Below are 72089 nucleotides of genomic sequence, written 5' to 3'. Positions count from 1 at the left end.
CCAAAAGACTCAAACCCCATTTGTCTTTCATTTTTACAAAACAAAAACAAAACAAAAAAAAAATAAGAGAAGAAAACCCTAAAAGACCTAAGTCATCCGCCCCCCCCCCACCTTTGCTTCTTCTTCTCCAAGTTTCTCCCTAGCATCAATGGCTTCCCTTCCATCCTCCTCACTGCACACACACACATGTCGTCTCCAAGCTGCCCTCCCATGAACAACCTCAGAAACCATGAACGACCTCAAAAACCACCAACGCGACTTCATCCTTCTCGCCGTGTCGCGTCGTTTTTTTACTGTTGCTGCACCCTTTTCTCGACACATCTGCTGCTTCAGTGATTGCCATGGCCGTGCTTTAGTTCCTGGACAACTACGCAGTCGATGCCTTGTCGCCGCTACAGCTCCGCTCGTTGCCATGGCTGCTGTCGCGACTGCGTCTTCTCTTCGTCGCCGGTTGTCGCAGCTACTCCCTCCATCGTGCTGCTGTCGATGCTGCTGCTTCTGTTTCAATCAAATGACCAAACGAACACAGCCATGGACGAGCTTCGACGTCGACCATGTCGTCGTCCATGGCTGTCCGCGACGTGTTGCTGCCTTCGCTGCCGGATTGCTGCTGCCGATGCCGTGTTGCCGCTGCTGCTGCCACTGCTGCCCGTTTTCTTCTTCGCAGCTGCTCCATCGCGGCTGACCATGGACGAGCTTGCTCGTCGCTGCTGCGTTTTCTTCATCTTTCACTGATGCTTGTTGCTTCGTCGTCTTCAAGTCCGTTTATGTCCAAGTTTCGTTGGTTTCGTTTAGAGTTCGTTCGATGTTCGTCATTGGTCATTTACGGTTAGTTGTTCTAAGTTTATTTTCATCCATAATTTGTTTGATATTTTCAGATTTGAAATTAGTATAAGTTTGTTTCATTTTTCATATTTATTTTTAGATAAAAATGGTTAGTTTAATTATATTGTTGATAGATTTGAATTGAAGATTCAATTAAATTATTTTTTCAGTTTGAGAAGATTTAGTTTTAATATAGAAAAGTGTTAGCTTAAATCGTTTAAATCCGTTGATTGTTGTTAATATAGATTTAATTCGTGTTTCATCTTGTTTGAAGTTCGTTTTTAATTCAGTGATTTAATGTGAAGTTATGTTTTGGTTTTAATTTTTGGATCATGCATATTTGTTATAATTTTGTTGGATTTAATTTAAAAAAGATTAATTGATTATTTGAAGATTAGTAATTTGAATATGTTTATTTGTTTTGTTTAAGTTTAATTCGAAGTTGAATAAAGCTTGTTTGTTATTGTTGTTAAAGTAGATTCATTCATGTTCCTACTTTGTTTGGATGATCTTGAATCCGAATTTTATATAGTTTGATTTCTTGTTTACCATTTATGATTATTGCTTGAATTGTTCTCATAATCTTGTTTAAAGTTTAATATAAGAATTGTTTGTTGTAATGTTGTTAGAGTTGATGTTAAGTTCAATATTATTGAATTTAAGAATCTGAATATACTTGTTTGATTGTTGTTGTTGTTTAAATCCGAAAAATAGGTTTGTTGTTGCCAAAAATATTGTTCAATCAAATTTTGGTTGTTCTTGGTTGTTCAATTTATGTTCATATGATTTGTTGTTGAAATGTTGTTAAAATCATGTTCATGTGATATTGTTGTTATGATGTTCATCCATGTTCATATTGTTGTTTGAACATTGTTAGAAATTGATCATATTGACTATATTTTGGTTATGTTTGATTAAATGATGTGTTATAGCTGATGGGTAGTTTGGTAAATTTGTAATACGATCAGGGGTAGTTTGGTAATTTCAGTAAGGTTGGAAGGGGTAGTTTAGGAATTGTACATTTTGAAATTGTTTATTTGAAGCATGGGGGACAAAATGAAATGGGGTGGGTTGTGATATGATTATTTAATATAAAGGGGGGACAAGATTTAAATTAAAGGGGAATCTTGCATTATTTTAAATAAAGCATGGGGGACAAAATATAATGGGGTGGTGTGATATATTTATTTAATGTAATGGGGATGAGTGGGAAGATAATGGGTTTGGTAGAGAAAGGGATTGATTTGAATTGATTTATGGGATGGGATATATATATGTGAAGTCTTGAACATAAGAAGAAATACAGACAGAGAAAAAAAAGAGAAAAAAAAAAAAGGAGCTGAACATTTATTCCGAAAAAACATTCAAACTCTCAAGAAAAGAAAAACATACAAAGAGAAAAAATAAAAAAAAAGTTGAAAATTAGAAGAGAAAGTAGTACACATCTGATAAATATTCTGGTATACAGGTGTAGAAATTAAGGGTTGAAGATTAAATAGCCTTTCAAAAATCTGAAAATTTCCCTTGGTTTCAAAGCTGTCACTGGGATTTTCGTTGACTGGTTATTGCTGGTTATTGTTGCTGTTGCTGTGTTACGTATTACGTTGCTGACTTTCTTCTTCTTATATTGACAATATCAGGTACACAACTGTAATTTTGGCATTTTGTAAGCTGAAATGAAGAATGGAGTGTTAAATTTTTAATTTAGTTTAATTTAATTTTTGTATTGTATTTAGGTTATTCATGTATTATTATTCTGTAAATCACTGTCATCGGCATAACTAGGCATATTATAGCGACATATTAAATAACGCCTTTACCAGATTATTAGGAAATATATTTAAGCCTGATTATTAATTAAAACTGTTTAATAAAAAAATAGAAGAAATAACGTAAAAATGGCGTTATTGAATCAGTTTGGCAAAAAATTAACTAAGTTCCTTATGCAGAAGGTTTTTCATCAACGATAAGTTAATCCGAATCATGTAGTTAATTTCAGTTATAACATGAATTAGTTTGCAAACAAGTATTAGGACATGATGAATTAAAACAAGGTTAGTTAATGTTAAATTGTTTAAATTTTTAGAAATATGATTTAGTACTCAAGTTTTTATTTTTATTTCTTTCAATTTTCAGTATTTGCAAATAATTAGTTTCAATAAACTTAAGTCTTACTAATAATTTGAATTTTAATCCAACTATGGGATAATTAGTTTTTTTTTATTTTTTTACTTTCCGATAATTCCATGTTGTATCTATGATTATAATTTTATTATTTTCTGCTAATATTTGTTTTTCCCTTCTATTTAATATGTCATTTTCAAGAATGTAGATATTAATTTTATATTTATAAAAAAATTAGTAATAATAAAAAGGTAGTCATTAGGGATACTATTAAAGGAGTTCGCTAAAAATAAATAGATGTAAATAATACAAATGTATAGGATTCTCCATTCTCATTTATTTATTTAATTATTAAAAAAAATTACTTAGAATTAGGGATGGATTGTTTAAGTGAATTTCACTTCCTTCCCCAAAGATGATGACGCGTTAGACTCTTTAGGCGCGATTTAATTAATTTTACCTTCTTAAACTCGGATGCGCATTTCATGCGACCCAAATCTAAATCCTAAAACATCAAATAAAATATGTTTCGTATTGTGGGTGCATTTCATGTGACACAATCCAAAGATATGTTTTAAGCGATGTTCACATTCCTAAAAAAAATAATAATTATAATAATAAAGCGGTAAAAAGATAAAATTTGCACATGGTTCATAATTGTATTAAAAATCAGATAAATAAGCCGAATATAACAGTTGAGCGACCGTGCTAGAACCACGGAACTCGGGAATGCCTAACACCTTCTCCCGGGTTAACAGAATTCCTTATCCGGATTTCTGGTACGCAGACTGTAATATAGAGTCATTCTTTTCCTCGATTTGGGATTAAAATTGGTGACTTGGGACACCCTAAATCTCCCAAGTGGCGACTCTGAAATAATTAAACCAATCCCGTTTCGACTGTCCTTTAATTGGAAAAAACTCCCTACGCACCTCGCGGTGCCGGAAAAAGGAGGTGTGACAACGAACATCGCAGATTGGAGAGGTCTAGGAGACTTCAGCCTCCGTCATTTAGTGGTGCTTAGGGTGAAGATGCACAGGGTTTCTTGGACAAGTGTTAGAGGATGCTTCGGACCGCAAGTATTCTGGAGACCAGTGGGGTCTCATTCACTACTTTCCAGTTCTCTGGGGTTGCACATAGTTGGTAGGAGGCTTTCGAGAGGCGTAGGCCGGTTGGCGCAGCACCCCTTACTTGGCAGCAATTTTTGATTCTTTTTCTGGAGAAGTTCGTACCTAAGTCTCGTAGAGAGGAGTTGCACAGGCAGTTCGAGCAACTTCGCCATAGTGATATGTCTGTTACATAGTATGAGATGCGGTTCTTCGAGTGGGCTCGTTATGCGATCTGGTTGGTTCTCACAGACCGAGAGAGGATCAGGAGGTTTATAGATAGCCTTGGGTTTCAGCTTTGGTTGCTTATGACTAGAGAAAGGGTGTCTGGTGAGACTTTTGATGATGTTGTCGACATTGCTCGACAGATTGAAATGGTTCATGGTCAGGAGAGGGAGGCCAAGAGGCCTCGTGGTTAGGGTTGATTCAGTGGTGCTCCTCATAGGGGTGAATTTCAGCATGGTAGAGGTCGTCCATTCAGACATGCTCAGTCAGCTCGCCCAGTTCACCGTGGTGCATCATCGGGCGATGGTTCTCACAGCTCTCATCAGGGCCATTCATTACTTAATGCCCTCCCAGCCTAGAGTTCGTCCCATGCTCCATCAGTTTAAGGCTCATCCATGCCAAGTTCTTCTACCAGTCATCCCGGTGTTAGGGGTTCCCTTCAGTCCCCGTCACCAGCACCAGGGGGTTGTTATGAGTGTGGAGAGTTGGTGCATATATGGAGGCAGTGTGTTTGTCGTCATGGGGGTCCACCTCAGCAGAGAAGTCAGTATCGACTTCAGCACCTGTTACTTAACCACCCACCCAGTTATCTAGGGGTGGGGGATAGTCAGCTAGGGGTCGCCTTAGAGGGGGAGGTCGATCAGGTGGTGGTCAGGCCCGTTTCTATGCACTCCTATCCAGACCAGATGTTATTGCTTCAGATACCGTGATCACAAGTATTGTCTTAGTTTGCCATAAGGATGCCTCTGTACTATTTGATCCTAGTTCCACTTTTTCGTATGTGTCATCATATTTTGCTCATTATTTGGATACGCCCCGCAAATCTCTTGTTTCATCTGTTCGTGTATCAACTCCGATAGGCGATACTGTTGTTGTAGACTGTGTATATCGATTGTGTGTGGTGACTATTAAGGGTTTGGAGACCCGAGTTGACCTTTTGTTGCTTAGTATGATTGATTTTGATGTGATATTGGGTATGGATTGGTTGTCTCCGTGTCGTGCTATTCTGAACTATCACGCTAAGACACTGACGTTGGCTATGCCGGAGGTACCACAGATTGAGTGGCGAGGTTTGACGGATTATGTTCCTAGTAGAGTGATTTTATTTTTGAAGGACCAGCGGATGGTTGGGACGGGTTGCCTTTCTTATTTGGCCTTTGTGAGGGATGTCAGTGCAGAGACTCCTACTATTTGATTCAGTTCCAATAGTGAGGGATTTTCTGGATGTGTTTCCTGCAGACCTGTCGAGCATGTTGCAGGATATGGATATTGACTTTGTTATTGATTTGGTGCTAGGCACTTAGTCATTTCTATTCCACCGTATTGTATGGCACTGGCAGAGTTAAAGGAGTTGAAGGAGCAGCTTCAGGAACTCCTTGATAAGGGGTTTATTCGGCCTAGTGTGTCGCCATGAGGTGTGCATGTTCTATTTATAAAGAAGAAGGATGACACTATGAGGATATGCATTAATTATAGGCAGTTGAATAAAGTCACAATCAAGAAGACGTATCATTTATCTCGTATTGATGATTTATTTGACCAGCTTCAGGGAGCGAGAGTATTCTCCAAGATTGATATCAGGTCAAGGTATCACCAGTTGAAGATCAGGGACTCGAACATTCTTAAAATAGCTTTAAGGACCCGATATGGTCATTATGAGTTCCTTGTGATGTCTTTTGGGTAAACCAATTCCCCAGTAATGTTCATGCATTTGATGAACAACGTGTTTCATCTTATCTCGGCTCGTTTGTTATTGTGTTCATTGATGATATTCTGGTGTACTCGCGTAGTTAGGAGGAGCACGCCGAGCATTTGAGAGTTGTATTGCAGCGGTTGAGGGAGGTGTGAGTTTTGGCTCAGTTCGGTGGCGTTCTTGGGGCACGTGGTGTCCAGTGAGGGTATTCAGGTTGATCCGAAGAAGATAGAGGCGGTTCAGATTTGGCCCAGACCGTCCTCAGCCACAAAGATTCGTAGCTTTCTTGGTTTGGTGGGGTATTACCGTCAGTTTGTTCAAGGATTTTCATCTATTGCATCACTCTTGACCAAATTGACCCAAAAGGGTGCTCCTTTCAGGTGGTCGGATGAGTGTGAGGCAAGTTTTCAGAAGCTCAAGACTGCCTTGACTACAACTTTAGAGTTAGTCTTGCAATTAGCTTCAGGTTCTTATATGGTATATTGTGATGCTTCTAGGGTTGGTATTGGGTGTGTGTTGATGCAAGAGGGTAGAGTGATTGATTATTCTTCTCGTCAGTTGAAGCCCCATGAGAAAAATTACCATCTTCACGATTTGGAGTTGGCTGCCATTGATCACGCGTTGAAGATTTGGAGGCATTATCTCTATGGTATGTCTTGTGAGGTGTTTATTGATCATCGTAGCCTCCAGCACTTGTTCAAGCAGAAGGATCTCAATTTGAGGCAGCGGAGATAGTTGGAGCAGCTAAAAGACTATGATATCACTATTTTTGCACCATCTGGGAAAGGACAATATAGTGGCTGATGCCTTGAGTAGGAAGGCGGTGAGTATGGACAGTTTGGCATATATTCCTGTTGGGGAGAGACCTATTGTAGTTGATGTTTAGGCCTTGGCCAATCGGTTTGTGAGGTTGGATATTTCGGAGCCCAGTCAGATCCTAGCTTGTGTGGTTTCTCGGTCTTCCTTATTTGATCGTATCAGAGAGCGCTAGTATGATGATCCTCATTTGTTTATCCTCAAGGACAGAGTTTAGCACGATGATGCTAGAGATGTGACTATTGGTGATGACGGGGTATTGAGGATGTAGGGCCGGATATGTGTGACTAATGTAGATAGGCTTCGAGAGTTGATTCTGGAGGAGGCTCATAGCTCGCGATATTCCATCCATCCGGGTGCCGCGAAAATGTGCCAGAATTTAAGACAGCACTACTGGTGGAGAAGAATGAAGAAAGATATTGTGGTGTTTGTGGATCGGTGCCTCAGTTGTTAGTAGGTGAAATATGAGCATCAGAGACCGGGTGGCTTACTTCAGTAGATAGATATTCAAGAGTGGAAGTGGGAGCGGATCACCATGAATTTCGTAGTTAGACTCTCATGGACCTTGAGGATGTTCGATATTATTTGGGTGATTGTGGATCGGCTGACCATGTCCGTGCACTTCATTCCTGTGTGTACTACTTATTCTTCAGAGCCATTAGCTGAGATTTATATCCGAGAGATTGTTTGCCTGCATGGTGTCCCAGTTTCTATCATTTCAGATAGAAGTACTCAGTTTACATTGTAGTTTTGGAGGGCCGTGCAGCGAGAGCTAGGTACTCAGGTTGAGATGAGCACAACTTTTTACCTTCAGACGGATGGATAGTCTGAGCGCACTATTCAAATATTGGAGGACATGTTGCGGTTTTGTGTCATTGACTTTGGGGGTTCATGGGACCAGTTTATACCGCTCGCGGAGTTTGCATATAACAACAGTTATCAGTCGAGTATTTAGATTGCTCCATATGAGGCTTTATATGGGAGATGGTGTAGATCTCCAGTATGTTGGTTTGAGCCGGGCGAGGCTAGGCATTAGGGTACAGACCTGGTACATGATACTTTGGACAAGGTGAAGGTGATTCAGGAGCGACTTCGTACAGCTCAGCCAAGACAAAAGAGTTATACTGACAGAAAGTTTGTGATGTGTCTTACATGGTTGGGGAGAAGGTTCTACTAAAGGTTTCACCCATGAAGGGTGTTATGAGATTTGCAAAGAAGGGCAAGCTGAGCCCTCGGTTCATTGGGCCTTTCGAGGTGATTCGGAGGATTGGGGAAGTGGCTTATGAGCTTGCTTTGCCACCTAGCTTGTAAGGGTGCATCCGTTATTTCATGTTTCTACGCTCCAAAAGTATGTCGGTGATCTGTGTCATATTTTGGATTTCATCACAGTTCAGTTAGACGGTGATTTGACTTATCATGTAGAACCAGTGGCTATTTTAGACCGGTAGGTTCGAAAGTTGAGATCAAAGGATATAGCTTCAGTAAAAGTACAGTGGAGAGGTCGGCCCATGGAGGAGGCTACTTGGGAGACCGAGCGGGAGATGCGGAGCAGATATCCAAACCTATTTGAGTCTTCAGGTATGTTTCTAAACTTATTCGAGGATGAACGTTTGTTCAAGAGGGGGAGGATGTAACGAGCCAATCGGTCATTTCGTGAATTATAGCCCCGTTTCCCCATTTTTGCTTCCCTATGTGTTTCTCAATTGTATTTTATCGTATCATGTTGGTTGGTTCAGGTCCGGAGTAATTTTGGAGTGGAATGAGACATTTAGTCTCTTATTTAGAAGTTTAGAGTTTCTAGTTTTGTGATTTTTATCGGATTTCGATACGTGAGCCCGGGGGCCGGGTTTGGGTGAATTTCAGGATTTTGGTATAAATTGATAGTTTTTCATAAGGAATTGATCCCTTGGCCTATGTTGATCACATTGTATTTCTTTTGGTTAGATTCGGGATGTTTGGAGGCCGATTCCAGAGGCAAGGGCATCGCGGATTAGGGATTTGACCGGGTTGAGGTAAGTAATGATTGTAAATCTAGTCTTGAGGGTATGAAATCCCAGATTTCGTATCGTTTTACTATTGTGAGTGATGCACATGCTAGGTGACGTGCGTGTGGGCGTGCACCGTTGAGGATTGTGACTTGGTGCGCCCTGTAGCAACTATTAAGTTGTGTATTTGACTGAAATTATATGATATTTCTGTGGTTTAGAAAGAATTCCTATAAATTTGGGTTGAATGTCATATTTGGGTCTCGTGCCAAAGCTGTTTGGACCTTAAGGGCCTTTTCTTATTATCCTATCACTGTTTTGATTTAAAATCTATACTCAGTCTTGCTATGTTAACTGATTTCATAACTCAGTCTTTATTTCCACATTTTTAATGCATAAAATGATATTTTGGGTTAAGCACCCTGTTTTACTAATAGCCCGAGTGGCTTGAGAGGTTTCTGACTGAGTGAGGCTAAGGGCATGTGTTGTGAGGATATTATGGGATCAGGCTGCACGTCGTATCATGATTCTACTGATTTATGATTATGAGAGGCCGAGGGCCTGATTGATTTATGTCACGAGGTGACTTGTTATAGCGTTTAGACTGTAGGAGCCCCTATGGGGTCTGTATAACCCCAATGAGCGCGGGTACCCTGAGTAAGTGATATGATATTTTATTTAAGGGGTTGTTCTTGATTCATGTGTGCCCGAGGGGCTATTTACGAGTGGCTGTGAGGGTTGCCCGGAGGGTTGATTCTGAGTGATGTTATGCTGGAGGGGCTGTTTATGATTTTCATCTCTTTTACTCTAAATTGCATAGAATCTCTGTTGAAACTGTTGAAAAATATCTTCAAATGATTTTTACCGAAACTAAATTTTAAACGAGATAATTTGACTCATATACTGATTTGAATTCATGACATGGATTTTATGTATTTTCTATTGCTCAATCTTTATTTACCTTTATTACTTACTGATTTGGCGTACTCACATTACTCCCTATACCTTGTGTGCAGGTCCAAGGGTTGCTGGACGTGCTAGTGATTGTTGATTTTCATTCGTCGCAAATTTGTGGAGTTAGCAAGATAGTTGCATGGCGATCGCAGTTCTGCTCTTCTCCCTCCTATCTTCCTTTAGCTTTTTCCCTAGACTGTAGTCTTAGTTTTTATCGGACTGTTTCTTAGTATATGCTCATGACTTGTGACACCCCGATGTCGGGCTTATCATTCTGCACCTTGTTATTCAGACTTATCTTATAAAGTTTTATTAATTAATAGCTTTAAGAAATCTTTATTTTGGATTAACGGGTTATTTTGGTAAAAGAGTCGGCTTGCTTAGTTTCACGTTAGTCACCATCACGACATGACAGATTTGGGTCGTGACAGATATTACCGTTGTTTATAGTAGTGAGGCTATTACAAACACTAGTAGGTAAATACTTAGTACTATTACATAGTACTTGCTTGTTTCTTTTTAATTCAGGTTCAACAAAAAGTGGGGGACGATTAAGGTAAACACATCTAACAGGCATGAAGTAGCTAATAGCTTCCTTCGCTAGTTGATGCGCTACTCCATTTCCTTAATCTGAAGTTATGTCTGATTGTCGGGACTCTCAATTGGTGCATTAATGACCTGCAATTGCAAAGTGTTGTTAGCTAGATCATTGTCCTTATTTAACAATTTGATCATTTCTGAGGAGTCTGTTTCGATCTTTTTTCGAGGGAACGTCATTTCTATTGCCATTTTTATTCCTTGCTGCAAAGCTAGCAGTTTTGCCTGCAAAGAAGTTACTGGATAACAAGATCTATAAATTTCTATGATCCAGTCACCATTGTTATTTCTAAGGACTCCTCCTATACCTGCTTGCATAGCAGCTTTTAAGAAAGTGTCGTCTATGTTAAGCTTGACTGTGTTGTGATAAAGCTTAATCATTTGATGTCTATTTTAATCTTAGTAATTTTAAGAGGGTTTGTTTCAGTGAAGAAATTATAGTCCCATACTTATTTGAGGATTTTAGAGACACTCAAATCAAGATCAAGGTTGCTAAAATTATTATTGTTCCTAGTTTTTCAAAGGTTCCATATGGCAAATGGGAACCTTTGCCATATGTTAACACTTAAATTTTCTTCTTCTCATTCTTCTTCCAAAGCCCAATGTTCATAGGCCAATTTTGTTGGGCAACCGGTACACCGATAGTTTATATATGATGATCTTTATACAAATAGTTGGTCGAATTTATTGTTTATTTTTTTGATATACATAAAATATATATTAATTTTATATGATTGTACATATACTAATCTTTAGGTACGCGGTTATACACATATGGCAAGTTTTTCAATTTATAAATCACACCAATACTTTAAATTATCTAGCAATACCAAAGTTCATCATAAAATGGCATGCATGCTCACAAAATGAAAGCCCGAGTTAATTTAATTCTCAAATCATTGATTCATTCCCAGATTCAGAAAGGAAAATATACTCTATACTTCAAGGAGAAAAAGATATTAAACAAACATCTTATAATATTAAATTGATGCCCAGGAATAACCTTTTCAAAGTACTCAAAAATAAATCTTTACTGAATTTGATTTGATATAATGAAATTCTAAAGCAAATAAGATATGACTTGAACTAAAACTGAACTGATATTGGGTTTCTTACCCAGATGAAGAATAGAGAGAGAGAGAGACAGAGAGAGAGAGACGAAGGTGAAGAGAGCAGAAATTAATTCTTATTAGCTTGACTTCAAAGATCAGATATAGAGTACATATATAGAACTATTAGAGGCTAACTATAATTAACGAACTCAAATAGCCGTTAGACTCTTAACTAACTAACTAACTGATACTGTGAAATGATTAGTCTACCTTTTTGACTAAATATGTTACACCTTTCTCTGCACTTCTTCTCAAGCTAGGTATTGAGAAAACATTCAGAATTCCTAGCTTGGAAGAAAGGTATTGATGCTGAGCTTTGTTAAGCACTTTAGTCAATATATCTGCAGGTTGTTCCTTAACAGAAATGTATGTTGTCTTAATTAATCCTTGAATGATTTTCTCCCTGATAAACGGGTAATCGATTTCAATATATTTTGTTCTTTCATGGTAGACAGGATTTGATGCAATTTGCATAGCTACTTTACTATCACTGAAGATTTCAATGGGCAGTTCAAACTTAATACCAATTTCCTTCAAGAATCTTGTCAGCCAAATTACTTCTGCGACTGTAGAAGCAAGACTTCTGTATTCAGCCTCGGTTGAACTTCTTGATACTGTGGTTTACTTTTTTGAATTCCATGGTATTAGTGAGTTCCCAAATTTAATCAAATAACCTGAGATTAATTTTCTAGAATTTGGACAGGCTTCCCAATCAGTATCACAATATGCTGACATTGTGTTGTTACATATGTTGGAGAGTAATATGCCTTGCCCAGGTTGGTTTTTGATGTACCTCACAATTCTTAGGGCTACTTCCATGTGAGATTTCTTAGGTCTTTGCAGAAATTGACTGTGTATTTGTACACTGAAGTAGATGTATGGTCTTGTCATTGTAAAATATAGAAGTTTACCTATTAAAATTTGATATGAAGCTTGATCTTTCAGTTCTTCATCTAAACAGGTAGTAGACTCAGTCTTCTTGATATGTTCATCATATTCTCTGGTTGTAAGTTTCATATTGAAGTCCAGAGGAGTGGTTACTAGTTTAGCAGCTGTGAGGCCAATTTCAGAAATAAGTTCTAATGCGTATTTCCTTTGATGCATTAGAATTCCTTGTTTAGACCTAGCAAACTCTATGCCTAGGAAGTATTTCAGTTCTCCTAGATCTTTCATTTTGAAATCTTGTTGTAGGCATGTTTTGGTTTCTTCTATTAATTTTAGACAATCACCTGTGACAAGCATATCATCTATATAGACAAGTACCATAGTGATACCTTCCGAAGTTCTTTTGAAGAATAGAGAATGGTCATATTGACTTTGCTGAAATTGATCAAAGCCTTGTTAATTTAACATTCCATTGTCTTGCGGCTTGCTTTAATCTATACAAGGATTTTACAAGTCTGCAGATTGGTCTGTTCTCCCCCTCACTTGTGAAACCTTGAGGTAGTTACATATAGATCTCATCAAACAAATCTCCTTGTAGAAAAGCATTATATACAGCCATCTGATGAATATGCCAATTTTTTAGTTACAACTAAAGCTAGAAATGTCTGGACAGTCTTCATTTTAACAACTGGTGAAAAAGGTTCTTGGTGGTCTATACCTTCTTTTTGGCTGAACCCGTTTGCTACTAGTTTGGCATTAAATCTCGTCACTTCACTTGCGGCTTTGTACTTTACTTTGTAGATCCACTTGCAGCCTATAGGACTTTTGCCTGCTGGTAAGGGAACTATGTCCCAGGTGTGATTATTTTGTAAAGCTTCAATTTCAGCTTTCATTGCATCAATTCACCTAGGTTCCTTTGCAGCCTCAGGATAGGTAGTTGGTTCAATGATATTTGATGATGCTGCTATGTATGCTTTGTATTTAGGTGTGATGTTGTCATAAGTCAGAAACTTTGATAATGCATACGGTTCATCTTATGAACATTGAGTGACACGAAGTCTTTCATCTATATAGGTGGTTTCTAACCTCTGTAGGATTTTTTGAGTTCTGACTCTCCTGAAGGTATAGTTGGTATAGTCTGAGGCTATTGAGTCATTGGTGTTTATGTAGTTGTCTGTTGAACTAACTGTTGTGATGGCTCTAAAAAAAGTGAATCGTGTACATCATGTAGTTGTTGAGTTGATGGTGTTTGTGTGATCAAGTTTTGTTGAGAGGTTGATTCAGAGAGTAATGAATTACTTGACTGTGTGATACTTGTATTCTATTGATTGTGTATTCTTACTTCAGGATTGAATAAGTTACCAGGACTTGTTTATAATGATGATATATCTTCAGTAAGGTATAGGTTATATAATGACTGATTATTGCTTTGAGGAGTAAATATAGGTTGACTTTTGCTCTACTGGCATTTAAACGGGAAACAATCTTCCTTAAAAATGACATTTCTGTTGACAAAAAATATTTTATCAGTCATGTCATATAACAAATACCCTTCTGGTGATATGCATATCTCATATGAATAGAAGGCTTTGATCTAGGCATTAGTTTATCATGTTGTTGAACTATTTTAGCATAGCATAGGCACCTTATAACCTTCAGATGCTGCACAGATGGCTTTCTGCCATATAACTTCTCATACGGAGTTTTATTTTCAATCACTGTGCTAGGTAATCTATTGATGAGGTAAACAATAGCTTGAATGCGATGTCCCTAAAATTTTATAGGAATACCAGCTTGGAACCTAATTGCTCTAGTTACCTCTAGGATATGTCTATGTTTACTCTCAGCTACCCTATTTTGTTGAGAGGTATATGGACATATTTTTTGATGAATTATTCCTAGATTCCTGAATACATCATTATAGATTGAATTAAAAACTTTGTCCCATTATCAGTTCTGGCCATTTTCACTGGTTATCAAACTGTGTTTTTACAAATGCAAAGAACTGTTGCACAACCATACATACATCAGACTTCAATTTTAGCAAAACTATCCATATCATTCTGGTGAATTCATCAACCACAGTTAGAAAATAATTATTGCCATCAATAGTAGGTATTTTATAAGTCCCCGATAGATCCATATAAATGAGCTCAAAACAAGTAGTAGTTCTAATGCTATTTATAGGAAAAGGTTGTCTTGTTTGTTTGGCATAGGGACATATACTACACTTATCTACTTTAGCAAATATTATTTCTACTTTTGCTGGGAGCATCTTCTTCAATACAGTAGGAGAGACATGGCCAAATCTTTTGTGTTAGAGGTCTATGTCATTTGAAGTGATCTCTTTATTGAATTCAAGTTCTTTTACTGCAAGGCTAATTGATTCATTTCCTTGTACTGGTTGTCTACTCAGAATGTATAACCCACTATCTTCTCTACCAATTGCTTTCACCCTTCCACTGAAAAGTTCCTGAAATATACAAAAATCAGAAAAGAAAGCAACTAAACATTTCAGCTTCTTGGTTACCTTAGAAACTGATAATAGATTGTATTTGAACTGAGGAATATAAAACACATTAGTTATAGTGATTTGGTCTATTATAGTGCTAGATCCTATATGAGTGAGCTGTGTTGTTTCTCCATTTGGTAGATATACCTTCTTTGGTTACCTTTTTTGAGCTATGGAAGCTTTGTTTAATAATTCTAAGTCAGCCACCATATGATTTGTAGCACTTGTATCTATTATCCATTCTTGCAAACTATTTGATGCTAGTAATGCACATGGTATACCTGCTGCATTTGCTGTAGGGGCATTTGTAGCAGTAGATGTTGTGTTGTTTTGTTCAGTAACTGATTATGTGATCATACTGCTCCTTGGTAAATGTACAGTTTCCTAAGTGAGGTAACATGCCTAATGAAGTGTTATGCATTTGTGTAGTTGAGTTTCCTCCTGAGTTGGTCATTTGAACATTTTGCAGATTTTCTGTCCAGCCCTGATTGACAATTTTTGGTGGCTGACTCTAGACCATAGTTTCAGACTACACATTGTAGGCAGTATATGATTACCATTTTTCTTTCTTGACCTGAAGCCTGATGGATATCCTACTATTTTGTAGTAGTTTTTCCTGCTATGGCCTTTTATTTTGCACACCTCACAATACAGATTGAAATTTTTCCTTATCTTATGATAATTTCCTCCATTTCTAGTATACATAGACACATCATATTGTCTTGTGGTAGTAGTAGGATTTGCCCCTAATAGTCCTGAACTTGCTGCAAAAGATTTTTGACTTTCATCACTAATAACCATAGCATATGCTTGGCTGACAGAAGGCATAGGACTCATTAGTAGAATTTGGCTTCTTGCTTGACTGTAAGAGTGATTAAGCCTCATCAAGAATTGGAACAGCTTAAGTTTTTGCAAATGAATCACAAAATCTTTTGACTTTGGGCAATCATATGTTGGTGTAGGAACTAAGGCTTCAAACTCTTCCCACAAGTCTTTAAGTTTTGAAAAATATACAGAAACTGAAGCAGTTCCTTAGCTTAGAGTGACAGTTTCTTTATGTAGATTATATGATCTAGAGCCATCTATTTTATCAAATCTATCATGTAGACCATTCCACATTACTTGTCACTTGAGGCATACATTATACCTCCAAGAAGACTAGTGGATACAGAATTCATTACCAAGACAATACTATAGCATGTACTCGTTCCCAATGATTCCACAAGGTTTCTGGAAAATTTTCTTTGGAACAAGTTCTATGAACCAATCCCAATTTATTTCTTCCTAACAAGTCCATTCTCATATATCTATACCATAGAGAGTAGTTTTCGATATATGTTAGTTGAAATAAGATAATTTGGATTCCACTCATATCAGATGGACTCAAGAATAAAGGATAATTGTAGTCAAATTTGGGGCAGGACCTAGCATAGCTCCTCCTAATTGATTTACAGTAGAATTGATCGGATTTTCTGGTATGGATTCTTCAATCACCATTGCTCAGAATCTTTGATTGAATTGTTAGATTGTAAAGACTATTTCTCAAATTGCAGAATTGTATGATCGAGTTTCAAGCTCTTAGAGGCTTGGTGCTCTGATACCATGAACCGATCTTGGGTTTCTTACCCAGATGAAGAATAGAGAGAGGGAGAGAGAGAGATGCTAGATCCAGTTTTAATGATGCAAATAATATACATATGCAGAAAATTAATTACAAGAAATCAAGAAGATACTACAAGATCGCTGAAGTCAATCTTGATGCCTAAGGAAGAACTTGCAAATCTGGATAACTAAGGAAAGAAGTCAATCAGCAAATCAATCAGTAAAGAGTAACGACCAGCTGCGATGGAGAGAATCAAGCAAGCCTAAACTTAAGGCATGAATCAAGGCCAACATCCCGGAAGATCGAAGATCCTGTAAAGATTGATACGCGACTAATTTCGGAAGAACCAACAATCAAGGAGCAAGTCTTCACTATATACATCTGCTGAAAGAAGGAAATCAAGGAAAAGCAACGGCTATCTATCTTATTCTTGGAAAGAAACAATCTCTTTCCAAGGATCAAATCTCTTGGGTTGTCAAGCCTCGACCTTCATCAAAGTATTTATACCCAGCCTTAACCTTAGCCAGACATACTCTGATCGAACCAAAAATCCCTCTCTTTGTTCTAATTCAAACAAACATTGTAGTTCACTAAGATCTGCTGTGTAACAAGTCAGAGAAAAAAAAAGAGTATAACACTGTTGAAGCATTGTACCAAAAAGAAATGAGTGCTAGAAAAACTGTGTTGTCAATTCATTTCAACTGTACTCGGAGAAACACATTTACTAAAGATAACTCCCTTGCAACCCAAGGGGACTGGACTAGGATTCACATTGAATCCAAACCAGTATAAAATCCCGGTGTCTTTAATTCTTGCATTTACTTTTTGCATCTTACTTTCTGTCATTATAAATATTAAGTTATTATATCTAGTCGATTACTCGATTAACTAGTCAACTAATAAGCGATTAAGTTTAAATATTTACAATTCACCCCCCCCCCCCGTATTATCAATTGGTATTAGAGCAAGGCTTATATTTTACTTTTGCTTAACAGCTTGTGAGAAAAGATTATGGCAAATCAAGTTATCATAGGAGCTCTCTTTTAGGAAGGAACTTCACAAGTTAGACCACCATACTTTAATGGATAATATTTCTCCTATTGGAATGTGCGAATGGAGATCTTTGCCAAAGCTTATGACGTCAAAGTCTGGAAAGTCATCAAAAAGGGAAACTATCCCTTACCAGCTGTCACTCCACTATTTGCTGATCCTGAAGATATAGATTCATATACAAAAGAGCAAATGGAAGTGGTACAAGTTAACAACAAAGCTAGAAATCTACTTCATAACGCTATAAGTGGTGAAGAATATGAGAAAATCTCAAGTTGTGACACAGCTAAAGAAATGTGGGACAAGCTTGAGGTCACTTATGAAGGAACAACAAAGTAAAGGAAACACATATCAACATGCTGGTCCATGATTACGAACTCTTCTCAATGAAAGAAGTAGAATCTATTGAAGAGATGTTTGTCAGGTTTAGCAAAATAATTAGTGATCTAAAGGCATTTAGCAAGCCTTACACCAGTGGTGATCTAGTTAGAAAAATTCTCAAGAGTTTGCCAACCACTTGGCAGACCAAAGTAGTCATATTAGAATCTCAAGATCTAAACAAATTATCCTATAATGATCTACGAGGAGAACTCATTGCTTTTGAAAAGACGCATCTCAAGAAGACCAATCAAGAATAAAAAAAGAAAATAGTTGCATTCAAAACTTCTATTGAAATAGCTGAAAACAAAATTGATGATGATCCTGAAGCTTTGCAAGAAGAGATTGTTATGCTATCAAAAAACATGGATGGATTGATAAGAAGATACAGGAACACAAAGAAAGGAAGAATTCTACCAAGATGATCCAGGCAATACAACAAACAGGATAAAAATGATGGAAAGTGCTATGAATGTGGAAGATTTGGGCATATTCAAGCTGAGTGCCCAAAAACTGAAGAGGAAGATCTCTAGAGGCTTCAACAAGAATAAATCCTTCGAAAGCTGGAGCGATGAGGATAATTCAGACCATGAAGAGATAGCAATCTCTACTTCATGACAATTCTGGAAAACGAAATGAACAAATCCTCAGGATGCTGGATAGACGAGGACATTTCAGATGACAAAAGAAAACTGTTTCATGGCACGAGGTGAAACCAGTGAGGTAAGATCTTATAACTATGAAAGATGCAATGAATTACAAGATATTCTTGATTTAACTTTAAAAAAGTCTCAAAAATGATGAATGAGCTTAAGAAACTCACTAAGGAAGTTAAAGACTGGAAACTCAAACATGAAGTATGTGAAATCGAAAAGGAAGTACTTCAAGAAGAGTTTGAGGAATTACAAATGCAACTCAATGGCATGTGCAAGTCCACCAGTCACATTTCTGTTAGGTCAAACCAGACGACTTATAGGTTAACTAGAAAAAGACCAACCAGAACCAAGTCGACTAGTATTAACACTAATGAAAGACCTAAAAATAGGTCAGAAGTTATGTGTCATTCTGTAACAAAAGTTGGCATAAATATTCTTTTTGTCGTTTTCGTAAAACAAACATTTCAGGATGGGTTTGGAAACCAAAAAATTCTGAACCTGGTAACACTAACCCTCCAAGACCCAGGCAAGCTTGGGTACCTAAAAGAAAGTAATCATCTTGTTTCGCAGGAACACCACAGAATGAGCCGCAAAGGAAAATGGTATCTAGACAGTGCGTGTTCTAGTCATATGACAGGTGACAAAAACCTGTTCAAAGAAGTTACAAAAATTGATGGAGGAAGTGTTAAGTTTGGGGATGATTCAAAAGGCAAAATAATTGGTACTGGAACAATTCCCTTCAATAACAATTGTGACATCACTGAAGTTTATCTTGTCGATGGCCTCAACTATAATCTCTTGAGCATAAGTCAACTCTGCGACTCAGGATATGAGGTAAATTTTAAGAAAACAGGATGTGCTATTGAAGATGAATCAGATAAAATAGTCCTTCCTGGAAAAAGGTATGGAAATGTTTATATCCTTGATAGTTTTGAAAAGATAGATGGTCATATTTGTTTATCCTCTATGTCTGATGATCCATGGTTGTGGCATAGGAAACTTGGTCATGCTAGCATGCATTTGATAGAAAAATTGTCCAAACATGAGTTAGTTGTTGGTTTACCCAAACTGAAATTTTCTAGAACTCATATTTGTGATGCATGTCAAATGGGTAAGCAGACCAGAAACTCTTTCAAAAACAAAGATATAGTATCTACTTCAAAACCTTTACAATTACTTCATATGGATTTATTTGGACCTACTAGAACTACCAGTATAGAAGGAAAGAGGTATGCTTTTGTTACTATTAATGATTATTCACGTTTCACTTAGGTAATTTTCTTATCTCATAAGGATGAAGCATTAAGAAATTTTAAAGTTTTCTGCAAAAAGGTTGAAAGAGAAAAGGGATATCTGATTTCAACAATTCAGAGTGACCATGGAGGAGAATTTGAAAGCAGAGCATTTGAAGATTTTTGTAATGATCAGGGATACACCCATAATTTCTCTACACCACGCTCACTACAACAAAATGGGGTTATAGAAAGAAAGAACAAAACCCTCCAAGATATGGCAAGAACCATGTTACTAGAACATTCACTGCCAAACCACTTCTGAGCAGAAGGTGTAAGTACAACATGTCACATTCTCAGTTGTTGCCTCATAAGGACTATTCTAAAAAAGACTCCATATGAATTATGGAAAGGTAAACGTCCCAATATTAGTTACTTCCATCCCTTCAGAAGTAAATGTTTTATCTACAATAACGGTAAGGATAATCTTGGAAAGTTTGATCCAAGAAGTGACGAAGGTATTTTTCTGGGCTACTCATTAAATAGTAGATCTTTTAGAGTCTATAATAAATGCACATTATGTGTGGAAGAATCTGTACAGGTTATATTCGATGAAAATAATCCCTTGGTCGAGAAAGGAATTACTGCAGGTGATGAAGATCAAGCTCAGGAAACTCAGGAGATAAGAAAATCTCAAGAGTCGACTGATACATCTGTTGCGACAGAGTCAACTAGTGAAGATAGCAGCAATGTACCAGATCAACCAATCGAGTCAACTACGAATGTAGTTCGTCCAAATGAATGGAGAAGCGAACCTGAATATCCTCAAAAATTCATTATAGGGGATCCAAATGAAGGAATGAAAATCAAGGGAGCTCTTAAGAAGAAAGCAAATATTGCATTAATCTCTCAGATTGATCCAAAAAAGATAGAGGAAGCACTAAAAGATTCAAGCTGGGTGCAAGCTATGTAGGAAGAGTTAGATCAGTTCAGTAAGAATCAAATGTGGAATCTAATACCCAAACTTGATAATGTGTCTGTAATTGGGACAAAGTGGGTTTTTAGAAATAAATTGAACGAGGATGGAAAGGTCGTAAGAAATAAATCCAGACTAGTTGCTCAGGGCTACTCACAACAGGAAGGAGTCGACTATGATGAAACTTTCGCCCCAGTAGCTCGTATAGAATCCATACGAATTCTTCTAGCATACGCATCATTTAAAGGATTCAGGCTATTTCAAATGGATGTTAAAAGTGACTTTTTGAATGGATTTATCGAAGAAGAAGTATATGTGAAACAACCTACAGGATTTGTAGATTCAAAATTCCCATACCATGTGTACAAGCTCACTACGGCGCTGTATGGCTAAAACAAGCTCCACGTGCTTGGTATGATTGACTGAGTTCCTTTCTTATTGATCATGGCTTCACAAGAGGTAAAATAGATACTACCTTGTTCATTAAAAGATCATCAGGAGGTAACCTCATTATTCAAATTTATGTCGATGATATTATATTTGGTAGTGCTAACCCTCTCATGTGCAAGAAATTTTCAAATCTTATGCAAAGCGAATTCGAAATGAGTATGATGGGTGAACTAATGTTCTTCCTTGGACTACAAATTCAACAATCTGAAGAAGGAACCTTCGTATGTCAGACCAAATACACAAAAGAGTTGATTCAAAAATTTGGTATGAGCAATGCAAAATCCATTGGCACACCAATGAGCCCTTCCACAAATCTAGACAAAGACGAATAAGGTATTCCTGTTGATGAAACTAAATATCATGGAATGATTGGATCACTGTTGTACCTAAAGTAAGTTGACTGAATATTATGTTTAGCGTATGTAAATGTGCCAGGTTTCAGTCAGCTCCCAAGGAATCACATTTGACCGCCGTAAAAAGAATCATTCGATATCTCATTGGGACTGTATCTCATGGACTATGGTACCCTCGATCTAACTCTTTTAAATTAGAAGGTTTTTCATATGCTGACCTTGCAGGTGATAAGGACGGTAGAAAAAGCACAAGTGGTACATGTCAATTACTGGGAAAGGCATTGATATCCTGGAACAGTAAAAAAAACAAGCATCAGTCGCATTGTCTACTACTGAACCTGAATACATTGCTATTGGACAATGTTGCGCACAACTACTGTGGATGTCTCATCAACTGGGTGACTATGAACTTTCGTTTAAGCCTATACAAATTTTTGTGACAACTCTAGTGCTATTTGTCTTTCCAAAAATCCTGTGCATAATTCTAGAGCAAAGCATATAGATATCAAGTATCATTTTATTAGAGATCATGTTCTTAAGGGAGACATAGAAATATCTTTTGTTGGAACCACTGATCAGTTAGCTAATATTTTTACTAAACCTTTATTAGAAGAGAGATTTTGTGATTTAAGAAAATTACTTGGTATTACTTGGATTACTAATAACTCTTAGGACCTATGTGTACTATTAATTTTTTTTGCAATAATTGTCATTTACCCATGCATTAATTTCGCCTCCGTTTTTTCCTCTCTTTTCTCTTCTTTCACATCAGTTCATCGTTCAAAGTTGGAAAGTCAATCATCATGTCTCTTCAACTGACAACTTTTCCTTTTCTGTACTCAACCGTCAGAAACCCTCTTCTTAAGGCGGAGAACCCTTTTCAATCACTCTCATCTTTAGCTCCTCTCCAAAAGCTCCGATCAAACCCCTTCTCTACAATGGCCAAGCATCCCAGAAATCCCTCTGCCTCCACCAGAAAAAGCACATGTTCCAAAGCTAAACCCTCTTTTATGCCCCTAGAACAAGTAGACCTAGGGTCCGATCACTCTGAAGGTCTTGCCTCTTCCTAGGGAGATTTCTCTAAACACTTTCAACTCCTAGGAGAAAAAGCTTTAGGTAAGCGACCCATGGAAGAACCCCCTGTTTCGTCCACCCCAAAAAAATCCAAGGTTGATTTCTCTGCCTCTCTTGAATCTAACCTCAATTTCTGGGATTCCCCAAATAGGAATTTCTTCACTGCTCTGAAAGACAAGCCCATTGCTCATGGAAGGATTTTTGACCTTGACAACATGGAAGCCCTCAATTGCAAGGTCAAAGACCTTTTTGTTCATCAAGGTTGGGTTAAGTTCATCTCTATTCCTCCGTCTAAGGTATATGAATCCCTTGTAAAAATATTTTATGTAAATCTTCGTTCTAGTAAACCTGATAGGTTGGAATCTTTAGTGTTAGGTAAGCGCATTGTTCTTGACTGTGCCCTATTTGATTTGCTCTTTCAGTGTCGTTGTTATGGTTTTCCTATGCTGTTTAAAAATACCTGGCCTGATGACTTTGAAATTTCCTTTGACCAAGACAAACAGTGTATTGTTGAGTGTCCCTCTGACTCCCTTCCAAACCAGTTAGGTTTCAGTGATGTCAGTTTCGAAACTCAGGTTCTGGCCCACATTGTAGCAACTACTTTGCTTCCCCGTACTGGTTCCTTTTCAACCTTCTCTCAAAGATACTCCTTCTTCGTCTATTGCCTCGTGACCAAACTCAAAATCAAGCTTTCCTCCTAGGTTATCAATTTCATTATCAAAAGTGTTGAATATCCCACCAGTCTACCCTATGGCATGGCAATCACTCACATTCTGGAAGCTCATCAAATTTCCCTGTCCAACTATCCCTTCATCACTGTCTCTAAGTCTTACAATTCTAGAGCCTTTGCTAGTATGGGATATGTGAGTGTAAAGGGCTTCTGGGTTAAGAAGCACGATAGTGAAGCAAAGCATGACCCTATAGAGCCCAAACCTTAACCCTATGTCCCTCATCCCAGTCTTGACAGCCCTGATCTTGGTGACAAGCTTCGTGCTATTGACTCTCAACTCTCTGAAATCAAAAATCTTCTCACAGCCACTCAATCTACTGTCGGTGACATTCATGCCATTTCCAAGGAAACAGGGTCTGATGTAGGGGTGGGCATCGGTCAGTTCGGTTCGATTTTGAACATTATCGGTTTTGCCTATCGATTATCAGTTTACAAATATCATAAACTGATAACCAAACTGATAAGATATTGGTTATCGGTTAATCGATTATATATCGTTATCGGTTCGGTTATCGGTTTACCCGATAATATAAAACAACTAAAAAAATTTGCAATATATAAAACAAAGAAATCAAACTGCCAGAACGTGTAAACTGCCAACTTTTGTTGTTTCTTAACAAAAGCACGCTCCCACTTCTGTGCAGTATCTACTGATGTCTGGCGGAGAACTGGTGGTGAGTCTTGCGTCTTGACTCTTGGGGGCTGCGATGGAAACAAGAATGAGAACTGAGAGACAAACGACTGAAGAGTGAAGAGGGAATTAGGAAAATAAATAACCCTAGTATATACTTAAGGGTAAATTAGTAAATTACATAATTCTTATTGGGTTATCGGTTTTTACTCAATAACAAAAATGCAAACCGAGCTCGAACCGATAACCCAATAAAAAAAATTAACTCGTTACTGAACCGTTAACCCAATAACCCAATACCGATAACCCAATAAAGAATTAACAGTTCGGATTATCGGTTTTACCCGATATATGCCCACTACTAGTCTGATGTGTCCAAAATTAGAGTTGTTGTTCTCAGAGTTAGGGAGAATGATGTCAAAGCCTTCAGGGAGATTCATAACAGGTTGGATGGAGTGAGCATCTCAGTCAATGCAAGCTTTGAACAGTTGAAGGAGACCATCTGCAACACCCTTACTTATTTTCTGCGCTGTTAGTATGGTTGTTTTAAGATAATTTCTTTTGCTCTACTGGTTTTGGGCGGTGTTTTTAGCCTTTGGATAGTTTATACTTTTTTGTTGTGCTATTTTTGTGGGCTGTTTTCTCAATCATTGGTTGATTCCTATAACTCTCATGTTTATATGTTATATATTCTGTTTAGTTCTTGGCTTGTTCCTTCTTTGTTGATGCCAAAAAAAAGGGGAGAAAGAGTATATGTTATATCTGTACAGGTACAGTTTGTGGCAGGAGTCAACTCTACCATAGACTAGTCAACTGCATATATTGAGGGAGAGTATCATGGACTAGTCAACTGAATACATTGAGGTGGAGTAAAACACAGGGAAGTCAACTGGTGCTTACATTTATATATTATTTTCTCATCATCAAAAAGGGGGAGATTGTTAGATCCAGTTTTAGTGATGCAAATAATATAACATATGCAGGAAATCAATTACAAGGAATCAAGAAGATACTACAAGATCGCTGGAGTCAATCTTGATGCCTAAGGAAAGAACTCGCAAATCTGGATAACTAAGGAAAGAACTTAATCGGCAAATCAATCAGTAAAGAGTAACGGCCAGCTGCGATGGAGAGAATCAAGCAAGCCTAAACTTAAGGCATGAATCAAGGCCAGCATCACGGAAGATCGAAGATCCTGTAAAGATTGATACGTGACTAATTTCGGAAGAACCAACAATCAAGAAGTAAGTTTTCACTACATACATCTGCTAAAAGAAGGAAATCAAGGAAAAGCAACGGCTAGTTATCTTACTCTTAGAAAGAAATAATCTCTTTCCAAGGATCAAATCTCTTGGGTTGTCAAGCCTCGACCTTCATCAAAGTATTTATACCCAGCCTTAAACCTTAGTCAGACATACTCTGATCGAACCAAAAATCACTCTCTTTGTTCTACTGCAAACAAATATTGTAGTTCACTCAGATCTACTGTGTAACAAGTCAGAGAAAAAAAGAGAGTATAACACTGGTGAGGCATTGTATCAAAAAGAAACGAGTGCTAGAGAAACTATGCTGTCAATTCATTTCAACTGTACTCGGAGAAACACATTTACTAAAGATAACTCCCTTGCAACCCAAGGGGACTAGACTAGGATTCACATTGAATCTAAACCAGTATAAAATCCTGGTGTCTTTAATTCCTGCATTTACTTTCTGCATCTTACTTTCTGTCATTATAACTGTTAAGTTATTATATCTAGTTGACTACTCGATTAACTAGTCAACTAATAAGCGATTAAGTTTAAATATTTACAATTCACCCCCCCCCCTGTACTATCGAGAGAGAGAGAGATAGAGATGAAGGTGAAGAGAGCATAAATGAATTCTTATTAGCTTGACTTCAAAGATCAGATACAGAGTACATATATAGAACTATTAGAGGCTAACTATAATTAACTAATTCAAATAGCCGTTAGACTCTTAACTAACTAACTAACTGATACTGCAAAATAATTAGTCTACCCTTATGATTAATTATGTTACACCTTTCTCTACAAAAACAAAATAAGAAAATTTGTCTAAAAAAGAATAGTATTTGTGGTAACTAAAGTTACCATAAAGTTAGGCAATTGTAGCCAATAGAGTTGCTTTCAAAGGATTAAATTACTTTTTGTGGCGACTTCGTCGCCGCTTAAAGTGATAATTTCACCACCAAAGGTCGCATTGGCTGGTTGTTACTAGAATACGCGACCTACTGACTTTTAGTGGCGAAGTTGTCGATTTTTACTAGCGACGTTTTGTCGCCACAGAAACAATTTTTTGGCCAGAATAGCCTCAACTTTATGCCCTTTAGTCGCATTAGATGATGTTTTGTTTAACAATTATAGTCGCTACAAAAGACGAATAAGTCATACCTAACATTCATTTTTTTCACTTTGCGACGTAATTATTTACGTTTGTAGCAACTTTAATCGCCACTTAATTAATGTTGGTTATGTGGCTACTAAAAATTGAATAGGTCGGCAATAAGGTCATTATTCATTTAGCGACCTACATAAAATTATTTTATTCTAATTTTTTTATTTTATATTTAATAATATTCTTTCATAATCACAAAAGTATTATGACATAACTAAAATAAACGACAAATGTTAAAAAGTTGATATTTTTTTCCTTAAACTTCGTGTTTAGTGGCGAAATTAGACTGAGGGAAAATAGTGGCGAATCCAGATTTCACTAAGGGTATTCAAGATTTAACATATATAAAAATTAATTTTGATTTATATATAGAATATTTCGTTTAGTATAATTTTTCGATAAAAGGTGTTTAACTGACCAATCTTCAGTATACCACTGAGGGAAAAGGATATTGAATCCTCTTTATTAAAAATTAGACTTCACAAATAGGCCAACAATAAATTTTTTTTATTTCTTGAATCCCTCTATATAAGTTTTTCAACTCTTTTATTGTTCGTGCTCAGTCAAAAATCATTATATCCAATAATAGTGAGCAATAGTAACTATTCTGAAGCAACTAGCTTTAGTCCAATTCGACCACTTCAATACTTTTAGTTCAAATTAAACATTTATAATAAAAGATTCACTAAATACATATAAAAATTAAATTCAAAATTCCATTATAAATATCTAATATTCTTATCCAATCCTAAAATATTAAAAAAAAAAAAAAAAGACAGTATTCGCGTTCATACAAGATCCGGAAAAAAACACATCCCAAAATAGTATAATTTTGACGCAATTATCAATAGCTAATAACCCTAATAAAGCATGCATTTGGTGAGCAGAAAATAAGAAGGCAGGCAGAAGTAGGAGCCATATTCAGATAAGGACACTACCTAGCTAAGTGAAATAATGAAGACCTGCATAGTACCAGAGAAAGAAAAGGACAATTCGATGTATTAAATATTTCGTATTTATATAAGGTTTGATTACTTGATGTATTAAATATTTCGTATTTATGTAAGGTTCGATTCCTAAGAATATTATATAAACAGTTTATTCTAATATAAATATTAATAATTATTGTTACGATTAAAATTAGTAACCTATAAACTTATCGAGACAATTTAAACGTTGCTCCAAATTAATCCCTATCTCCATAGTAGTACGTAGAGGAGGTATGCAACAATTTTTAACCCAGAAAAGTAAAAGTAAACAAAGAAAGAATGACTGACGCGTGGCACAACAGGGAGGGAAGAGCCAAATAAGAGCGATTGCCATGCAAACACCTGTCAAATACGTGTCAATCCCTACATGCATTGCCCAAGTTTCCTATCTTAGTATTGGGTTTGAACTTCTCATATTTTTATTCTAGCCTTTGTTTCAGTCCTTTTGCTTACATCTTCCAAATGGACCCCACTTAAACCCCCACCCTCCCCACCCCCCACCCCCAAGTCCTTTCTAATGCAGACAGAGAACAAAAACCTCGTCTTTGAATAAATGTCACACACATATATATATTTCTTGGTTGTGTTCTTTGTTCTTCTTCTTAAACAAGTCTTGTCTTTCTCAACTTATTTATATATATAAGTAATGGCTACTATGGTTTTTTAGCTGCTTTTATCACTACTTCTTCATTTGACATCTTCAAAAAGAGTCTGAAATTAGCTTGGTGAAGTTTATCTAGCTGAAAAACAATCAAGAAAAGGTATTGTCTATTGAGCTTTATAATGATTTTAGCGGTTCCTATTGCTTTTTTGAGTCAGGGTCTCCTGGAAACAGTCTCTCGACCCAGGGCAGGGGTAAGGTCTGCGTACATATTACCCTCCTCAGACCCCATTTGTGGGATTATACTGTGTCGTTGTTATTGTTGTTGTACTTTTTCCATTAGCTTAGCTTGTTGAGCTAAGATCTGAAACTCCCAACACTATATTTGATATTGTGTGTGTGTGTGTTTTGGGTGGGTTTTTTTTTGGTGGGGTTGTTGTGTGGGGGGAGGGGGTGGGGGAGGTTGCTCTATGTTAAGAGTGAAAGGATATTTTATAGGGTTTTACTTGAGTTGCAAGATTGTGAAGTAATATCATGCCTCTTGTCACTTTCATTGTAATAGTAACAATTCATTTATAGTATTTTCTGACTTATGTTCTCTCTTTATTTGTCCCTCTATCTATACATTTATTTTATTTTATTTTCCCTTTTAGGGTAGGGTAGATTCTCTCTTTGTCTATCTGTCTTCCACTTAACATCTTGTTTATTTGTGTATGAATTAGTCATAACTAATTCATTAGTTTATGTTTAGATCTGCCCAATAAAAATTCATTAAACAAAAGTGGAAAGTTTCCAAGGCATTTAAAGCCCGCATGCCAAGAAATATGTTCCTATTTTAGTAGTACCTTTTGCTTAGATCCAAAAGTCCATGTGTTGCTTTTGAGTGTGACAAACCCTTTATGTTTTAAGCTATTTTTCCTTCATAGTCTGGATTGAAATTCTAGTCAACAACTATAACAAACAAGTTGGGGTCGGCCAGATGATCCGTTGTATAATATGTTTGTCCCGTCTTTGTTGTCAGTATTATCCATCGTATAATGTGTTTGTTACCTTCGTCGTCAGTATTGTAAAGACACAAGTGTCTGTCCTACACAGCCTTACCCTGTATTTCTGCAAGTCTGCAAGAGTTTATTTTTGCGGCTCGAAACCGTAATCTTATGGTCACGTGGCAGTATGGTAAAGGCACTTGGTAAAATATATGCGTAACATAGTTTTCAATTGTATCACTCGATACAATTTAATCTTTTGAAAGTTTTGTCCTCCTTAGTTTTTCTTTTTAGGTGACGTGATAATTTAAAGAAGATTGTACTATAGTTGTCCTCCTTAGTGTTATTGTAATCGGTACAATATCAGTGTATAGAAGTTAAACCAGTAACGACAATTGTCGCTCTTCCGTCTGACCTATATTTAAGTTGTCTTTGGAATCTTCTGTTTACTTAATGAGAGAGTGTGTGTGGGCGCGCGCGTGCTTGTTTGTGTATATTTTATTTGGACATAGAAGTTTGTCTTTGCTTTATTGAAGCTTTAACCTTTGAACATAGGGGCCTCATAGGCTCTTATGTTATTTATTTTTTGGGATGGAGTTGGAGTAGGGGCCTGATGTTCAAAACCTTGGATCTGTAAAGGCAATGAGAAATGGATTATTGTTAATTTTCTATTTACAATCGCGAATAAATGGACTATGTATAATCGAGTTTTTCTTCAATTATTGGAGGGTATATGCAAAGTATAGAGTAAAACTAACCTCTCTCAAACTTTGTATTATTTGAGTTTGATATATTAGTACGTGATTTGAAGCTTTCCAATTTTACAAGTATTGGCATTTCTGATTTTCAAGAGTTGACATTTCAGGTTTTAGTTAATCACGGCGTAAAGGCATCTTGAACAAGTGAAAAGAATCAACTCTAACTAGGAAAAGAAATCATAAAAATGGGCGTACCAGAATCGGAGGTGGTGTCACAAGGTGAGGTTGAATCACCATTGCAACCAGATCAAAACCAGCACAAGAACCATCAGTTCCCGTCCCTCGGTAGACAAGCATCGATCTACTCCCTCACTCTCGACGAATTCCAACACACCCTATGTGAAAGTGGCAAGAATTTCGGGTCGATGAATATGGATGAATTCCTTAACAGCATTTGGACTGCTGAAGAAAACCAAGCCCACGCACACGCCCATGCCCATGCCGCGCACGGGCATGCGCACGAGCATTCTCATGCTCATAGCCAAGCACCAAGTACAGGGGAAGCCACTAGCACACCACATTTTGCGATAGGACAGAGCAATGTTTCAATGGAGAAAGCTATTGCCAAGCAGCCAAGCTTGCCAAGACAGGGTTCTCTTACGCTTCCGGAACCTTTGTGTCGGAAAACTGTGGATGAAGTTTGGTCAGAAATTCATAAGAGCCAAAAAGAGCAACATCAGAATAATGGGGGCAGTGTCCCGGACACGGGTAATTCCGCTCAACGGCAGGTTACATTTGGCGAAATGACACTTGAGGATTTCTTGGTCAAAGCAGGGGTAGTACGCGAACAGGAGAATGCCCCTGCACCTCCTCAACAGCAATCATATATGATGTATCAAAACAGCAACAATCCCGCTATGGCCAATATGGCTCGACCTGTTATTGGCTTAGGTGGAGTCACGGGCAGCGTTGGAGTTGGCATTCCTAGCTATCCACCACTTCCTCAGACCGGGGTGGTTGAGGCCCCAATATACCCGGTAAGTATGAAAAGGGGTGCCGGATTCCCACAACAGCCAACGGCTGTTTACGGCGGGAGAATGGGGAATGGTGGCGGGGTCGGGTATGGGCAAGTACAAGGAGTGGCCGGGATGGGGTCGCCACTAAGTCCAGTGTCGTCGGATGGATTATGCGTTAATCAAGTCGATAGCGGGGGTCAATACGGGTTGGAAATGGGAATGAGAGGAGGAAGAAAACGCATAATAGATGGTCCGGTAGAGAAAGTGGTGGAAAGGAGGCAAAGGAGAATGATCAAGAATAGAGAATCAGCAGCAAGATCAAGAGCAAGAAAGCAGGTAAATATTTCTCCTAAATTTCGCTCGCTACGTATTCGTATTCGTTTGTCTATTTGACAATAAATACTTGTTGGTGCAGGCTTACACAGTAGAACTTGAGGCAGAACTGAACCAGCTAAAAGAAGAGAATGCACATCTGAAACAGGCCCTGGTAGTAAATATATTAGCAGAAATGTCCTTAATTTTGGAGTATGGTTTATTGTCCATTCACACTGAATTATAGTAACATATATATCTTTGTTTATATTGAGTGCTAGAATTATATCATAAACTTATATAAAGGTTCTCTTTGTTTTCTTTTTTTCCTTTTGAACGTGCAGGCGGAGCTCGAGAGGAAAAGGAAACAACAGGTAATTCCAACTTATCGCACGATATTATAGGTTTAGTCCTGAATAAGATGTTATTTTGCTTTGTCACATTTATCAACTTTAAAACTGGTTATGGTAGCAGTACTTTGACGAAGGGAAAATGAAAGTGCAAACGAAAGCGCAAAAGGCGACTAACAAATTGAGAGGTATGAGGAGGAGTTTGAGTTGCCCTTGATGTGTGGATGATCGAAGATAGAAGTATCTCATCGGTAGATATGAACACGAGATATAGTAGAATGGCCGGCGAAGAGCAAATGTCCGTCCTCTTTTGCTCGCGACAGATCAATCAATGGCGTCAAGGTAAGGCGGAAAGGTACGTGCACACGGAGAAGCTTGCAAGATCAGATGTTGTAGTCTTTTGACTTGCAAATGTTTGATTTCAAGCAGATTTAGTACTTAGTAGTTCGTAGCTAAATATTGAGTGAGTGTGTAGTTAGTGAGTTTTAAGCTTTTTCTTAAGTTACAGAATATGTATACAAATTCACTTGAGCTAAAACACAACTGTAACAATCAAGAAGAGGTACTATGGTTGATAAGGCAACTACTACTAGTTTATTTCTGCGGATTTTACATCCAAAACACGTGTTGAAGACGGTAAACTCCAAACCCACCAACATATTTGGAGTTGCCCGCAACGTACAGCTCAACTTGGGAGCTTGGTTAGGGAGCGTGAACTTCGTTGTCGCTCCCATGGATGTGTTCGATCTGGTACTAGGGCTAGATTATTGGGACGAAGTTAAAGCGTATGGGAGCGACAACGAAGTTCACGCTCCCTAACCAAGCTCCCAAGTTGAGCTGTACGTTGCGGGCAACTCCAAATATGTTGGTGGGTTTGGAGTTTACCGTCTTCAACACGGCACTGTCAGGATCGAACTTAAGGCCGTTCGAAGTGGCTGTCCCTTGGTTTTATGGCTTCCGACCTGAAATCACTTAATGATTCTGCCACCGCAATCGCTTCATCGACGTCTTGAACTTGACGCCGCTGCAATTCTACGGGAGAGATGTCGGTTTTAAGTAAGCCTTAGACTTTAGTGATGCGCTTTAAAATTTGCGGTGGACAATATCACTAGTCAATTTGGCTGTTAAATATGATATCAGAGTCACTTCGCGTGCAACTTTAACGATGGTGGAGCAAATTTCAAATTTCACATCGGTAAAATACGGCAAAAATGTAGAGTATACAAGTAAAAAAGCAGTCTTAGACCCTAGTGACGCGTTTTAAAATCGGGCTTAGATCCAAAGCGGACAATATTATTAGGGGTTGTTCATGCTGCTTTGGTTGGCTAAAATATTGTACACTCTAGCATCACCTGTATGCATCACCTATAAGTCATATAATCCATTTTTTTAAGAAAAAAATAAAATAAAACTGAGTTTTGGATTATGACATTATACGATGAACACTTCAAATTATTTAATATTGTCGGTTATAGTGATATAAGTAACACTTTGATAGAGATTATCTAAAAAGTCTTTATATGTATAGACTATTAAGGCCAAATATTTTTATAATTCAGTAGCTTTTAGATGATGTGCTCTCTCGCATCTTATTCTACTACTTTGTAGAGAAAGTCGGTCGTGAATCTCGGTATAACTTTGTTACCTTAGCCTGGAAAACAGCCTAGGAAACTAGGCCTCTTTCTATCCCGATATTGAGCCAAGCCCGGCACCCCTGATTGTGTTACGGATTCAGTTTCCCAAGAACAATCAAACAGTTCGTAACTCTAATTGCGTGACGTGATCGGCTGTTAGGACGATGGGGACGATAGAGAGTCCTCTAGTTCTACAAATAAACTATATACCATAACGTTTTCTGGAATAAATAAATCGACAAATAAAAATAAATAAGTGGTGGACAAAAGTGTAAAAATGTTAGCCATACATTATCAACAATCAACTAAATTACAAATGAATTCTTTTTCAATGAAACTAAGCTTTCTTTATAAGCAAAGGCTTGCAAAAAGTAGCCATTTTTTTGGCGGCCAAGAACTCTGTTTTTCTTTGGACAAAAATCAAATATGTCCAATTGCCATGTACTAACTTCAAGAAAAATTTCCCCTTTATTTCCATAACCAAGTGACCTCTTGATATTACAAAAAGGGCCAATTCTTACTTTCTTAGTCCAATAGCCTTTTTTCTCCATTACCCATATGTCAATACATGTTTCTCTACCAATAATTATTGGCTCATAAATATACATAGCAATGAAATCATTGAACAATGCTAAATCCCCTTGTTTGGATATAAATAACTTTGGTGTTTGAATTTCTTGAATTGTGTCATTACTCATATCAAAAGCAAATATCTTATCATTTTTACATGCCTTCCAATAGTAAAATCCATTCAAATATGTGTTACCACTTGATTTAACCATATCACGACTAAAAATATTGAATTCCTCGTAATTTCTCCAAGAGTTCGTACTCAGTGTATAAACTGAAATTATCGTAGGAGAATGCCAATTTTCTGAGTAATTGTCCCAATAATCTTTTATCCAGATAACTTTATAATCACCACTCGAGGGTTCCATTCCAAACCCAAATTTATATGAAGATAAATGAAATGAAGGAGAATTTAAGGGTTGACATATTATAAGAGGCTTAAATTCTTTAGTAGAAGGGTTCCATAGTGCTACTTCTTCTTGATCATTATAAAGCAAAAATAAACCATTTAAAGGACCAAGAATTTCCCACAAATATGTAGATGTGTTTAAAACATCTTGGTACAAATGGGATTTAGCAAATAATTGGTTTTGTTCATAAAATAAAGTGAAACCAGATTTCATTGTATCAAGAAAATAATGATGAACAAAATAATTTGTAGGATTATTGGGATGGTTAAGGTGTTTTTGAATAAAAATAGGATTTTCAATGAGGGCATACCAGTCTTTTTTAACACTCTTGGATTGCAAAAGACATTTCACTGGCAATCTTGAGAAAATTTCCATCACTAAATCTTCTGGTAAGTCACTTAAGTTTGTTGTTTGCACCATTTTTGTTTCTTCCAAGAAATGGAATTGTTTCCAAAAATAGAAGGAAAAAGAAAAAATAAGTAATTTGGTATAGAGAGTTATTTTGAAGGGGTGGGTATGTGTGTGTATTTATATAAAAAAAACACCCACTCGCACATATACACGTGTGTGTGTGTGTGTGAGAAATGAATATCAGCCATAGGTCTCTATGGTTAGCCAATTTCCTACCTACAAAATTTATATATGAATTTAATTTATGTGTATTGACGCCATAACAACAACAAATTAACTCAGTGTAATTTTACGGAAGTATCTACTCGTTACGGAATCTCAGGTGTCAAAGTGTGGATTTTCTGTAGTAAAAAAAAAAGGACGTGCTATATCCGAAACGTACGAAATATAGTAAATATCGTAAAGGCAGATGTAGTAAGGGTTGCAAACATGTGTTAAAAAAAAATTCTCCCATTAGAATATTTTAATAGATCATATGTTTGTCAATGTTTTTCATATTTACTAAACATATATTCACTTATCAAAACTTTATTTATAATTTTAACAAAGTAAGACTGAAATAATATTCATGTAACAAAAAAAACCCGAAAACCCGACAAAACCGAACCAATCCAAACCGATATAGTTGGTTTGGTTTGGTTTTGATAAAAACCGAATCAATCCGGTCTATGTACACCCCTATATAGACCTTACACCTATCTTAAAAAGGTAGAGAGGTTGTTTCTGTTAGACCATCGGCTCATGAAAACATAAGAACTAGCAACAAGCAGTAATAACAGCAAAATAATAAGAAAATAGAAGCGGGGAAAAATAACAAATAGTGATAGATTTCTAAGAATAAGAATACAAGAATAACACTCATACTACTCGTAAGGAAAAAAATATAATCATGTCATTTTTTTATATAATTAGGTCATTTTTAATTATTTTTTTTATTACATTAAATGAGGGACGAGAAGAAGGAGAAGGGGATGTTACATCAAGTGATCGAGCTAGTCCTAAACGTCAATCAGGTCATTTAAAAAGTAATTACAAGTAATTTAATTAATAAATATTCATAGCAACCTGCAATAAATGACAATTAACTTGCTATAATAAATAAAATTATACTGATAGCGTAAAAAATTTGTACAGTTATTATATATATAACTTAAATCCTTTATTTTTCTTGGTAACTAAAAGAAAATTATATGTGTGTCCATATATCAGCCACGAGCCTCAAGGTTAGTTAACTCCATCCTGTCCATAAGTGTGTGTGTGTGTGTAAAATTGAACATCAGCCATAGGTCTCCAAGGTATAACAAGCCACACCCACACAGAGATGAGGTACCTAAATTGAAGGGGCCCACATCCCCCACCCCCTCCCCCAACAACCCCCAACCCCCACACATCCCTCTTCATATTTATTAAGTAATCTAAGTGGGCGTTTGGACGTAAGAATTGTAACATTCCGAAAAAAAATACTCCTATATATAAAAAAAAATCAAGTAAAAATGGTATTTGAAAATTAGAGTTGGTGTTTGGACATGAATATAATTTTGGGCTGTTTTTAAATTTTTGTGAGTGATCTAAAGTGAAAATTTTAAAAAATAATTTTTTAGAGATTTTCAAATTTTCGAAAAATTTCGAAATTCATCTTCAAGTGAAAATTGATAATTTTATGGCCAAACATTGATTTTGAAACAAAAAAAAGTAAAAAAAAAATGAACTTTTTTAATGAACAAACGGGCCCTAAGACTTGATTATAATAAATTATGAACAACTTTTAATTCAAATACTATTGACCTATCCATCTTGATCTAATCAAATTTTGAGTCGATCATGACTTGACTATTTTGTTATTTGAACTCATTTTAACCCGTCCAAATTTAAAAATTTTAAATAAAACAGAGAAGATAGTCTATGGCTCTTTATTAATTAATATTGTATAACTCTAAAAATGGCTTGTATCTTTCCCCTATATGTCATATAATCCATTTTTTGTGAGAAAATAATCAAATAAAACTATGACATCACATCATGAACACTTCAAATTATTTAATACTGTCGCTTGTAGTGATCTAACACTTTGTTATATATATATATATATATATATATATATATATATATATATATATATATATTATTTTAAAAAGTCTTTATATGTATAGATCATTAAGGCCAAACATTTTTGTAATTCAGTAGCTTTTAAATGATGCCTTGATTCATAGAATGTTATATTGCAATCCAAGTTTCTATAAATAAGCTATTTACCATGACGTTTTCAATAAAGGGGAACAAATAAATCAAAAAATAAATAAGTGGTGGACAAAATTGAAAATGTTAGCCATCACGATCACGATCAAACTAAATTACAAATTATTTCTTTTTCAAAAAGTAGCCATTTCTTTGGTGGCCAAGAATTCTGTTTAATTTTTCTTTGGACAAGAATCAAGCATGTCCAATGCCATGTGCTTTCTTCAAGAAAAAGTTCCCCCTTGTTTCCGTGACCACCCTTCTTCGAAAAATTATATTGTGTATATAAGTAAATTATTAGGTTTTTGAAGTATATAAATATATATTGAATACTTTTTCTCGGAGAATTTTTTCATATTTTTCAAATTTGAATACCCTTGTGAAAATTTCTGAATTTGCCACGGTATATATATGTGTCCATATATCGGCCGTGGACGGTTAACTAACCCATCCTGGTAGAAATGACACCCTGAGAAAGACATCTCTAAAAATAACAACAACAACAACCTAGTATAATCTCATTTGGTGGGTCTGAGGAGGGTAGTATGTACGCAGACCTTACCCTTACCCTAGGATAAAGAGGCTGTTTCCAATAGACCCTCAGCATCCTTCCCTCCAAGGACTTCCCACCTTGCTCTTGGGGAGGCTCGAACTCACAACCTCTTGGTTGGAAGTGGAGATTGTTTACCATCAGAGCAACCTCTAAAAATAAGTAATCTCTAAATAACATCCCTTAAAATTGCTATATGTGCACTTGCCCCAGTCCTGTCCATAAGTCTCCGAGGTATAACAATCCAACCTCATATACGGAGCCAGTATTTCAAGTTTATGGGTTCAGAATTCTAATCGTTTTAAGCTACTAGGTTTTAAATTAATAATTTATATATATTCATAAATTTTTTTTTAAACAAAGACAGAATTCGAACCCAAAGCAACTAGTTTCGGCCGAACCCGCTCGGAATACTCTAGCTTCGCCCCTATCGAACCCCACCTATCACCTTACTAGTTTACCTATCCTAAAGGGAAGTAATGAAGAAGAGACAGCATGATTCTTACCTAACGTTTCAAAATAATGACAAAACAAAAATGAGTTAGTTGTATTGGATGGACCCCATTAACACCCCCCCCCCTTATATTTATTAAGTTAATTAAGATGTGATTATAATTAATTAAGACTTCGTTATCACTACATGCTTGTGGTTTATGTTTGTTCTCTGTCCTAGAGTTTATCGGAAATAATCTTTCTGTCCTACTTGAATAGGGTTAAGGTCTGCGTATACATTTTCCTCCCCAAACCCCCACTTGTGAATTTTTTTTAGGTTTTTGGTTGTTGTTGTTGTTTACTTCGTTATCATCACCTTGTTTGATACACATGGGGTTCAATGACGGACCCAGAATTTCATCAAGCGGGTTCAAACAAACGAAAAAGTAATGTACTAATAAATAGGTTTTTCACCTTAATAAAAAAAAGAAGCAAAACGTGCAGCTTAAATATACTCCTTTCAGATTATAGTTTCATTTAAAGGGGGAAAAAAAAGAGAAATAAACTAATTGTGCAGAATATATGTTTCTGGTGGCCTATATTGAGTGCCAATCTTATCAACTAATGTTGAAGGCTACCTTTTTTTGTTATCTAGCAATTCTTTTTTTATGGTCTTATACCAATAAATGCAGCAAAATTCTCCACCATTGGACCATATATAGTGTGAATAATGTGTGGTATATAGTTAGCTATGGAATTTTTATTTTTATTTTTTGAAAATATTGAGAAAATAAATCAATTACAATTTTAATAAAAGAAAATGATCTTATAAAAATCTTCTGTGTATTATTTATTTATCTGATATATTATATTTTATCGATCTTCAGTTAATAAAAATTATATAACTAAAATAAGATTTGTATGGACCGTAAAATGAATTACCCTTGAACACGGGAGATGGACCCTTATAGAAAATATTACAGAGACAAATTGAAGGAAAACTAGAATTTGCGAAAAAGAATTGCTTTTGCAGAAGAAGCAACCAGTGTTTTAAAATGCATGGACGTGAGGCGGGGTATTTTACTTAATATGGGGCGAGGCATAAACCCCGAGACATGGGGCATAAGCCCTATGGATCTATAAATTTTTAAATTTATAAGTTAATAAAATAATATAATAACCATATAAAAATATATAAAATACATTTAAAAGTTTAATAAATTAAGCTTTTGCTCATTGAATCCCTTCCTCGATCTGCTTGTAAATACTGAGTGTAATACTCGCTCGTCAATGATTGGTGCAAACGTCAAAAGCTTGTGAAAAAGGTATCTAACGGGCTAGGGAGAAATTTAAAAATAGTCAGATTTACACCTGGTCATTCAAAAATAGCCCAGTTTCAAAAGTAATCGAAATTTAGCCACTTTTCATGTAAAGATAAATCTGAGCGAAAACACTATTCAAAACCCGGAAAATACGCTCGTATATTATACTGGAGTTCCAGCATAAGTATGCTTGAACTCCAGCATATTATACGAGAGTTCCAGGATAACTATGCTGGAACTCCAGCATAATATGTTGGAGTTCCAGCATAATATACTCGAGTTCCAGCAAGTATAAATGTCCAGTATAATATACTGGAGTTTGGAGCACCGGTGCTCCAGTCTCCCGTATATTATACAGGAGTCAGCAAAGTATAGTTCGTACACAGATACACCGAACTCCCGTATATTATGCGGTACCGGTCTCTGTTGCAACAAAATAGTTGCTATTTTTCATTAACTTCGTAAACGATGGCTATTTTTGAATAACCAGTTCGAAAACTGGCTATACCGTGCTATTTTAACAACGGGTTGTTGTCTTCTGGACCAACTTATCAATTTTGGGCCTTGTGGATTAAGGGGTTTAGCCCAGTCCCCTCCCTGTTGTTGAATGATGGACTCTTTCTTAAGAAGGTGAAGGTCCAATGTTTTACGAAATGGGTTGTTACCTCTAGACCAACTTATTGGGCTTTTATCTTGGCACAACGGGATAAAGTAGAACGGGACATTCACGTGAAAATAGCACGGCCTAGCCAGTTTTAGGATTGGTAATTAAAAAATAGCCAGCGTTTGCAGAATTATTTAAAAATAATCATTATTTTGCTACAACACGAAAAATTCCAGCATAATACACTGGAGATTGGTGCACCTGTATATGAACTTCCAGCATATTATGCTGGAACTCCAACACACGGAAAGTTCCAGCATAATAACTAGAGAATTGAGCAACTATGTATGAATTTCCAGCATATTATGCAGAACCAGTATATTATATTGAAACTCCAGTATATTATACTGGAACTCCAGCATATTATACTGGAACTCCAATATATTATGTTGGAATATTTTTCGGATTTTTAGCAGTTTTTTCGTTCAGATTTATCTTTACATGAAAAGTGGCTAAATTTTGATTACTTTTGAAACTGTTTTTTCAATTACCACCTGTAAATCTGGCTCTTTTTGAATTTCACCCTATATTCACAAGTAATAGCGTGCTTGGCCAAGCCGAAAGCAGTTTTTTTTCAAAGTTGAGGTCTTTGACTAAGTTTTTGAGTAGAAGAAGAAGTTGTTTGTGAGAAGCTTAAAAAAATAGTTTCTTCCTAAAAATATTTTTTTTTAAAAGCACTTTTAAAAATACGCTTATAGCCTATTCGACCAAGTTTCTTTTTGGCCAAAAGTGCTTTTTTTAAAGTTAAGGTGTTTGGCCAAACTTATAAAGGAAAAAATGTGATTTTAAGTAGAGACATAAGTAGTTTTTGAGAAGTAGAACAAAGTAGCCTCTTCTAAAAAGTACTTTTGAGAAAATACACTTATAGCAGGTTATTAGAAGCACTTTTTAAAAGTTTGACCAAATACTTATTGTTGCTCAAAAGTATTTTTCAAATTAATTAGCAAATTACTAGCCTGTTTGGTCAAGCTTCTCCAAGTTGAGAAGCATTTTTTTTTTCAAAAAAAGTGTTTTTTTCTAAAGTTGAAGTGTTTGGCCAAGTTTTTAGGAGGAAAAAAAGTACTTTTGAGATGAAGTAGAAGCAGTTTTGGAGAAGCAGAAAAATGTAGCTTCTTCCCAGAAGCACTTTTTTGAGAAGCACTTTTGATAAAAATGCACTTAGAAGCACTTTTTAAAAGTTTGGCCAAACACTAATTGATGCATAGAAGTATTTTTCAAATTAATTAGCCAAACACAAATTGTTTCTCACCAAAAGTACTTCTGAAAAAAGCACTTTTGAAAAAAAAACACTTCTCAAAATAAACTGATTTTTCCAGATTGGCCAAATATGTTATACTTCTCACTAAAACTACTTTTTCGAAATGCACTTTTTAAATAAACTGATTTTGAAGGTTGGCAAAACAGGCTATTAAAAACACATTTTGAAAACTTGGTTAACCACTAATTGCTGTTCAAAAGTGTTTTTCTAATTGATCAGCCAAATACAATATGCTTTTTCAGCAAAAGTACTTTTCTGAAAAATATACTTTTTAAAATAAGCTGCTTTTAAGAGCACTGCCAAACAAGCTATAAAGCATTTGATGAATCATTCTAGTTAGGAAAGTTCTACAAAATAATAAAGTTCAATAGAAGTCGTAGAGATTATATAATATCATAAGGCTTATTTTGTAATTCGAATAAGAGATTTTGATCAAAATGCACCTTATTAAAATCGAACCAGACCTATTTTGTGGGTGTAATTTGTCTTGAAAATTGGAACAAATTAGGGGTGGTAAATGGGCATATCGGGCTGAATCTGGGCGAGTCAAGATGAGTTAGGTCAATAAATGGGTCATTGCTCAACCCAGCTCAAAGTGTATTTGGGTCAAGATGGGCTAAACAATGGGTCATAACCCAACCCGCCCAACTTGACCTATATTTTAGAACCATGCTCCTCTTGCATAAAAAAAGTCTTTTACCTTAAAATGTGTAAGTTGAAATTTTTTTTAGGGGGTGGGGTGGGAAATGCAGAAAAACAAAAAAAAACAGAAAACAGAAAATTAAAAGAAAAGTAACAGAAAAAAACAGAAAATTGAAAATACAAAAAAAAAAAAATTAAGGGAGAGGGTTTTGCGCGCGGGGGGAGTGGGGGGGGGGGAAGGAAGAAGGTTGGGGGTGGGGGGTGCAGAAAAAAATAGAAAATTAAAATACAAAAAAAAAAGTAAATTTTTTGGGGGGGGGGAGGCAGAGGGATAGATGGTGCAGAAAAAAAACATAAAATTTAAAATACAAAAAAAAGAAGTAAAATTGGGGCAACTAAATAAATTCTATATAAGTTGGGTTGAGATACCTTTTGTTTTGAGTGAGTTTTATGGGTTGTATTTGGGCTGCTTAATGGATCAGAATGAGTTATAAAATATAATAGGTTAACTTGGGCTCAGCCCAAATTAACCCATGAGCTAAAATTATGTAACACACTCATTAATCTCTGGACGGATTGGACGGGTTAGATGGGTTTGAGCTCAAATTGTCACCTCTAGAATAAATGAATTTTTAAATATGTGTAACAATAGATGCTTAGCCAATGTTCAATGCAGTCTGACTAGCTATAAAAAAAATTATTGATTACTCATTACTGGGAAGCAAATCGTCGAAATTGATGATTAAATCTGCGTATACAAAATAAAAAAAATAAAAAAATAAAAAAAATTAATAGATACACGTGTTGTGTTTAGATAAGCTTCCGATAATTGTTTGTTTTTACAACCTGTATTTAAAAATAAGAAGAGGACCCCTTTTTCTTTTGATCATGATTTATGCAATAATCTAAATAAAAAGCAGTCTGATGCACTAAGCTTTCGTTATGCGTTGGGTTTGGGAAAGGACCGGACTACAAAAGTCTATTGTACGCAGTCTTACCCTACATTTCTGCAATAAGCTATTTTCACAACTCGAATCTGTAACCTTCATGTCACATGACAGCAACTTTACCAATTACGTCAATGCTCTCCTTCATGCAATAATCTAAATATATCTGATTAATTTTTCTTTAAATTTTGTCCCTAATGTTTAGATTTTTGTCTTACGAAGTTTTCAACTGTTGGTATGCAACTTGTTAAAAACAAGAATGTGAAATGGCGAAAGTAAAGGGGAACAAATGCTAATACTCCAAAATACGAGGAAATATACGAAATTTTGCCTAATTGAATAGAAATAATTATCACGATAGTTGTAGAAAGCATGCATAACATGTTTTCCTTTACTAACTAATCCAAAACTATTGAGATCAATAATTTAAATTTGTTATAGTAGCAAGAGCGCAATATTATATGTGGGTTAGACGTACATTACAAGTTCAGCACCATACATTAGTTAGTAATAGTTACACCTAGAAAATAACCATACAACAAAAGGACAGTCGCGTGCACAAGGTATCCGTGCTCATGTAGGGCCCGGAAAAGGGCCGCACCCCAAGGGGTGTGATGTAGACAGTCTATCCTAATACAAGCATTAGTGGCTGCTTCCACAGCTCGAACCCGAGGCAACTTTACCATTGCCTCCCAGAGGCGGATTTACGTTGTGGAGAGGGGGTGGTATGCCACCCGGTCGCTCGGGTAGAATTTCATACATCCACAGATACATTACTAATATTTCACGTGAAAAAGATAGATAAACAAATAATGGCACCCCAAGTAATAAAATAGTTAGAGGTGCCATGGTCGAAGTATCCTTTGCCAGCAGAGGCGGACCCACGTTGTGGGTTGAGGGGTCACGGGACCCCGTTAACCTCGGCAAAACCCTATATATATATATATATATATATATATATATATATATATATATATATATATATATATATGTCTGTATACACTGTTGTGACCCGTTAAAAATATTATTTGTGCTCCCAAATGAGAAAAGGTGTGTGGAAGAGCTGGTTGTATGAGCCACTTTACATTCTTACTTTATTGCATGGATCTCTGTTCGAAATCCTTCTCTTAACTTTTTCACCTCCTTTCTGTTTTACTTCTTTCAATTCAACATAATTAATACTAATATTTCTGCCACAACCTTCTTCAACAATTACTTTGACAGAGTAGCATATATCTGTCAACTCCGACTCGATAATGAGAACTAAGGGTTAAAGTTTATTCTTCAGTTCTTTGACTATTAACAAACCTTTAATCTTGATTTCCTTAGTAAGTTTTTTTGATAATTTTTGAAGTTTGAATACCCTTTTGATCACTGGTCACTTTTTATTTAAGAAAAAACTTACAAACTTTAAATTTCGAAACATGCTTAAAACCAAACATCTATCCTTCCCTAGCACCCATTTTAAGAAGAAATATCCATATATGTTCGATGTTTTCTCTTTCTTTAGAACTTCATTTTGCTTATACTTGGAAGATATTCGTTATAATCCTTAAGTTTTCAAAGAGTTGTACGCCGAATTTTATCGCTAGTTATTAGCATACAGTGGTGCCCCCGTCATGCTCAAATCGTGGGTCTGCCTCTATTTGCCAGACCCAATGCCCAAGATCGAGCCTCATTTTGCTCATAAGTAGAACTGATTTTACTTTTACTGTGTTACCTCTTTACAGAATACTTTTTTTTCTTCTCTTTTTTTTTTTTTAATTTCTTTTATCTTCATTTTTGTATTTTTTTCTCTGTGTGCAATTCCATTTTTATTAGTTATTTATTCAAAAAGTATATTTGCTTTTACTTTTACTGTGTTACCTCTTTACAGAATACTTTTGTTTTCTTCTCTTTTTCTTAATTTCTTTTATCTTCATTTTTGTATTTTCTCTCTATGTACAATTCCATTTTTATTAGTTATTTATTAAAAAAGTGTATTTGCTTATGTTCATTTGTTTTAGATCTCAATTTCTTTCTTTTTTTTAAATATGCTTTTAATCATTTTTTAAATCTAGTTAGTATTATTTTTTCCTTGAAAAGACCAAATATATTCAGTTTGGTTACCATGTGTTTATTTATGCACCAAAAGATCTTGTAAAGTAAACTAAATTAATTTAAAATGGATCGAACCAAACTAAATTAATTTAAAATAGAGCGAACCGACCAAATGCATGTATACCCAAATTCAACCTCCTTAACTACTGGTTACTGAACATTAAGTGCAGTGGCACTCGCAACCACTAAATCTCGGATCCGCCTCTGCTGCCTCCAGAAACAATCATACAATAAATAGAGGTAAAACAAAGTAAGATTACAAGAAAATACGAGAAGTTTATAATTTTCCCAAGTTACCACTACTCAATTTCTTGATTGAAACTAAGCTCTTTTTGTAAACAAGAACTTGCAAAGGGTAGCCATTTTCCCATGGTCCAATGCACTTAATAATTTCTTGTGTTGTTGGATCAATCATAGCAAGATTTGAAGTTGTAGTTTCAACAAAAATCTCACCATTAACACCATATCCAATTGGTCTCTTAACAATCAAATTTGATTCAATAACCAATCTTTTAGTCCAAAATCCAAACTTTTCCATCACCCAAATCTCAATACATGTCTTGCCTTGAACAAGAAAATGAAAGAACATAGAAACAAAACCATCATATAAACCAAGTGTTCCTAAATTTGAATTGAACAAATTAGGAGTTTTAATCACTTGAAAAACCTCATTTGTCAAATCAAATGCAAGAATATCACATTTTCGTCCACCGTTAATACACTGAGTATGTTGTTGTTGTTCGCTGGTAATCATCTTCCAGAAATAAAATCCATCCAAATATGTACCAAAATAAGACATAACTATATGACTACTCCAAAATGTATTATCCTCAAAATGTTTCCAAGAATTAGTACTTAGTGTATAAACTGAAATAACAGCTGATTTATTCCTTGTAAATGTTTCTTCTTTCCAATAATCCCTTATCCATATAACTTTATAATCTTTATTCAAAGGGTCAATTCCAAATCCAAAATGATGAGCATATGACTTAAAATAAGGATAAAAAGGTGGACTTGGTATTATTATTTTCTTGATTTCCTTTGTTTCTGGATTCCATATAGCCATTTCATTCATATCAAGATTGTACACAAAAAATAAGCCATTTAAAGGGCCAATTACTGGCTTTAAAGATGTGGATTTGTGAATATAAATATCTTGGAATAAAGGGTATTTATTAGTTGAGAGAGATAATTGTTTTTTGTCTAAGAAATAGAGATGAATAAATGGAATTGCATGATTTGTTTTGTGGCAAAAATGTTTGGTAATAAAAATGGGAGTTTGGATAAGTATGTACCAGTATTTGCAAACAGATTTGAGTTTCAGTAGAGATTTCACAGGCAATCTTGAGAATATTTCCATAATTATATCTTCTGGAAATTGATCAAAATTTGAAGAAAATCCATCCATTTTGCGAGCTGCTTGAAAGTAAACTAGAAGAAATATTTCTTTTCTTGGTTGGAAAATGAATTGTTTTATTGTGACCTCACAGTTGCTTCAAGTCTTCTATATATAGCAAGAAAGATTGCGGTGAATTGGTAAGTACTCTTTTATTCTTAAAGGTCTCGAGTTCAAATTTTAGATATGAAGTCGCTTTTTTTAGGGAGCGTTTTACCCTCCTCTTCCTCCCTCCCACCCGAATTTGGAACTTCCCGATACGAATACAAATTTTATTAGGCCCCAATATGAATACCGGACACCTAGTAAAAAATCAAAAGAAAAGTCTTCTATGCATGTTCCAACCATGACCTTGTCATTAATCTTATAAATACATAACATGTGTCATTTATACACGTTCAGGGACGGATCCAGTGTTTCGACACTAAATTTATCTGAAATCAATACTTCCGACACGATACAAAAATATTCAGTATATATTTTAGACAATAAATTCAATGCTAAGAATGTTAAAGGTCAAAGCAATTAATGAAGTCATGATTCGCCTTTGTACTTAATCATAGTTAATTAATATGTATTTTGTATCTATATAAAACTTGATTATGATAAATTAATATAGTTATAGTTAATATAAAAACTCAACGTGATAAAGACTATTCGGGCCCATCCCACGCCTCCATCTCCCGGCTACCAAAAAATCGAGAAACATGCCTTTGTTATACAACGAATTTAGGTTGCAATTTATGTCTAAGTTGACTCACGAAGGCGAATTTAGGATTTGAGGCTTATGGATTTCTATTGTAATTTCAAATTAATATGTAATAATAATTGGAAGAAATTGAAAAATAGTCCAGTTTCAAAAGTAATCGAAATTTAGCGGAAGAAATTCAAAAATAGCCAGATTTATAACTAGTCGTTCAAAAATAGGTCAGTTTCAAAAGTAATCAAAATTTAGCCACTTTTCATGTAAAGATAAATCTGAGCGAAAACACTATTCAGAACCCGGAAAATACGCCAGTATATTATACTGGAGTTCCAACATAAGTATGTTTGAACTCCGGCATATTATACTGGAGTTTCAGGATAAGTATGCTGGAACTCCAGCATAATATGATGGAGTTCCAGCATAAGTACACTAGAGCTCCAGCATAATATACTAGAGTTCCAGCAAGTATAATTGTCCAGTACAATATACTGGAGTTTGGAGCACCGGTGCTCCAGTCTTCAGTATATTATACTGGAGTCAGCAAAGTATACTGGTCCAGCATAGTATGTTGGAATTCATACACTGGTGCACCGAACTCCAGTATATTATGTTGGATCGGTCTCTGTTGCAGCAAAATAGTGACTATTTTTCATTGACTTCGTAAACGCTGGCTATTTTTGAATGATCAATCCGAAAACTGGCTATACCGTGCTATTTTTACTAATAACTGGGTTCACAGTTAGGTATTTACAAATATTTAATGAATTTCTTAATATAAATACAAGGTTTACGTAAGAGTTACTAGGTTCCCGAAAAACCGTATTTAATGCTCTAGGTCCGCCCATTAGTTGAGAAAACATTTGAACATTGATATTCAAGTTGAGAAAATATTGATATACGCCAGGATGCATATAGAAAAATAAAAAGAAAAATATTTTAGTCACGAAAAAAATTTGAACATCAATAAAAGATAGTCAATGATGCATTTGAAAGTCAAAATATATGTGCGGTAATCTCTATCTTAATTTTTATTATATTCAATCTATTTTTCAGCTAAGTATTCTTTGTATTTATCTTAGATATGGAACAATTCTGTTAAAAACAAATATTGGATCTGTTTAATTGACTATAAAAATAAAAGATTCTGAATTTTATTTTATTTTAATAAGGGAAAAAAATGAAATTTTCAGAATATTTTTCTAGTCAATGAAACAGTTTTGTCATTTTGTTTTCTTTTGTCTTTATCAGTTCATTCACACACCTACCTCTATCTCACCAATAATTCCATTCACAATCTTACATTGATTGCTTACGCAAAACAAAGTACCCAAAAAAAAACTAAAAGTAATTTAGAAGATACTTTAGCTAAAGTGGACAATAAGGTCTCATATTGTAGGAAAAATAGCACGGGTTAGCCAGTTTTCGGATTGGTAATTAAAAAATAGCCGGCGTTTGTAAAGTTATTGAAAAATAACCACTATTTTGCTGTAATACGGAAAGTTCCGGCATAATATATTGGAGATTGGTGCACCTATGTATGAACTTCCAACATATTATGCTGGAACTCCAGTACACGGAAAGTTCCAGCATAATATATTGAAGATTGGAGCACCTGTGTTTGAACTTCCAGTATATTATGTTGGAACTCCAGTATATTATGCTGAAATATTTTTTGAATTTTGAACAGTATTTTTGTTCAGATTTATCTTTACATGAAAAGTGGCTAAATTTTGATTATTTTTTAAACTGTGACTATTTTTTAATTACCACTTGTAAATAGGGCTATTTTTGAATTTCACTCCATATTGTAATGGCCGAGCCCATTAGTGATATTGTCCGCTTTGAGTCAAAACTTATACGGTTTTAAAATGTGTCACTAAGGTCTAAGACTTATTTACTTATATATCCAGCATCTCCTCCATGTTTTGTTGATAGGGATTCGCCTGTGGTGTCATATACACCCCCTCAGGACTCAGCGTTCTCGTTGAGGTTTGTCCCACCACCTTCTCAAAGATTTGAGATTCGCTTAAACTCAATTGATCACTGAAGTTTGCCTCATTATTGTTCAAGGTTGCACGCGGAGTGACTCTGATATCATATGTAACAATTCAGTCCACTAGTGATATTGTATGCTTTGGGCGTAGGCTCGCACAGTTTTAAAACGCGTCATTAGGGTTTAAAACTTGTTTACTTATATACCTAGCATCTCTGTCATGTTTTATCGATGTGAAATTCACCTAGAATATCACACATACACATACACACACACACACACATATATATATATATATATATATATATATATATATATATATATATATATATTCTTTTATGACGTCCCGATCAATTTGTACATGCTTCGAAATTTTATTCGGTATCTATCACCTTTTACTAGTATATAAATAATTGAGTTCTCTCTACTAAGAGATGCCGGATTAATCCTCATATATAAACTAGATAAATATTATTCGAACTTGATATTTATATCGAACCATATTAATTTTATTCATTAGCTATTACTATATTTTAATAATTTTGTCGACTAAACCACGACAGATAAAAACCCCATATATGAAGTATAATAAATAATATTATTTGCTGCTTCGATTAATTTGAAATTTAAAGTTGCATCTATTTTCCAACAGAGAAACCCACTACAGAATAAAATAATGTTCAAAATTTTGAAAATTTGGACTTTATCCCCATTTTGGATCTGCTTCGCTTTAAATAATAATATAATTAATTTAAACCATAATATTCGGATCCTAAACAAATATAAATCTGAGATGTACTTTTGCTCTTATTTAAAATTTCAGCAGAAATCAAGTGGCTGCTTCTTCAAATTTCAGCCAAAAATCCGGAGTTCACCAAACATGACTTAAGTTAAATATTTGCCGAATCTATTTATATTAAAATTTGGTTTTTTTATATTGTTGAATTTTTTTCTTCTGAAAACATCATAAACATCACTACTGTTACACATTACATTCAATTAAACTTGGACATAACAACAACAATTATGCTTCGGTCTCAAACAAATTGTTTTTATTTGAGCGAATTAAACTTGGAGAATAAACTAAAAATTATTTATTTTAAAGCAATGTTTTAGGAAAAGAATATCTTAGGTAAAAGATGTTTTATGCCCTACCAAATAAATATTAAAATGGTAGTGTTTAATTCCCTCTAAACTCTGCTTGCGCCACCATAAGTAGATATCGTACAGAAGCCACCAATGTTTTCTTATAACAATACTGTCGGGAGCGTACGCAGGAATTTCTGCAAGTAGTGTTAACATTTGAAAAGGTGAACAAAAAAATAAATCACTATAATGATACCTAATCTATACATACATATTTAATAAAAAAAAAAAAAAAAGCAAATCGACAAAGCAGTGTCACGTGACATTGCTTCGGCCAAGGTGTGTAAGCCCCTGCCAACTTATGAGCACCTCGGCAATTCAATAGAGTATTTGCATCTACACTAGTAGAGAGTATTTGACAACTCGACGAAGCATTAGCACTTGACACTGCTTCGGCCAAGGTGTGTAAGCCCCTGGCAGCTTGCAAGCACCTTGACAATTCAATAGAGTATTTGTATCTCCACCAACAAAGAGTATTTGACAATTTGACGAAGCATTAGCACTTGACACTGCTTCAGCCTAGGTGTGTAAGCCCCTGGCAACTTGCAAGCACCTTGACAATTCAATAGAGTATTTGTATCTCCACCAGCAAAGAGTATTTGACAATTCGACGAAGCAGTATCACGTGACACCGCTTCGGCCAAGGTGTGTAAGCCCTTGGCAGCTTGTAAGCACCTTGACAATTCAATAGAGTATTTGTATCTCCACCAGCAAAGAGTATTTGACAATTCGACGAAGCAGTATCACATGACACCGCTTCGACCAAGGTGTGTAAGCCCCTGCCAACTTGTGAGCACCTTGACAATTCAATAGAGTATCTGTATCTCCACCAGCAAAGAGTATTTGACAATTCGACGAAGCAGTGTCACGTAATGCTGCTTCGGTCAAGGTGTATACGCCCCTGCCAGCTTGTGAGCACCTCGACAATTCAATAGAGTATTTGTATCTCTCCACCAGCAAAGAGTATTTGACAATTCGACAAAGCAGTATCACGTGACACCACTTCGGCCAAGGTGTGTAAGCCCCTGGCAACTTGTAAGCACCTTGACAATTCAATAGAGTATTTGTATCTCCACCCGCAAAAATACGAATAACTTTATCCACCAAAGCTTAGGCAGATAGGGAGAAACCACAAAAGTTCACAAAGAAAAGAAGGGGTGACATCCTCTAAATTTTGCAGATGGATCATATGCCTTTCCCTGTTGGTCAATTTCCTGTAGGGAAAAGACATAAAAAGATACATAATAAAGAAAGTACTGATAACCCTATGTTTTTTTTACCAGAAAACTTTACTCACATAGAGTATCCTCCGCGTGAAAAGGGAGGAGAGTTGCAACAATAACAACAAGAACAATAACAAAATCAGTGTAATCCCACAAGTGGAGTCTAGGGAGAATAGTGAGTACGCAGACCTTACCCCTACCTTGTGAAGGTAGAGAAATTGTTTCCGAGCAAAAGGAGGAAAGTTGCAAGAATGCAAAAACAAGATACAATATCCAAAAGGCAGGCATACAAATTGCCACCTGAATTAAAAACAAACCCATTTTTGCTTTTTTGTTAAGAGTAAAAGATAAAGTCTACATTCTAGTGATCTTGTTCCTGCATTGCACATTGTTTATACACCACACATTGTACAGAAAATGTGACATTCACACATCATTAGGAGTAAGGAAGACTATTAATCAAAATTCAAAAATCGACATCTCATGCCGACTAGCAGTTTTTACATCCTGATAAAGTGATATGAGCTAGCATTTGCAGGTCGAAGCATCTGGTTGCAGCGTTGGTTAAACGCTACTAATGAAAATAGTATCTCGTTATTCTTAACAATAGGTCCGAGAGACCTTCGGTTCATCAGATCACTGGGAAAGAAAAGGCTTCATATTATGCTGTTGGGATAGGGAAAAGATCTTGCTCCAGAACAATTTTTTCTTTTTTGATAGGTCGATCTTGCTCTAGAACAATTCAGAGAGCAGAAACCACTGGAAACTCGTACTATGACGGAGCAGCAAAAGCTAACTGTAGTGATGAAAATCAACCACATTATTACAAGAATTGTACTTCATCCTATCTCCCTTTCATTCAAGTCTTGCCCTCAAAAATTCTAACTTTCAGCATTTCAATTTCCTCAAGCAGAATCGGTTTAGTTACTAGCTCGTTGTGCTACTATCTCTTCTCCTATGACTCTTTACTATTGCTATATTTCAATTTGCTTTACTGTTCTAACTGTGATTGCCTGAACCGAGGGTCTCTGAAAATAGCCTCTCTACCTGCATAAGGTAGGGGTAAGGTCAGCGTACACACTACCCTCCCCAGACCTCACCTGTGGGAATAAAATGGGCATGTTGCTGTTGTTGTAATTTACTCAAGCAAAAAGTGCCGTAAAGTGGAGTAATTAGGTATTCAGTACAGTAACAAAGACAAGATTTCTCCAATTGGGATAGAAACTGAAGAAGACCAAGTGCCACATAAATTACTAATAACCGAAGATGATAAAACAGGATATATAGGGAGAAAACGAATAGTGATGCAGGCAATACACTGCGATCCAAGCAAAGACTTGTATGACTTCAATCATTTGCTCAAAACTCTAACGACAGACATGTAAGCAACAGAGAATTTGGTAAGAAAATTTACACAGAAAAATTGATGATTCATCTTCTTATAATTCATCCTCTCCAGCCAGAGCTTCTCTTTTTGAAACAACACTCAAATACACATGAAGTTGAAAGTTGGAAAAGGAAATCCAATTAGAGATAAGTTGCCCATGACTCCATGAGCATCATGCCATAGGTAAAAGGTGATAGCCATGTAGATTGGTTCCCATGGTTCGATCCTTCCCAGTAAAACGCGGCGTGCTAGAATTCTGATTGATATTACGACGGACCAACCAATAAATATAGCCGACAAAATGATACATCAATTGTTAAGGAAACATGATGTATACAACAACAACATACCCATTGTATTCTCACAAGTAGGACCGGGGAGGGTAGTATGTACGCAGACCTTACCCCTACCTTGCACAGGTAGAGAGGTTGTTTCCGATAGACCCTACAGCAGTAAGGAAAAGAAATACAACAGTGAAAAAGTCATGGAAAAGAAGCAGTAACAACTAGATAGTAACAACAACAGAAGCAGAAGCAACAACAGGTAGTAATAGTGGTTAAGAACAAGACAAAACTAGACTAACACCAAAACTGCTGGTAAGGAAACATGATGTAGGAATACATTAATTAAGGAATAGAAAAATAGAAAAACTAGTCACTAGAACTCGATTAGAAACTTAAGATATTTTTTTGTAGTTGATTGACATAGTTTTACATCATATACTTCAATTAATTGCAGCTTTATCAAGTTTATAGTAATTTTTCCTGTACATTGTAAATTTCTTGCTTTTTCTTCATTTATGCTTTTCTTCACTACAACACATTTTATTTGACTTTGCAGTTAAAGCTCCTTCTTTTGGTGTTTTTCTGCTTTTCGCATTTGACAGCACTAGTACTATTAATATCGAGACAAATTCGCAAGTAATAATTTCTAAGTTTTACTGTTGGACCAAATTTGACCCGTAAAATGGGATAGAGAAAGTATAAACATATCTATCTGCTCCACGTTGCCCAACTGCAGACAGGTTCAAAAGCTAAATATCTATCTTTTTACTTTTGAACCTAGCGAGGAAGTCCCATGTCCAGAAGATGAAGTAGCTGAAATAAGGATGTTGAGATGGATGTGTGGTCATACCAGGAAAGAGAGGATCAGGAATGAAGTTATTAGGGATAACGTAGGAGTGGCATCTATGGAGGACAAGTTGCAGGAGTCGAGGTTGAGATGGTTCGGACATGTGAAGAGCAGAGACATAGATGCTCCGGTCAGGAGGTATGAGAGGTTGTCCATTGCGGGGAGGAAGGGAAGGGACAGGCCTAAGAAGTATTGGGGAGATGTAGTTAGGCAGGACATGTCATTGCTCCAGCTTACTGAGGATATGACCCACGATAAAAAGGTGTGGAGAGTCGAGGATTAGGGTTATAGGTTGACAAGATAGTAGTGCGTTCCTCCTAGGCTTACCAGTAGTACTAGGATTATTTTTGTACTCCTATTAACTTATTCATGGTTCTTTACTATTACATGTGTCATTCGCGCCTGTTACCTTAATATATTTTTTGCTACTTGTTGCTTTATCTCCACTGTTCCTTGAGTCGAGGGTCTATCGGAAACAACATCTCTATCTTTATAAGGTAGGGGTAAGATTTGTGTACACTACCCTCCCAAGACCCCATTTATGGGACTACACTGGGTTTGTTGTTGTTAACCTAGCGAGAAATCATTTCTTTACTCAAAGTATAGAAAAACACCATTCTCAAGAAAACTAAGGCCGAGTCATTTGGTTAATTCACATTTACCAAGAAAAGTTTAGTCCTTTCTTCATCTATCTTCAGCATTTTACCCAATTACAAATTTTATAATTTCTTTTTAATAATAATGGTGTCGGGACCAACTTGTGCATGCCACATTCCATATGCAATCTTCATACTACCAAATAGAAGGAAAAAAGAAAAGAGGAGGCTCTAAAACCGGCCAGCAGTAGAATTTACTTGAATTAGGTCTTCAAACGTAAAGGGTAATCCTTAATCATGCAACAGATTTCAGAAAAAAGTTATGAATCAACAGCTATGCCTTTTCTTCAAAAATGCATATCTACACATATCCGTCTCCCACCAAAGTACCGATTTCTAGGCATGCCTTCACAGTAAAATTTGTTGGTTAAGACACTACCAAGAGATTCATTGTAAAAAAAACAGAGAGAGAGAGAGAACAATACCAACAATAAGGGGCACGATGAAAGCTGGAACTCGCAGAGCAGCTGTAGAGAGAGAATCCATTCTTCCGTAGCTTTCTAATATCTAGGTCTCAAGTTGCACAAAAACAGCCAACCTACAGAATACGATCACTTGTACCAGATTTTTCAATCTAAACGTTCATAAGTAGTTCTCTGGCTCTTGGAGTTCAAGAGCTGGGGATAGAAATTCCTAAGGAATGATTATCAAAGATATCGCCTTAACTGAACCTCAACCATTCTTTTAGGAAGAGGATCTTATGAAAGATGAAATTCTAACAGCTTTTCTTACCAATACCACAGAGGCATAAGCACTGCTCTTTTACCTTGAGCAGTGCTATTATTCATAGTAGGTGAATATTAACGTTAGCACTATGGTTTTTTCCATTGTCAAATAATTAACCAATATTTCTTCTATTTCTCATTTCTTCAGTCAGTTTAACAAGTCTACATCATGCATCTATACCAATGAACTACAACATGGACTGTAAGGAAGCTTCCCAACAAAAAGAACAAAACAGAAAAGCAGAATTGATGAAAATTCGTAATAACAGAAATAGTGTGCATTCGCACAAACTAGTAATAAGAGGATAACAAGAAATGCAAATACTACTTTTACCTGAATTGAAAGAATAAGACGAGTCCAAAATTTATCATAAATTACAGGGTTGTACCAATATAGGAAAAAGACAATCACCACTAAGGATCATGTACCTCCTTGCGTTGCCGAGATTAGGCAAAAGTTTGAACTCCACCGTAGGGAACAATTGTTCAAGTCTATTCATATTCAAACTGAACATCTACATGCGCATATTTCCTCATAAGCCTTACAATGAAAGATGTGAAGCTGGCTAATGTATGACATTCTTCATGCGTTTTGGTTTCTGAAACGACCCCATAGATTACCAAATTCCTCAAGTTAGGGCACCTTTCAAGTAGTCCTGCTACCCAATGCGAGAACAGGTCGCTAATCACTGTCCAGCCTAGCTCCAAGACGACCACATTTTCCAATCGAAAAGAATCTTGCAATCCATACTGAAGTGCTGTCTCTCTTAATTCATAGCTCAACGATAAATGACTTAATTGAGGAAAGCAAGCAGATATTGTCTCAATATCGACAACCTCGTCATCATCGTCAAATACAACTCCCCATAGCCTCAGTCTTCTCAGCTTTGATGATTTCGCTATCATATGATGGAACTTGGACCACATGATCGTGAAATTGCTTACGTCCACAATTTCAAGATTTTCAGTGCTCTCACCAATATCAAGATGGATGACACTAACGTCGTCAATCTTAAGGAGTTGTAATTTCCCCTTGCTAACAAGCTCAAAGACCTCGAGCGTACAATCTTTCAAATGCAGTTTCTCAAGACTATCTGCCTCAAGTGTGATTTTATCCAAACTAATGGCTTCAACATAGATATCTTTCAAAGAGTTACTACTCAGCTCCATCGTTGCCTGTGGATCAGACATAACAATGTCTAGACTGACAAGATTCAAAACCTCAACTTTCGTGCAGGCTGTAAGGAAAAGACTCAGGTCTAAAGCCGATATACTGACATAACTTAGTGAAAGAGACCTCAAGCAAGGGAATTTTTGGTAACTAGGTTCAACACCCGTGATTGTATTGTGTGCCAGAGCCAACACTTCCAGCCGCTGGCGACCACATTTTTCGAGTATATTAATGTTGGGCGTAGTCCTAACATTGTAATGTAACTGGCGCAACGTTTCTCTAGTATACATTAGCCAAGCTATCACCGGAGCAGCAGAGAACTCATCAACATCATCCATTATGATTGAAATGCACTGCAGTCCATTAGTCTGGAAAATCGTCTGAGTTATAATGATCTCAAGTCTGCTCCTTGTGAGCTCGTGATAAACCGGCCAGTCATTCGAGTTAAATGTGAGTGTATGAAGATGATTCCGCCAAGCCTCTCGCCACTTCCGACAAGTAGATGATGCAATTACAACATCCCGCGCAGCTCCGAGCCGGGACAAAATGTTCCCAATGACCTCAACAGGAAGGTACTCCATCATACCCTCAAATAAAACGACAATTTGAAAAGGGTCCCAAGAAAACAAATGCTACAATCCAAGCATCACAATTATGCAGCATATATCTCCAAACTGCATTACCATATTATCCAAGGGACACTTTTCAAGGAATCTAAATCCCAACATCTGGTTATTCTCAGTAATCTCTTAAGGGAAAGATTTTCATAAGCTAATCAAAGCCCAGATAATCTTGAGGGAAAATCAACCGAAAAATGGAATAACCAGAGACCCTTTTTAGTCAATTAGCAAATGGTAATAAAACCACACACAGATTTTCTTGACCAACCACAAGTCAGCCAAAAACCCAAATCAAGAATCTTGTTTCTCAAAAGATGGAGGAGGATACCAAGTAAAAGTTTTGACCTTTGGGGAAGTATTTGAGGAGCAAAAAATCTCAGCTTTCATATAGTTTGAGAACTGGATCGAGGTTTAAAGTGTGGTTATGGCGGAATGTGCCCTATCCCGCGAAGGAGAGGAACCTTAAATGTAAGGAATTTAGGTCAAAACTACGCTCTTTCAGCCTATCATCAATTTCCAATCCTGAGAAACCATAACAAAGCACAATAAATAACTAAATCAAGAATTTGGTTTCTCAAAAGATACAAATTTACCAAGTTAAAGTTTTGACCTTTGGTGCAATATTTGAGGAGCAAAAAATCCTCAGCTTTAACTCATCAGTTTCCAATCCTGAAAAACCATAACACAACACAATAAGTAACTAAATCAAGAATCTGGTTTCTCAAAAGATACAAAGGACACCAAGCTAAAGTTTTGACCTTTGGGGCAATAAGGAGCAAAAAAATCTCAGCTTTAAGTCATCAATTTCCAATCCTGAAAAACCATAACACAACACAATAAATAACTAAATCAAGAATCTGGTTTCTCAAAAGATACAGAGGATACCAAGTTAAAGTTTTGACCTTTGGGGCAATATTTGAGGATCAAAAAAAATCTCAGCTTTAACTCATCAATTTCAATCCTGAAAAACCATAACACAACACAATAAATAACTATACCAAAAACTGTAAAATGCAAAAATCCAAGAATTTTAAGAAGCTTACCACATGAATCATCATAGGATTATGATCAACATCAAGAATAAGAATCAATCGATCAAACAAAAACAAAAACAAAAAAGAGAAGGTACAGAGAATAGAGAGGACGAATAGAAGGAATATTGATTGGGTTTTGGGAGAGAAATGGTCAAGCCAGCATTATGGGGGTGGTGGGAGGGACAAAAGACACACACAGTGTGTGTGTTAATGTGTGAAAAGTGGGTGGCACGTGAGAATCTATGTTACTCTGGACATTCAACTGGCCAATCATAGTACACAACTATAGAAACCCACTCCTTCAATGAATGAATGTTTGTTAAATACACTTATTGATATGAATGCTTTATACTATGTTGTATTCTTTTCAACAGTCTTTTTTTCTAAAAAAAAATAATCAATATGTATTTTAAAATTTTACGTAAAAAAATTGACGAAATTTATTTTTTATTTTTCTTTAGATTGACGAAATTTTTTCCGACCAGGTATTCAATGTCTTAGTAGGCATAGTTATTTTATATCTATTCTTGAAAAAAAATTAATGAATATTCAATAAATTAGTTGAGTTATGCATAATTTAATCCGGACACCACGGATATAAAAAAATACAAAGAGAAAACAATTCGTCCAAGTGCATAATCATAGGAACTAACAAAATTAAACAAAAATGGAAATTGACGCACACCAAGGAAACTACACCTGAATGGAAAAGGATAAGAGGGGCTGATTGGAGGGTTCTTCACATTTTGAAAGATTGGATTGGTAGATGTTTTTTATTTGTGGCCTTACATAGAAAAGTCCAATCGAAAGACAAAGAAAAACTTCAAATGAATCAGCATAAGAAAGTGAAAGGCATACTCGTGACAAAATGACAGGTTTTTAACTCTAGTTGGCACAAATTACAAATAGTTATGTTCAACACTTCTACTCTCACATTACTGTACCGAACAGAAGGGAAATAGTATTTTAAATTAGTGAACAGTAAAAGGGCAGATCGGTACACTAAGCTCGTGCTATGTGTTGGGTCCGAAGAGGATCGACCACAAGAGTCTATCGTACATAGTCTTACCCTGCAATTCTACAAGAGGTTGCAGTTATGTGTGTGTATATATATATATAAGGTATTGTTTCACCCACTTCATTGACCGCTAGGACAGGATGCAAGTTCCACTGTTTAGCAGTTCCGTAACTCCGGAACTTTAAAGCAAGGATTGCCAAAAAAAAAAATATTTCCACTTCTGTAGGATCAGTAGATTATACAACTGCCATGACTGCGAATTCTCACATCCAATAGATACAATAGGAACATATGTATTAGTATGGCATATAATTCCTGGAGAATTTTTATTTCATCCTCTGTCTATCCTAGTGAAAGTACATTATAAACATGAATATCTCAGTGAAAATCATCTCATTTTCCAGCTCCTCTACTAGCTGCTGTCATGAAAGACTCGCCACAACCACATTGCCCCTTGGAGTTGGGATTAATAAATACGAACTCAGACCTGCAAATAAGATGTTAAAATAAGTCATAAACAGCTGCGGACGCCTTATGAAACGGACAGCTTTGGACAAGTCAAAACATCGTTAAAAGATTTGTAGCAGCCATTCATAGGGCTTGCCACAACTGAGCTATTGATGCCAGAAATGTTTTGATTCTCCTCTAGACCCCCGCCCCCTGAAATCTTCAGCGCCAGCATAGCTCACAGTTACATAGTTTAGCTAACCACAATATGATCCTTAGAGAAAAACTAACCTGAACTAAAGAATCCAGAAAATGCGAAGATACAAAAGAATGCCTCCACTATCCACTAAGTCTTCGCACAAACGTTTTCTGGACTGACAACTTCATATTTCTCAAAACTATATGTATAATTGCAAATATTCCCAGCATAATTTGCAACATAGATAAACAATAATCAGATCCTAAATGACATTAGAACATTTATTAAGGTTTGTTACATGTAATTAGTATAAACTAAAGCAAAAAACCACAAAACTATACACCCTAAGAAAAATTAGCGGCAACAGGTAGGAGTTGGATGAAGCAGCAAGTAAGTGACAAAGCTGCAGAGGGGTCAAATTGTGCCATCCACTCATTGTGCGAGATTACTAATACTAAGTACCTTTCAGTGCATTTCATCCAAAATAGCAAAATGAGCCACTTTTCCACAAAATTAACAGGATTCGTACCTAAAGTGTTTGAGAGTCGGCTTAATAAAAGCAACTAGCGATACAGATATTGACAAGTAAATCCCTTACCTCAATTTATCATCTACAAAATCCATCTTGGTACCAATCACGTGCATCAGTGCCTTAGGATCAATAAGTATTTTTACTCCCTTATCTTCAATCAGCTCATCAAATTTACCCTTCTCATCTAGAATGTTCAAAGGGTTGTGATTAGAAACGAAACCACAACAAAAATCCATATAACAATCAGTTTGAAGTTGTATAACAACATTAGAATCCCCCAACGCCATAGGCTGATTAGTCTTGCTGATGGATTTTTTTGTGTGCATACAACATGGAATAGACTCAAAGGAGAGAGCTCAATAAAAAACCAAATTGTAAAATAAGCAAATAAACCTGACACTTCAAGCCCCCCCCCCCCCAAAAAAAAAAAAAAAAAAAGGTAAGTGACAATTTGCAACAATGTTATCAATAAGAGCATAGAAGAACTAAGGTTTGTGATGGCACAAGGATAAACCAATTTAAAGCATGAACTTCAGTAAAGAAAGGTGCAAATAGGAATAAAATAAACATATAGGAACTGATATAAACACAAAGTCACAAACAAACACTTATAATAGGAACTGATACTGCTATTACATGAAACACGTGAAATAAAATTCATACAGATTAAGTTAACAATCATTTCAAATTTATGATCTGATGCAAAATGCAGTTAAATTACAATTCAAGATTAACGAATAATTTCTTATAAATTTCTTCTATATTCCTAAGTTCATAACGTTTTACAATTAATATACCACTTTGCCAGTTATTTTGATTTTTTGATGTTCTACTCTTTCAGAGGCCACAAATTAAGCAGATTTATACCTACGTTAAGCTTGTCAATGAGAATAAGACATTAGTGCCTTGCTGCCTGCATGCACTTAACGCCACTTAAATGACGGAGACACCTGACCTGCGTTACACCTATACTTAAAGAGTTTACATGTGCCTCAAGCAAACCTTTAAATCCACTAGTTCGCAAACAAATGAAGAAGCACATTTTTCATGCAAGTATTAATTCCAGGGCAAAATTCACATAATATTGGAGGCAGAATTCACTCCTCCCATCGACCCACGTTTTGGTTAGGTGGGGGGGGGGAGGTATTTGCATGATTTGCTAAGTTTGTAGACGATAATAGTCATAAACTGAGAAGAAATAAGTTTGAAAGCCACTCTAAAGTGCAAGGTAAAAATATGATATAATTGAACATGCTTTATGAAAGTCTAAAGACTTTTTAGTCAGTGAAAACAACTCGAAATGAAATTAAGTTATTGACATTCTTGACATGGATGAAAATTATCAGCACTAAATGAAGTCATGAAAGTCCTCTTAAATGTTTTACCATAACACATGATCCATTATGATTTTTTTAATCTCAAATAATATGTTATAGTAACCGGCAAATATAGGTCCTGGGCAATCTTTAATAACAGTAAAATCCTTAGACCACAAAATATTGCGGATCAACTAAGGAGGGAGAGGGTGCACAGGCACCAGTAAACCTCGGGGAACATTCTCTCTATATATATATGTGTGTGTGTAATAATACCATATATGGACAATGTAAATAGCAACATGTCTGTTCAAAGCGGTGTAGCACCTGGAACCTCCATATCATGGATTTGCCTTTGATTGATAGCTCATAGTTATGATTATTAATCATCAGATAGACTTGCTATCTGCCAGAAACGGAACAAAGACAAATTGGTTACGATATAGGACCTATTTTAGAGCAAATTGGGAAGCATTCTTATCTCCAGAGCAGTGTTTTAAAAGGTGTAGGCGTAAGGCGACGCGTTTTACATATGCCTCAGCGAGGCGTAAGCCCCGAGGCACGGGGCGTAAGCCCCATAGATATTTAAAATTTTAATATATTATAAAATAATATAATTACAACAAATATTTATAAACAAGTAAAATTACATAAAAATTGAAGAAAACTATAAATATATAGATAGATAGGTAGGTAGGTAGGTAGATAGATGTGCTCCATCCCAACAAAAAACTAGTCAAAACAATCTATTATACGCTACTTACAAGCACAAGTAACTTGAGTCTAAAAGAATAAAGTTTTCTACATGGAGGAACAAAAAGGATGATTAACCTACAATTTGAACTTTGAACTTGCTGCTATGAAGGAGAATGAAGTTCTCTTCGTATTTGTAAAAAAAAAAAAAAATATTCGTTGCTTTTGGGAGATATTAACAGACTAGCGGACAAGATAAAGAAATTGGAAAGACCATGAATTAGGGCTTCAATCAATAAAAAGGTCTTAACTTTTAAATTTAAGACATTTCAGTTCCTTTTTAAAACTTTTGAGTAATTACCAAGCTGACTTTTGAGAATTTAAGTATTATATGAAGGACTTATTCAACAAATTTTGTTTTAATTTGAAAAAATCTCTGGGGCTTGCACCTCAAACGCCCGGGCGTACACCCCGAACGCCCCGAATTGCAAGGCATATGCCTCTTGAGACTTTCGCCCCACACCATCGCCTGGGGGCGTTTTTGGTGCGCCTGGGGCACACCCCGAAAACGCCTTTTAAAGCACTGCTCCAGAGAAATCAAGGCCAAAACTCAGATTCTATCATGTGCTCTTCTATATAAGTTGTTTTTTTATGTCGTTTGTTCTGTTCCCTATATTGTATATATTGTTCTTGAGTTTTTACAGCGAAATCAATTGTGCCATGGAAGTTGGGAATTTTGAAAGTCCGGTCCTATAGGAAACAAGAAGTTAATGACTTATTAAGCATACGTTGTTTCTAATGTCGAGAAACACAAGGAAGCTATGCTAGTTGATCACAACAGTCTAGAAACCCCTTATCAAACAGAGCAAGTACCGTTGAAGGAGCATAATTAGTATAAAAATAAAAAAGATAAAAGGTTGAGCATAAATTAGAAAGATTCAGTTACATGCTTTTCCTCAGCAAATTTCATTCTTTTATTTGATTGATAAATATTTTGCAAATCAAGAAAACTTGGTCAGCAGATTTACATCTCAAAAGGAAAATGTAATGCGCTATTTGAAACAAAAAAGGCAAATGCCAATGCTCTCCTATCTCACATAAAAAGGAAAAACAAGAATACCTAATTCTCCTTTGGCACTTCGATTTCATGAAATTCTTGCTTCACAATTTGCTAGTTGGAAATAAAAATTTTACCAATAAACCAATATTTCTAATATATTCCATTTGGAATCTTTTACAAAATCAAAATGCTGTATTTCAAAATTCCTGTAGGGCCCTCATGAATTTCTTCTAGAGCGCGTGCTGTAATCTTGATGGATTTTGTCATTCCATCATGCATTAATTATGACCAGGACTGCTACTATTAACATGTAACCAATCTTGGAAGCTCACAAAATACAATGATTGTAAGCGATAAAAACGAGGTTGGTGACTTCAATTAAACACATCGAACCAAGGAGTCCACAGGCTGCAACTGCACTCCTATCATCTTTCCAACCAACAAGAAAGGACCTCTCGACTGAACAAGGTGAGTTATCTGAGTTTTCTCTTCTCAGCATTCTAACGATCCTCCAAATGAAATCTAGGGTATTTTAGAATGTAACTGAATTATTGATCTCCTTTTGCTAAGAATGCTTTGCTTTCTTTTTCTGATTAATGCCCATTTTACGATTTCTTTTTTACAATCTTTGTTGGATAAGACACAGGATCTCTCCTTTCGTTTATTCACTTTTTTACCATATTTCTCCAAATGTGACTTTAATTCTTAATGAATGATATCTCCTACATCTCAACATGTTTTCATGATAACCTTAGATCATGCTTTCCATCAATATATACATTCACGCCCCAGCCAAACGACAACCCTAGCGTAGGCTTTTCCAATATGAAAATCCACAATATAGATCCTATACAATTGGCAAGATCTCCTTCTTTAACTACCAAAGGCAACTCTTTATTATCAATTACAGGATATTGATAAAATTCCTTGCTCAATCTATCTTACACTCAATTGGTATGTGCATCTAGGGTTTTAATATTCTATATAATCTTTTTTGAGAATTTTTAATATTCTACATATTCACCACCAAAAAGAGTGGTGGAATGCTAAAGCTTCCTACACATTTAACCGGATATCTTGGATCGAGTCCTGAAAATGGAGTCCCCTTTGGTATGGAACGCTAACACCCCCCACCCCCCAAAACAAACAAATAAAGGGCTTCAAACAAAAAATATTCAGCAAATTCTTGCTTCGAAGGCTTCAATCTTGTTGGTGGTGGGAATGGTTTCTCAACATTTTTGTGCATAACTTCTATGCTTCCCCGTGTTTTGTTCTTTTTTTCTTTTTCAGGTTGGCCAATGAAAATTCCAGGATAGAAGGAATTTTTGCTCCTAGTGTTCTGATTTGCTTTCTCTGATTAAAGTATTTAAATTATTTACTTCCCCAATTGCCAGAGCTATTCAAGGAAGCCAGCTTATAAACCTCCCTTCCTATTGAGAAATAACTTAATGTTATATCTAGCCATTAATGAATGTGATACGCATATTTATAAAAAATTGTATGTGATACTCATATTCTGTCTGCACCACTATCTTATATGCTGTCCTTGTTCCTTTTTTCTTATTGTTATCTTTTAAAATTATATTTACTGCACTGCCTTTTATTCTTTTCATTGGTTAAGCGTATTATCACCCATTGATTATCTTCAGATTACAATTACAAAAATATTTACATCATTTCATATTTTTCTACTAGTTTTACTTGGGTTGGAAAAAAAACAAAGGACTTAGAGCCACGAGGGGGCAAAAATGACCATCAAAGGAAAACCTTAAATTCTTACCTCAAGCATCAAGTTCTTAAGCAAAAGTAGTAGTTACACAAAAAAAAGGGGGCTGCCCGATGCACTAAGCTCCCGCTATGCGCGAGGTCCGGGGAAGGGCCGGCCCACAATACAAATGGTCTATTGTACATAGCATTTCTGCAAGATATTGTTTTCACGGTTCGAATCCGTGACCTCCTGGTCACATGATAGCAACTTTACACAAATTCCCTTAAATTTCCCATATTTAAGTGTTTCATTTCTGTGAAAGCTACAGAACAGTTTTGTGGACTCCATCATGAAGTAAAATTTACTTCAAAATGTTACACATTCCTGTTTGTTCCTCTTTTTTTCTTTGGCGTTTGTTTTTTGCGCCTTAGTGCTTTTCTTTGGGAAGGAGCTAGGCAGAGGTATTACCTTATTAAATGCCATTCAAGTTCTTTAAAGTAGCTTACATCATATCACTTGAATAGCCCATTGATGCCAACTTCTTTATTCCTCTACACCTAACACGAAAACTCAATAATCCACTCGATGATCATCACAAATGCGAAGCTTGAACAAAGTTTAGGATGCCTGACACAAATGGACCCAAATGTAGCTTATGCGTCAAAATTCAAATGCATTTAGCTCAAAAAGAACAAAGCTGTAGCAAGGGCATATTATGAGCCTAAATCTGCTCTGTCAGTACTATGTAAGCAGATCGAGGTTCTTCTATTTTCTTGATGGTTAGCAATGAGCTCCTTCTTAGCATTTATATAAGAAAGAGTAAAAATATCATCTTATAACCAGACAGTGACACAACCAAAAGTTTTGCAATCTATTGCATTATTCCTGCAAGAAAATGCTTCATAATGAGTACACTTTTCCCTACTTCACTACAGATGGACCTACCGGGCCCCATAGTGTATACAGTTTGGTCTCAAGAACAGCTGTACGAGTTACTTAAACTGTTGTCGGAGGTGATCAATAAAGATTATATATGGGGATCCACATTCAGAGAGGAAAGCTGGGAGTTCGTAAATGAGCAGATACGGAGAAAGCATCCACACTTTACGGTTGGTCGTATGAAGGCAAAACTAAGACATCTCAAGAGAAAATACAGGTTATTTTCAACTTTATTGGCCAGCAGAGGAGTCCAATGGGATAGAAGGACTAATGCAGTATGTACCCCTGAAGAGGTGTGGGCAGAATATGTCATGGTAAGCCGTGTTTCTGCTTCACTACACTGATATAGAAGGATCAACCTAACGAAGAAGAACCATATCAAGAACATCACTTATCACACAAGTACAAAAATGCTTTTTTTTAAACTACTGATCAAAGAGATATATTCTACTTGACATTAAAGGAAGTAGAGAACTACTGATCATAGACAAAAAATTTAAAACTCATGGGGGGGGGGGGGGAGACTAGCTTCATGCCTGCTATTAACTATTTTCTCTCTTTTGACAATAAAAAAATAATAATAATAATAAACTTAGTCCCTGTCAACTGACCCACTTCATATGCCAAATTGTGTTGTAGGCATATCCACTGGGAAACCAATTCCGTAACAAAGGCATTCAGCCAAGGCTTTTTGATGCCATGCGTGACGTCTTTGAAAGTGGAGTTGCAATAATGGATGAGGATTATTAAACAAGGTTCTTCTCAAGACGAAAGGTGTTAGTATTATCATGTTTTACCATCTGCCAGAGTTATATCGATGATCATAGTTTGTCCAGTCTAAACACTATTTACTGTAACTTCTCCTTATGTCTTGAATTATAACATCAGCTGGATCTTTTACGCAGAGTACAGAGAGTATTCCATTTTCATTAGATTAATTTCCTGCTATAACTGTTTAACGGATAAATAAATGACTAAATCACTGCATCCATGGGTGTAGCCTATCAGTCAATAAAGTCCATGAAAATCATGGAAGAGCAGAGTTCATCCAGCAGAGGCAAATACTAGTAGGTAATTTCTTCCAATCTGCCTCAGCCGGGGGCGGACCCATGTTGTATCAAGTGGGTTCAATTGAACCCGCTTCGGCCAATTTTTTTGTTAATTATATGTGTAAATTATAGTGACAAACGGATATGTAGATAAAATGAATCCGCTTGCACCAACAAGTAATGTCAGCTCGATGGTCAAGAGGGGTCATTTATGGCAGAGGGCGTGAGTTCGAATCTCATATGCCATGTACTTTACTTTTCGGAAATCAACGGGATGCACACACTGCACATGTTTGCACAGTACAAGGGTACCCTTCTCCCTGTATTACTGTGACTATTATTAATTTAGTTCAATCTGCTAATATGCTAAAATTGTTAGGTTATTTTTCCTTTTGAATTTTATTATTTGTCATTTGTCATATAGAAGTTGTTTTAATTGTTATAATTATTTTATTGTTTGTAAATAATACTTAGCTTTTAGAAGTTATATTTGTGAGAAATTGTGTATTTAGTGTCTAATATTTTACTTTAGCACTTTTATGTTATAAAGTTGCGTTTTTTTTCTTCTTCTTTTCTGCAATTAGTTCTTTTAAAATTTATTTACTGTTTTATTAAATTGTGTATTTATTTCTTTATTGTTCAAGTAAATTGTCTGTTAATTTTAGTTCTTATTTTTTTTATATTTATGGTGTTTCAAAATTATTAGATTGCTGTTGTATTAACTTATCTTTTGAGTAAAACATAAGAAAATTGAAGGCTTTAAAGGAAAATTTATAGTCTTATAACGGGTTAAAAGTTGACACACACACACACATCCGAAAGTTACTTTATGTTAAACAGTAATTCCTATTTTTGACTAGTATCTCACCTAATGTTATTGTATCTACTGAACCCGCTTGGATAAAATCTTGGGCCCGCCACTGGCCTCAGCCTTGTTGGGTTGAGTTATCCAGCACATGTACTGTAGGGAGGTATCAGCTACCCAATGGAATAGTCAAAGAGCACAGACACCACCATTATTAAGTAAATGACTATCATAGTGTTTCAACATGTTCTTGTTTAATATACTTTCTTCTAAAACTTCTAATATTTCTAATACGTTTTATTCTTCTAATATTTTTTATTTGTATTTGCATAATATTGGCATAAGATAGAATTTAATAGTATGGTAACGTGGTGGTTGTTGTTGATGACTAGCAGTAGGATCACATTTACAAAACTAACATACTAAGCTCTAAAAAGATCGGCACCTAAGTCCTGAATTCGTCTTTGGAAACCTACGCCAAGTATTCAACATCTCTAACTTCAAACAAAATTAAGACCAAATTTTGGCTTTCAAACAAAATTAAGACCAAATTTTGGCAAAATGAAAGCTGATGTATTGGTATTGCAACACAAAAGATAAACATCCAATTTTGAACATAGAAATTTCACCATACAGTATAAAATAAGATAATTTTACCGGCGTAATTGAGGGTGTAGGATAAGCCGTTGCAGCCACGAGCTTTAACGCCGAGCTTAAGGAAAGGGCGCTGCCTTTGCTGAAGGAGATTGCTTATTCTAGCTGCGGCGGCGTCTGTAAGAGTTATGGCCTGCCGCCGCACTGCATTCCCGATTCTCTCCGCCGCCTTTGCCACCACCGGCGACGCCATCGATCCCGTTTTCCAGGTCGCAAAATGGAATAGATCCTGTTTTTCGTTGTTAGAAGTTGCTTTTGAATATTTAGGGGCTATAAATATATTTTTCTGATATTTCTGGGGTTTGTTATGAATTAAACAACACTATAACCGCCTCCAAAATAAATTGCGTAATCGGTCTAACTTCTAATTTCCCAAAAGGGAAATTTTGCACTTTTCGTCCTTCATAATTCGTACATTTTAATTGTGGTCCTTGTATTTCCTTTATTAAGCACATTGAGTTTCTTAAGCTTTCTCGAGATGAAAAAGATAACTCAACAATAACAACCACCTAGTAAAATCCCACAAGTGGCGTCTGGATAGAGTAGTATATAGGTACACCTTACCCCTATTCGAAGAAATAGAGAAGTTATTTCCGAACTCATTTGAGGAAAATAATGGTGAAGCGACGTATAGGAAAGTTATGGTTAAAATTGCAATTGTAAGTATGAGTGTTTGGGGATCTTGGTTTTGGCTTTTTATATTTTTATGATATTTTTGGGGTTTATTATGAATTAAATAATATTATAATCGTACTAATTTTTCAAAAGGAAAAAATTACACTTTTAGTCCCTCATTATTCATAAATTCTAATTTTGGTCTTTGTATTTCCTCACTAAAGGTATTTAACCTTCATAATTGAATTGTATTTTGGTTCCTTTACGTATTTTTTTTATGTATGAAGTATGTTATGTTTGGAATATTTATAAAGTATATTACCATCAAATATGGAGCACAATACAAGCTAAACATAATACATGGGCAATTAAGTGGTGGAAGGGTTAATTATTATGGTAAATGGGTGAATATTCATAAGCAGACGGATCAAAAATGCATATTTCAATTGATTGAAAATTAAATGTAAATAGTCAGATTTCACAAGGACTAAAATCAAAATTTATCAACAATCGAGGGACCAAAAAGCGTCATTAACCATTTTTCAAAGCATAGAGAGTACATTACGAGGTAAGAGTATATGACTCAAGAGAATGTGCAAATAAATTATTTATTTATTTAAGTTAGATAAATTGTTAGTGCAAAGATTTTGTACACATTAGTGTAACTTAACATATCATGAAAAATTAAATATCATATTTATTATATTACTAATTTATATTTAGCGTAAAAAATGATCTATAATTATTTTATAGGTCACCAGTCTGATTATGTTAAAAAATACAATTTTAATAAATAAAACTTAAATTCATAATTAATTATTATGGGATTTGTCAATAGTAGAGTTATGGGCAGGATCAAGATGATCAATCAAATACTCTTAAATGAAAAATTATATTATGTACATAGGTTTAAAAATACTATTATGATGTATAATATATTTATCTTTACTACAGTGGAGGGTTAGAGCCGAGCAACTAAGAGTAGGGATGGCAAACGATGCGGGCGAGTTTCACCTTTACTTGCTAAAACTTGTAAAAATTACACGGGGCGCCCTATTTGGTCGCACCCATTTAACTTATACCCAATTTTTTAAAAAGTTCTAACTTGTACCCATTTTTTAAATAACTTCAGCCCCCTTTCTCCTCTTCCTTCTCCCGGTGATCTCCATATCTCTCAACTACGTATTTCTTTTCCTCCATATTACTTTGTTGATCTCAGCAGCTGCAACAACTCATTTATACGTATGAATAAAACAAGCACTGATATATATAAAGAATTGATTAGTATAGTGGTTAATCTAAATTACTTCACACAAACTTCCATTTTTTGGTGGCCAAAAGTTTGTCATACGATATTTATATATGACTTTATTTAGTCGATTCCAACAAACCCTCAACAAAGTTTTTGACTATTAGTTTAAGTTATGGAAAACGAGGGAAAGAAATGAGCAAGCTTCTTCTGCTCGTCGTCGTCACTGTAGATCTAGAGAGTGCAACAGTACATACTCAAGCTCGCCAGTTACAAACGAAAACTTCAGCTCTAAAGCTGAAGTTCAACAGTTACAAAACAAAAACTTCAGCTCCAACTTCAGGCCCGTCTACTAGAATGCTGAAGTTTTGCGTGATTGCCTTTGTTACTTCAGCCTCGTATGCTGAAGTTATGCGAAAAAACGGGTACGCTTGCAATTTTTTTTGCAAAGCGAACAAAAGTTAAAACGTGACACAAAAAACAGGTATAGTTGCAAATGCCCCCTAAAACTTTTACAAGTCCCGCCCTACATGGCTTTTTCGGTGATTTCAACCTCACTGGCCCGCATGAGCTCGCCCCTGCCTAAATCCGCACTACCCACCTCGAATAAATTTTTTTTTTGGTTTACGTTGTTGTTTACCTACTTTTTTTCTTTTTCGAATAGGTTCAAAAGCAGAATTTTAGCAATTTATAATTATCACTGAAAGTTTGTTTGGATAGTTGTTACACATTGTATCGTATCGTATTGTTACTTTAAATACAATGTTTGTTTTGATTGTTACTTAAATTTTATTGTTTTGTATCGTTAAATCCGTCGTTACATAACGACGAAATGTGCCACTTTATGTAACGACCGATTTGGTGTGGTCGCGTCGTTACTTTGTCTTTTTCTCTCAATCTCACCCTTTATTATTATTAAATTATTTTATTTTATCATTTACCCTACTTTTTTATATAGTAATTTTACCTTGTATCATAATTTTTCTTTATAATATTGCAAGTTTATTTTTCATATTGCTGGTGTGTGATATCATAGAACGATGGTAAACGATACAATCTATCCAAACATTGTATTTATCAAATGATACAGTACGATACGATACATTATGAAACGATGCGTAACAACAATCCAAACAAGTCGTGAATCACAAAAAAAAAAGTTTTTATCATTTGCAATAAACAGACTTTGGTATCAATTTTTCTTTTAGCTTTTAGAAAAAAGAAAAAGAAAAAAGATTTTATCTCGTTTTTGTCATGTTTCATGGAATCAAAATATTTTAATTTAATCCATATTATGAATAATAGTTTTGAGGCATATAATATCAAATTAAAATTGTAGGAAAAAAAAACATACACATAGATTTTCTAAATGCCTGTAGATTAAAAATATCAACTTTATCGTCAAATATATATATAGACCACAAAGAGAAAAATCACAATAAATCGTATGACAAATTCATAGTTTCATATATAGATCACAAAACTAACATAGACTTATATATATATATATATATATATATATATATGTTAAAATTTGTAACCTAAATACCTTAAATGTTATAATCATAGACCTTCACACACATATGAAATTATCATTCTACTATGAAATAAAATTATTAAAAACAAATCTTAAACAATAAAATTAATCCTTTGATAAACCATACATTTGAATAATTCAAATTATGCTGGTGGAGGGCAACTAGGTTCAAGATCGTCCACAATTTGTAATGCTGGAAACTAAAATATGTAACATATTTCATCCCAATTGAAACCACTGGCTCCTTAACCTTATAATTAGTCAGAAAATAATCACAACGATAAACTTGCTCATAAATCAAAGCAAGATCATAATCTGATGTCAGATAATTCTGATCGTCTTTAATCTCGCTATATGCACTTTTAAAGGACCAAATCCAGGCTTGAAAGCAACCAACACACTCATTAAGTGCTAATTTTAAATTTTGGCTAATTCTTGTATCATTGACCCTTCGATTTATATAAGTCTGTATATTTGTTGCATTCTCAATTCCTGCTTCGATAAAATTCAGTGCAAAACTTAATCGATCTGTTGATGACATAATTTTTGGCCTCGACTTCAAAATTCTTAG

The 72089-nt window shown here is 35.7% G+C and overlaps 5 protein-coding genes across 15 annotated transcripts; 1 reads left to right on the top strand and 4 right to left on the bottom strand.

The window, feature by feature from the left end:
- Positions 1-27981: 27981 nt before the first annotated feature.
- LOC104219835 (protein ABSCISIC ACID-INSENSITIVE 5) lies at positions 27982-31901 on the top strand. 3 transcript variants are annotated; one of them, XM_009770583.2, is made up of 5 exons: positions 27982-28132; positions 29824-31008; positions 31088-31159; positions 31329-31358; positions 31459-31901. In XM_009770583.2, exons 2-5 carry the CDS (start codon positions 29902-29904, stop codon positions 31549-31551), a joined length of 1302 nt encoding a protein of 433 aa, XP_009768885.1. In that variant the 5' UTR covers positions 27982-28132; positions 29824-29901; the 3' UTR covers positions 31552-31901. The 3 variants fall into 3 exon arrangements, with proteins under 3 accessions (XP_009768885.1, XP_009768886.1, XP_070007024.1); XM_009770584.2 differs by having other exon boundaries at positions 31088-31197; XM_070150923.1 differs by lacking the exon at positions 27982-28132 and adding an exon at positions 29617-29698.
- Positions 31902-33273: 1372 nt separating this feature from the next.
- On the bottom strand, positions 33274-34368 carry LOC138874143 (F-box protein CPR1-like). Its single transcript, XM_070152650.1, has one exon. The coding sequence runs from the start codon at positions 34366-34368 to the stop codon at positions 33274-33276; it is 1095 nt and encodes a 364-aa protein (XP_070008751.1).
- Positions 34369-44581: 10213 nt separating this feature from the next.
- LOC104247659 (F-box only protein 8-like) lies at positions 44582-45965 on the bottom strand. Its single transcript, XM_070150925.1, has one exon. It carries the CDS (start codon positions 45915-45917, stop codon positions 44787-44789), a length of 1131 nt encoding a protein of 376 aa, XP_070007026.1. The 5' UTR covers positions 45918-45965; the 3' UTR covers positions 44582-44786.
- Positions 45966-49829: 3864 nt separating this feature from the next.
- On the bottom strand, positions 49830-57992 carry LOC104247657 (F-box/LRR-repeat protein At1g67190-like). Of its 9 annotated transcripts, none has more exons than XR_011401062.1 (8): positions 57707-57992; positions 57566-57624; positions 57422-57476; positions 57274-57332; positions 55302-57185; positions 54346-54685; positions 52711-52804; positions 49830-50964 (listed from the first exon to the last, which is right to left on the bottom strand). XR_011401062.1 is itself a non-coding variant. In XM_009803723.2 (5 exons), the coding sequence occupies exon 5, from the start codon at positions 56625-56627 to the stop codon at positions 55365-55367; it is 1263 nt and encodes a 420-aa protein (XP_009802025.1). In that variant the 5' UTR covers positions 56628-57185; positions 57274-57332; positions 57422-57476; positions 57566-57624; positions 57707-57992; the 3' UTR covers positions 55119-55364. The 9 variants fall into 9 exon arrangements, 1 of the variants encoding a protein (XP_009802025.1); XR_011401061.1 differs by lacking the exon at positions 49830-50964 and adding an exon at positions 52194-52616; XR_011401060.1 differs by lacking the exon at positions 49830-50964 and having other exon boundaries at positions 52194-52804; positions 54346-54493; positions 54573-54685.
- A 916-nt stretch (positions 57993-58908) lies between these two features.
- LOC104247656 (iron-sulfur assembly protein IscA-like 1, mitochondrial) lies at positions 58909-68453 on the bottom strand. Its single transcript, XM_009803721.2, has 3 exons — positions 68121-68453; positions 59960-60077; positions 58909-59202 (listed from the first exon to the last, which is right to left on the bottom strand). Exons 1-3 carry the CDS (start codon positions 68308-68310, stop codon positions 59109-59111), a joined length of 402 nt encoding a protein of 133 aa, XP_009802023.1. The 5' UTR covers positions 68311-68453; the 3' UTR covers positions 58909-59108.
- Positions 68454-72089: the final 3636 nt, after the last annotated feature.

The sequence above is a fragment of the Nicotiana sylvestris genome, chromosome 7 (genome assembly GCF_000393655.2).
Source record: "Nicotiana sylvestris chromosome 7, ASM39365v2, whole genome shotgun sequence".
Lineage (NCBI taxonomy): Eukaryota > Viridiplantae > Streptophyta > Magnoliopsida > Solanales > Solanaceae > Nicotiana > Nicotiana sylvestris.
Note: the sequence above shows the minus strand (reverse complement) of the source record. Positions and strands in the feature narration are given on the sequence as shown.

Excerpts from the sequence above, each read along its gene's own strand:
- LOC104247657 (XM_009803723.2), bottom strand. The coding sequence starts at position 56,627 with ATGATGGAGTACCTTCCTGTTGAGGTCATTGGGAACATTTTGTCCCGG.
- LOC104247659 (XM_070150925.1), bottom strand. The coding sequence starts at position 45,917 with ATGGATGGATTTTCTTCAAATTTTGATCAATTTCCAGAAGATATAATT.
- LOC138874143 (XM_070152650.1), bottom strand. The coding sequence starts at position 34,368 with ATGGTGCAAACAACAAACTTAAGTGACTTACCAGAAGATTTAGTGATG.
- LOC104247656 (XM_009803721.2), bottom strand. The coding sequence starts at position 68,310 with ATGGCGTCGCCGGTGGTGGCAAAGGCGGCGGAGAGAATCGGGAATGCA. Across the intron at positions 60,078-68,120 it reads CTACACCCTCAATTACGCCG|ATGAGAAGGGTAAATTTGAT; the intron begins GTAAAATTATCT and ends TGAACATTCTAG. Across the intron at positions 59,203-59,959 it reads TTTGTAGATGATAAATTGAG|GTCTGAGTTCGTATTTATTA; the intron begins GTAAGGGATTTA and ends TCTTATTTGCAG.
- LOC104219835 (XM_009770583.2), top strand. The coding sequence starts at position 29,902 with ATGGGCGTACCAGAATCGGAGGTGGTGTCACAAGGTGAGGTTGAATCA. Across the intron at positions 31,160-31,328 it reads CACATCTGAAACAGGCCCTG|GCGGAGCTCGAGAGGAAAAG; the intron begins GTAGTAAATATA and ends TTGAACGTGCAG. Across the intron at positions 31,359-31,458 it reads AGAGGAAAAGGAAACAACAG|TACTTTGACGAAGGGAAAAT; the intron begins GTAATTCCAACT and ends TTATGGTAGCAG.